At 38.1% G+C, this 72,089-nt stretch overlaps 1 long non-coding RNA gene across 1 annotated transcript; it reads right to left on the reverse strand.

The window, feature by feature from the left end:
- Positions 1–32,095: 32,095 nt before the first annotated feature.
- On the reverse strand, positions 32,096–32,462 carry LOC148121797 (uncharacterized). The gene is made up of 2 exons (XR_015738106.1): positions 32,347–32,462; positions 32,096–32,226 (listed from the first exon to the last, which is right to left on the reverse strand). It is a non-coding gene; the product is annotated as an uncharacterized LOC148121797 (long non-coding RNA).
- Positions 32,463–72,089: the final 39,627 nt, after the last annotated feature.

Raw genomic sequence — 72,089 nt, forward strand, 5'->3', positions numbered from 1 at the left:
TTGTTTTACTTGAAAAGTTTTAATGACTTATTCTATTTCCTTAAGAGTTATCCATCTTTTTATATTTTCTATCTGATTTTGATTTAACTTTGTTAAGCAGTATTTATCAGGAAATTTGTCCATTTCTTTTAGGTTTTCCAATCTTATGGAGTGCATGTCTTTGAAATCTGGTCTAATTTTCTTCGAATTGCTCAGTGTCTATTGTTATATCCATCTTCTCCTTATTGAATTTGCTGATTTGGATATTCTCTATGCCTTTTAGTTATTTTGGATAAAGGTTTGTCTATTTTGTTGGTTTTCTCATTTAACCAACTCTAATTATTTGTACCTTTTCTTGTTTTTATTTCATTGGTTTTAGCCCTCACTTTGATTTTTTTTCCTAATGTCTAGTCTTCTTTATTGTGTTTGCTTCCTTTTATTCTGCAGATTTAAGGTTTGCTGTTAAGTTGTACTTGTGAGATCACTCCAAATTCTTCATGAGGGCACTTTGTGCTATGAACAATACTCTTAGCATTGCTTCCATTGTGCCCAGAAGTTTGGTTATGTTGTACATTTATTGAATTCTAGGAAGTTTTTCACTTGTTTATTTCTTTCTTGACCCAGCAGTAACTCAGTAGAGAATTGTTTAGCTTCCATGAGTCCATAGGCTTTCTGTTGCTTCCCCTGTTTTTGAAATCCATAGTGGTTTGAAAAGATACAGTTGGTTGTTTCACTTATTCGTATCTGTTGAGACATGGTTTGTGACCAAGTATATGGTCAGATGCAGAGAAGGTTCTAAGACTTCCTGAGAAGTTATATTCTCTTGCCTTTGTGTGAGTTGTTCTGTAGGTATGTATTAGGTCTATTTGAGTCATAATATCTGTTATTTTTCTGTTATTTCTGTTATTATTATGTTATTCTATTGTTTCTGTTATTCTTCTGGTTACTTTCTGTCTGTATAGCTTGGCTTGCCCATTGTTAAGAGTGGGGACTTGAAGTCTCCCACTATTATTGTGTAGGACTCTTTGTGTTTTAAGCTTTAGTAATATTTGTTTTAAAAATGTGGGTGCCCTCAAGGCCAGCTGGACTGGGACTGGTGGAGCATGTGATCAAACTGGACACTCTGAATGTGGCTGTCAATGAGGGCTGACTGAAAAGCCAAGGGCAATGGCACTGGGCTTTGATTCTACTGCATGGACTGGCTTTGTGGGAGCCTGGTTTGTTTGGATGCACACCTTTATAGACCTGGATAGAGGGGGAAGGACCTTGGACTTCTCACAGGGCAGGGAACCCTGACTTCCCTTAGGACTGGAGAGGGAGGGGGAGGGGAAAGGGGGAGGAAAATGGGAGGTGGAGAGGAGGTGGAAATTTTTAATAAATTAATTAATTAATAGATTAATTAATTAATTAATAGATTAATTAATTAATTAATTAATTTTTAAAAATGTGGGTGCCCATACATTTAGGCCATAGATGTTCAAGATTGAGACATAATCTTAGTAATATTTTTTCCATTCATGAATATGAAATGCCCTTCTTTATCTCTTTTGATTAATTTTTGTTGGAAGTCCATTTTGGTAGATATTAGGATGGCTACATGAGCTTGCTTCTTAGGTCCATTTGACTGGAAAAATTATTTTATAACCAATAATTCTGATGTAATGTCTATATTTGATGTTGAGGTCTTTCCTGAATACAAAAGAATGATTGGTTCTCTTTTCATATCCATCCTGATAGTCTGTGTAATTCTATTGTCATATTCTGTCCATTGAGATGGAGCAATGTTAATGACTAATGGTTAATAATTATTGTTGTTTTGATGCTAGTTGTGGTAGTATGTGTGTGAATGTACGTGTATAAGTGTGTGTCTGTGTTTGTATTTTACCATTATTTGGCTTTTGCTGGTGTGACATAATATGTATTGACTGTGTTTTCATCGGTATAGTTAACTTTCTAGGCTTGCAGTTTTATTTATAGTACCTTCAATAAGATTGGGTTTATGGACACATTTTTTTTTTACTTGACTTTGTTACAAAATATTTTTTTCTCCATCTATGGTGAATAGCAGTTTTTCTGTGTGGATTAAAAATGTATGATTTGGCAAATATTTTAGTCTGACATCTTTTTCTCAAACCATTGAATCACATTATACAATTGGAATCTTGCTTAAGGTTTTCCTTCTCTTTGAGTCTATTTTTATATCAGGCTATATAACATTCAAATCCAAGAAGTGAACTTTATGATTCATTCCAACAACAAAGTGTCAGTTTCCTTGGTAATTCCTAGTATAATCTCAACACCACTAACATTATCATTAAAATGTGTCAGCAAAGGTATTAATAACAAACTATTCCAGACTATGTACCTACCATGGTCTAACTTGCTAAAACTTATCCAGTCTTCTGATTCGTGTTTTCCCAGAAACAGACCCACATTTTTTTTCTTTCCACTAAATATTGGTGTGTAAATTTCTAATTCCCACACTAAATCCACAGGCTTGATTTTTCATTTTAATGTTCTTGGGAATTTGATCAAATGTGCCCATTTATATTAATATTCTCTGGTAGAGAAAATTGAAAGTCTTTTGTAACAATATCAATGAACACTTAGAATTTTGAAAACCCAATGATTTCATTATATAGTTTTAACTAGTCATGTGACAGCTTCATACTGAAAAATTATGTATGTGTAGGAAAGCAGAAGGAAAGATTGCAGAGTGTAAAGTGTGTAATGAATGAGGTCAATTTGTGGTTGGAATTGAAATTTTTTTATTATACTAATTTAAAAACAAACTTGAAAGGAAGATTTTTAGAAGTAGATAGTCAAACAATATGGTAAGCAAAGTGTATATCTCAGTAGCTGACACAGAAAGAGATGGCCAAAGGTAGAAAAAATCAAGTCGTCAGAGTTGCCCACAGAGGCCAACAAGTAGATATATTCCAAAAGTTGGAAGGGAATTTTAGAACACAATGAAAAAATGGTGAAAGCTGTGTGGCTTCCTTAGGTAACAAGCCTGAGAACAGCACACACAAAACCTTCTGTGGCAAGGCCCTGGATAACCCAACCCATTTTTGTAAAGCCTATGAACAATTTGCTACAAATTCTACTCATGACCCTGGAAGCATGTGTGCTACCTACTTTCTTTGCTTTTGCTATATAAGCCATATTTGTGGCTACCTTTAGTTTCACTTAATCAGTCATTGTAGGAGGAGGGCCCAATTGTTGGTTTCCAGCTGCCCGCCTAGCTTAGACCCAAAATAACCACACAGAAACTGTATTAATTAAATCACAGCTGGCCCATTCGCTCTAGCTTGTTATTAGATAACTCTTTTTGCAAATTATATTTATTTTATATATAATAGTATTCTGCCTGCACTATGTGTGTGCAGTGCCCTCAGAGGACAGCATTGGACTCCCAGGGACTGGAGTCACAGATAGTTGTGAGCTGCCAGGTGGGTGCTGGAAATTTAACTCAGGTCCTCTGGAAGAGCAGTCAGTGTTCCTGACTGCTGAGCTATGTCTCTAGAACCACCATGGTTCTCTGATAATAGATACAGTCTTGTCTTCTGTAAGATATGAACAAAACCAGGCAGTAGTAGGTCAGGCATTTAATTCCAGCACTGAGGAGACAGAGGTAGGTGAATCACTGTGAGTTCAAGGCCAGCCTAGTCTATGGAGTGAGTTCTAGGACAGCCAGCATTACACAAAAAAACTTTGTCTTGAAAAACCAAAAGAAAAATAAAGAAAAGAAAAAATTGAAAAAAATTATGGGGCTGGATAGATGGCTCAGGGATTGTGAGAACTTCCTGTTCTGCTGGAGCCTTGCCTCCCAACGTTCCTGGTTTTGTAAGATACATGAACAGGTTGTAGTCTTCCAGGTGCTCACTGGTGTCTCTACAATTTTGGAGTTTTGGAAAGGCCCTTCTCTCCATGGTTGCCTTGGCCTTTGCCTTAGTGGTACAGGATAATTATCTGTATTCTGTCAATCATGTTTTAAATAAATGCTGATTGGCCAGGCAGGAAGTGGAGGTGGGAAAACCAGAAAGGAAGTAGAGGTGGAGCAAAGAGAACAGCAGTATTCTGGGAAGCAGGAAGCTCCCTCTGCCAGTCCTTCCCAGACCACTGAAGAAGCAGGATGTGACCTGCCTCACTGAAAAAGGTATTGAGCCATGTGGCTAACATATACTAGAATAATGGGCTGGTATATAAGAGCTAATTTGAAGCCTGAGCTAATGGGCAAATCAGTTTATAATCTTATGGAGACCTCCATGTGATTTTCTTTTGGAGCTTACCCACTGTGGGAACCAGGAGGAACAGAAACCCCAACAAGCCAGCCCTCATGTTACACCTTAACAAGGACTCTCTTGTATTTCACCCTCATGTAGTTTTCTGCCTGGCCTTCAGGAGATCTGTGGCATCTTTTGAAACTAAGAGGGTTGTGTCCAGGCACCTAGAGAATACATTTCACTATTCATGGGGATGGCACTTTGCAGGCATCCATGCTATACCATTGATGGCCTCAGCTGTGCCTGGTTCTTCTTCAACCGCAGCTGGGTGGTCAGAGTGCTAAATCACAATGCAAGGAACAGAGCCCAGAAACAATTCTAGGCCCAGGACCCTAGCATCCTAGTCTGGAGAGCATTCCCACCCGCTGAGATCTCTGAGATGCTGTAACATCAACAGTCTGCGGGCTGCCTCTTTGGTGTTTTCTGATAGATAGTTTTTCATTCTTTACAATATGGCCAGATTGAGAATGTTCCAGATCTTCTTTTCACTGCAAACAGTCAGGATAGGAGACTGAGCACATAGCTCTTTTCTCACCACCTGCCAAGTGGCCTATCTAGTACCTCCAAAATGCCAAAACACAAACGTGCTAAGTCTTCCACTGCTTTACAACAACAGCCACCTTTCCCCTAGTTTTCAGTCACCTTATTCCCCAATCCCATCTGATAAGCTACCAGGGTGGCTTTCGACATTTCTGTTTCTACTGGTGTTCATGGGCTCTCATGTGATCCCTGAGAAGACTGGAGGCTTCCCTGAAACTCTTTGTCTCTGAGCCTTGATAAGAAACTCCCTCAGGTCTGTGATTCCATTTTTATCCAACATGTATTTCACAGCACTTCCAGCCTCTTTCTAGCACCCGGTTCCTAAACTGCTTCCACATTCTTGGGTATTTCTTCACAGCAGAGCATACCACTTCTTGGTACCATTTTTTTGTCCAAGTCCAAGGGCAGCCATAAGAAGGTATGGTTTCTTATGGTGCCACTTAGGTTTCTGTCACTATAACAAAAGACCTGAGCTAATCACTTATCAAGACAAAAAGTTTATTTTGGCTCTTGATCATTGGGGCATTAGAGGTTCCAGTTCTTGACTGGTTTGATCCCATTGCTCTAGGCCTGTAGGAAAGTAGGCTTGCATCACAGCAGGAGGGAAAGAGGCCAAAAACCATGCATTTCATGGCCAAACAGAAAAAAAGCAAAACAAAACAAACAAAGGACCAGGGTCTTGCTAACTCATTTGAGGACACCCTCCCCCAAATAATCAAAAGACATCCTACTTGGTCGCACCACTTAAAGACTACATTCCCTCCCAAAAACACCAGTCTGGGGACCAAGCTTTTAATATATAGGCCTTCTGTGGGCTATTAAAGATTCAAAATATAGCCCCACTTAATTTAGAAAGAATAGAAATCTACTGATCAGCGTTGTGGGAGGTGAAGATTCTGGAACAACCATCAGACCCAGTGTCTGGTGAGAGCGATTGCTCTACTTCAACAATGGTGCCTGCCTTGCTTGCCCTCACATGTTGCACATGGAAGGATCTTTCCAGGGGCTTCTACTATAAGGGCACTAATACAATCTGTGAGAGATAGGCCCTATGCCTTAACATTTCCATGTGTGTGGTAGGAGTGTATGTCCACATTTGAGATCTGGGGGATACAAACTGTACTCAAGGGTTCAGAAAAACCACTGACCTAGACCACTCCACAAGTAGAAAGAAAAGTTTATTTAGGGAATCATACTTCTGGGGTCAGAGAATAGTCAGCAATTGGGAGCATCTTGGCTACCTTTAGTTTCACTTAATCAGTCATTGTTGGAGGAGAGCCCAATTGTTGGCTCCCGGCCACCCTGTTAGCTGAGACACAAAATAACCACACAGAAACTGTATTAATTAAATTAGCTCTAGCTTCTTATTGGCTAACTCATATATAATTTAATACATCTCTATTAATCTGTATATCACCACAAGGTCATGACCTACCAGCAAAATTTCAGCATGCCAATCTTCAGTGGCAGATCCAAGGTGTCTCCTGACTCCACCCTTTCTTCTCCCAGCATTCTGTCCAGCTTTACCTGCCTATCTAAGTTCTGCCTTGCTATAGGTTCAAAGCAGTTTCTTTATTCATTAATGGTAATCACAGAACACAGAGAGAACTCCCATATCACCTCCCCTTTTCTGTTTAAGTAAAAAGGAAGGCTTTAACTTTAACATAGTAAAATTACATACAACAAAACAGTTATCAAGTAAGAATTACAATTACAATATTTATATCTACTTTATCCTTATAACTAAGGAAAACTGTAATAATTGTCCATTCTTCAACTCCATCAAAGACTACAGAAGGATATATTATCTAAGTAAACAGTAAGTGCATTGTAAACAGCTTCCAAAACTCTAGAAATGACAGAGACATATTGCTGCTTGGAAAGTCACCCAGAGTTTTTCTGTACCATTGTGGCATACATCTTCAGCCTACAGGCCCATAGTATCTGGCAGACTTTTCCATGAAGCAGGAAATTTCAAAAATAGTTTTGCCTCTACTGACAGTTTGCCAGTCACATTTTTTGTTTCCTGAAGAATGTCTAGTAGAGTCTTTTATGAAACAGGAACCCTGAAGGACCATCTCTCCTTTAGGCAAGTTCAGAAGTCTTTTCTTTTTGGGTCCTGCATGTCTAGTCAAGTAGTCCAGGCAAAAGCAGTTTCTTGACCAAATGGTTAACAGACTATATAAGGAGCCTCTTTGATGCCCATCTTCTTCTTGAAGTAATTGGTGCTGCCAGGAGCAGATGTGACTCACTGTCATGAAAACTGTTAAGTTTTTAAACATTTTAAATGCCATCAAATTTTGAAGGTCTCTGAAATATTTGAAGAATACCTATCTAACCAAAGTACATCTCTGTACATCTAGAAAATCTGACTAACATGACTATAAACTTGACTATTATAGATGATTATCTATTTCTTTTTAGATATCTTTATTTCTTAATTATACATTACATTTCTAAATGAACCAGACAAACACAATTCCTTAATCAAGAGCACAATTATACATATAACAAAATTGACCTAAAACTTGCATCAATAAACCAAGATCCATACCAATGCAAAGTATCCATCTCTATAGCCTATCCACTTTTAAATGTAAAGAAACATTTACAAACAACATTTGGGAATATGGATGTAGCACATCCATATCAGAGAGAGCTGATGTCTCTGTGTCCTGAATTCTGGGATTAAATGTGTGTGTCACCACCTCTTGGCTAACTTCTTTTACTTTATTGTTAAAAAAATCCATTCTTTATTTGGGTAGAACAAGAAAAATTTTTAAAATTCTACATAAATGGATATAGCTGGAAAAGATTATATTGTGTAAAGTAGCCTTTATAGTTTCTGCTTAATGTGGATTAGTTGTTTATTGTTCATTTCTGTTTTATTTTTTGAGATATGTCTGTTTTTTTTTTCTTGGCCTATTTGTGGATTTGGTGGTTAGAATTCTGACTGATTAATTTGATTTTAGTTTTAGTTCTTTCTCTATATGAGAAAATAACTCCTTGGTGAATATATAAGTACCACTTGTTCTGAGGACTCAGCTACTCCTTATTTGGAGTCTCTCAGCAGCTTCCTCTTAAAAAATCTCAGAGATCTCCTATTGTTACATAATGTGGGAGCATGTACTGTGCCCCACGCCTGGCCTAGCAACCTGTCCTTAATACGCAAATGTGAAAATAAAAATCAAAGAAGAAATTTTTATTTGAAAAGTGGGACAAATATTTTCATAGAATTATCTGAGTCTTGTGCAGTCCTGAAAAGAGATTAAAGATTAAACACAGGGACAAAAGTGATCCTGCTCAAGATGGGGACCTGTCTGCCACTGATCATAACTCAATGCACTTATATCATTCTGTAAATCACTGTATGGCATATGCTCTCTGCAGATAAGCTTCTGTCTTTTCTTTTCCCAGGATAAAATCTCAGGGAATACCCTCCCCCAGGAGTTAATTGTTCCAACACCTAAAAGTCAGAGAAAAACAAGTGTCTCTCAAGTATGTATTTAGCCTTCCTGACTGTACCATTTTGCACACAAAACAAGGAAGTTTGGACTGAGCTTTAGCTCCTCAAGCATGGAAGTTTTTATTTGGGGATGTGTTACTTACTAAGGAAGTTCTAGATGTTGCAGACAATAATAAACACCCACATCCTCAACCTCCACTCTACTGATTTTCAGTGTGTAATCTGTCCCTGCCACACAGTCACTGAGCCTGTTTGGGACTCCTGAGGCTCAATCAGTCACCCTGTAAATTAGAAGCTGGGGAGACTGGCCAAGTCTCTGTAGGAGCCAATGTAACTATGTCTTGCCTTCACTATACAGGAGATTCTCACTAGACTTGCAAGAGATGGAAGCTGACTATCCAGGAGAGACAGGTATGGAGAGTGTATACTGGGTCACCACAATATCCCTGCTGGCTCCTGAAATAACAGAAATGAAAGGTTATGTACAAACAAAATGATGCTATAGAACAATTTTTCCTTCCTTCCTGTTCTATGTACTGTGCTGTTGGTGTTTATTTATATTCTAAAAAAAATTTAACATGAGACACCTATGTAAATAAAGCATAGAGACTCTAGAAATCACCTGGACAGTGTGCTTTGGTATTTGTCAGAGTTACAACACAAGCACAGATTCTCCACTCTTCTCACTCAAATCTCACAAGCCCATTCCCAGAGAACAACACTGGTAATGTCATACATAGACAGAATATGTATCAACATCGAGAGGAACACAGAAATACCCATCACTCTATGTTCTCCTTCATCTTTTTCTCTCTCCTTACCAGGGATCCAGAGCATAAGCAACACCAGGAACTGAGCAGGGAACCTCATTTTGAGAACGTGATATGAAGAGTCCTCAGTTGTCAAAGCAGAAAGAGGGCTAGCTTTTGCACTGGACTTGCAAGGAGAGGCTACCCCTAGGGAGAAATATGCAAATCAAATGGTTAGTGTAAAAACAGTTGTGGGGAAAAAGAAAAGACCACTCTTAAAAGTAGAAAAAGACAAGATCTCCTCAGTAAATTGGGAGCATGGGACCTTGGGAGAGGGTTGAAGGGAGCAGAGAGGCACAGAGAGGAGCAGAGAAAAATGTAGAGCTCAAAAAATCAGTAAAAAAAAAAAAGAATTAAGTGACAAAGGTGTCTCCTGTTGGTAGAAAAACAGATACAGTCTCTGCTACCTACGCCAGGGGGCAGATGGACTCCATTGTGAAAACTTAGATAAGCATGAAGGGAGTACGTAATCTACAAGGCCAGAGCAGGCCAAGAAAGTACCAGAGAAACCAGGCAATCTTTCCAATGCTCTGTATATATTAAAGTTTTTCGACATAGCCTCTTTCTGACTAAGCCTACCTGAATTTGTTTGTTCATTTCAGCTTGAGAATTGAATAAATAAACCTGAAGAAATAAGTAATGTTCATTTCTAAATGACAAATGACTCTTTAATTGCAATTTTAGCACAGGAACATTGAAACATTAAAGAATGAAAATATATGATCGGATTCATAAAATCACATATGTACTTCCCAATAAAAGGGACTATTTAGTCAAATCCGAGTTAGATGAACCAAATTTCTACCATTTCATTATAGAATTTAAATAGGCTGAAACAATACTCTATGAGCTAATTCTGAGTGGGAAGATTTACATAGTCTTTATTCCATATTAGAACTTGAGATATTGGTACAAAGCATTTGACACTCAAGACCTAAGCCCTTAGTTGAAGAAAATGTGCTCAATCTGTATAGCATTTCCTTCTATAAATTTGTATAAATTTAAATTTTGTGTTTACTATATAAAAAAAGCAATAGTATGGGTCTCTAGATTGTTGTAGATAACATTTTTCACCACATGTTGAAACCTTGGGGCACGGAGAGAGGACACATCACACACTGGTCAGTAAGGTTTTACTTGATATTTTCAGTCTGGACTGAAAGATTTATTTTTCTTTGATAATTTCATACGTGTTTACAGTAAAAAAATGGTCACATCTATTCCCCATTTCTTCCCTCCATGTGCTTTTCAAATACCTAGACCTCATAATATTATGTCTTTGCTTTTTCTTTTGTGTTGTTTCTTAATAACTCATTAACTACAATTAGTATATTTTACATGTTCATGGTTTGTAAGCTTCTACAATAGATTTTGGAAAACCTACCAGTGGCCACACTCTAAAAAGTAATAAATCTCCCTTCTCTAGCTCCATTCCACTTCCAGAAGTCGCTCAGAAAGAGATGGGGCCTGGAAATCTCTTCAAAAATTTGTGTCTGAATTTTGATTTCCTTCATCTAGTGTAAGTAAGAACAGCAGCTGTGACTTCATGCTGTCATTTTACTATGTGGTTGTATTGACAACTGCTTTCATAATACTTACACATACACCAACAGACCCGGGTTTCTTAAACCCTCACTCAGAAATACTTCCTTTTGCACAGGAAACAATCAATGTAGAGAAAGGTTCAAAGTGCTAACAGTAAGAGACTGAGTGCCAGACTTTAAATGTCACATCTTTATCACCACTACTCCTCCACACACATGCACATCACCAAGGCCAGAAAACAACTTTTTTATTTGAAATAGGTTTTTCTCTCACACAATATATACCAACCATAGTTTCCCTTCCAATCACTGCTTCTAGCTCCCCCATCATCTCTTTCCCCAGATCTACTCCAACTTCATTTCCTCTTCAGAAAAGAGCAAACTTCCAATAGATAACAACCAAAGATGAGAAAACAAAATAGATTAAGACAAGGTAAACTTAATAACTCACATATTAAGGCTGAACAAGGCAACCCAATATAGGATGAAAAGAGTCAAGCACAGAAAAAAAGAGTTGAAGATATATTTGTTCCTACTGTTAGGAGTCCAGCAAAAGCAATAAGCTAACAGTCATACCATATACTCAGGATGCCTCCTGAAGACCCACAGAGACTCCATACCTGAAATTTCAGTATCTGTGACATCTTGTGATTCCTGTTTAGTTGATTCAGTGGATTTTGTTCCTTTAATGCCCTCCATCCCTTCTGACTCCTAAAGTTTTCCCTCCCCTTCTTTCGCAGGGTATCCCAACATTCAAGGGGCAGGACCCTCTTACATGGAGACCTCCAATTCAGTCACAATCTCTGAATCTCTTAATACAAAAACCACATTTCATTCATCTCATGCCACATCATTTCTATGACTAGATTATATGAAAGAAATTTGTAAAAGAAACAAAATAGCTTTGAATAATTTAAAGATTTTCCTATGTAAAATATTCTATAGTAAATGTTTATCACACAGCAAAGGAAGAAGGAAAACAGTCAAAGTGGTAGAAATCTAGGGAGGCTAGGGGCAGTTAGTGCTTAGGAGGCAGTGAGAGAACTGAATTTGAGCTGACACCAAATATCAGGACCACTAATTACAACTAAATTTCACTTAATATTATAAATCAGGAGAGTAGAATTGATAGAGTGTAAAGAATATATTTCAAAGCACATGAAAGTAGACCACAAAGCAATATAGACTATTGTCAGTTTTCTTGTTTGTCCTCAAAATCTATGTCATAAGTAGTAATGATAAAGAAGCTGTACATTTTGGTTGCAGAATATAAAGAAATGGTTTTCAGCTGAAAGTCTCCCCCTGGCTGCTTAGATTTTTCAGTTCTTAAAGCTGTTCTGAAAATCCCTGATTTAGGAAAAGGTGTCAAATGTCTTGCTTAGCTGTGGACTTCATAACCTACAATAATGGGCATCTCCTTGACAGGATGTTAACTAGTGCAATGATCCCTATCATAGGGCTAAACTAGAGCCTCCTGGTAAGATCTGTGACCCACTCACTACCAGAGAACTAGTTACTGATGTTGAGAATCCATTCCAGAGTTCGTGACTAGGAATGTCATACAAACTATGAGGTATTATACAACTGGTAATTTTCTAAATAAGCATGGTATCAAATTGTGTTTAAATTACTATATTTGTACCTACAGATTAGTGATGGTATCAGCCTTCTGTTGCAGGAGAGGGCTGCTTATTCATCTTGGATGCCCAAAACCAAAATAATCACACAGAAGCTATATTAATTTAAACACGGCTTGGCCCATTAGCTTTGGCTTCTCATTGGTTAACTCTTACATTAATTTAACCCATTTATACTAATCTGTATATTGCATGTGGCAGGGCTTTACTGGAAGAGATTCAGCTTGTCAGTCTCTGACAGCTTCATTGTGTCTCTCTGGCTCTGTCCTTCTTTCTCCCAGCATTCAGTTCTGTCTTCCCTGCATACCTAAGTTCTGCCCTATCAACAGGTTCAGGCAGTTTCTTTATTCATTAACCAATGAAAGCAAGACATACGAAGAAGGTCCTCCTAAACCAGCCTTCATCAGAGAGAAACCTTTATGAAGTGGGTGAAATTTAGTGCAAAAACTCACAGCTCTTGAAAGTGCTAAGAATAACTATGGTGTGTTCATACTTACCCCTCAATGAGATGTGCATATCATCCCTTCAAAGTCAAGGGACCTCTCAAACAGGAGGTATGAAGAATGTAAGAGCAAAAAGATAGCAAGGAACTCTGTGAAGAAGTGCATTCTGGACATGATTGTACTCTTTCTTGATATTTACCTCAAACTAGATGTTTATTTCTACATGTAATACATTAAACACTAAAAATTCCTTATTAACAAACCAAGAGAATTGAAAACTCAAAGGGGCTTCAAGGTATTAATCATATCAACCCACTTTATCTATGTCATAATCTTCATTAGTGAACAAGTTCTTACCTATATGAAACATCCCTCTAATAGATGTAAACCTCACATTATTCCATCTTGTATAATAAGACCCCTTTGTCTCTGTCTTCTCATACATGGATAGAATACATGCAATCAGCAGCAGGACCCAAGAGTAATCCTCCCTAGACATTCTCCTTTATACAAAAAAATGTTTGCATGTCTATTGACCTCAGATGAAAGAAGGTGCTACAATAACCACTGGAACTAAAGTTAAAGATAGCTGGGAGTCACCATGTGGGTGCTGAAAATCAAACGTAGGCCATTTTTAAAAGCATTAGTTACTCTGTCCTGAAGGGAGAGGCTGCTCATTTGTTCGCTACCACTCAGATCTTAATTAATCCCACAGAAATTATATTATTGGCAATCAATACTGTTTGGCCAATAGCTTAAGTATATTTCTAACTAGTTCCTATAGCCTAAACTAACCCATATCTGTCAATCTGTGCATCACCATGAGTTCATAGCCTACTGGTAAAGTTTCTGATGACTCCAGGCCCTGGCAGAAGAATCTGGCTCCTGTGGAGGCTACATGGCTTATTCCTGACTCTGCCTACTCTCTCTCCACATCTGTCTTCAGATTTCCTGCCTGGCTTTACTCTGTTAGGGCACTGGCCAAAAGCAGCCTTATTCATTAGCCAATAAAAGCAACACATATACAGAAGGACTTCCAACACCACTTTACCACTGGGCTTTCTGTACAGCTCCATGAACCACTTTTAAAGATATATCTTCTCCAATTTGTACATACAGTCAATATACTGCAATTCATATTGCTAATACAGTATCTGAAGCTGATAAACTCACCTTAATATTTATGTAAAATGTCAAGAAACCACATAGCTAAGAACATCAGAAACCTACGAAAGTATATTATATTGCTTGATTGTTCTCTCCTGTATTAAACTAAAGAAATTAAGTCTTTGTGTACTATTGCAGCACAGATAGACAAGTAGATGGATGGAAACCTATAAAGAGACAGGAAATAGATCCTACAGAAACACAGTATTTAAAAATAAACACAATAGAATGTAGCATAGATCCCTATAGTTTCCAATTCCATAGTATTGATTCTTCATTAATATCACTTCAGAGTCTGTTTCAGAAAACCATTTTCCCCTTCAGATTTCATATAAACACTCAGTGTGATTAAAAGTCATATGAATGTTGTTCAATATTTTTTATACTTGTAAGCAGAACACTGGACTTAGGAGCCATTAGAATTCTGAGTGTAGTGGTGTATACAGCTGAAAGCATGAATAACCCATTAATAGTATTTCAAAGCACATCAGAGAGTCATGATTAAACAGTCTTCTTTTTCTTTGATACATGGGATCTAGCTTTTGTGAAAAAACCAGGAGTCATTTCTGCTGTCAGCATCTCTCAGTAATATCTCCATTCCATTTAAATACCTAATGGTAAAATAAAATTATATTCTACACTAATGCCAAAGAGAGAAATTGAACAGATAGAGCTATATCACTTTCCTGTTAATCCTTTTCTAATCAAGAGAGATTTCAATGTCCTTTTCTCTAAGCTTATCATATTTATTCTGTTTTTGTCCACTTAGTCTTTGGGATCCAACAGCATTCTTAAAATCTGCAGAACAGAACAGGAGAGACATCTTGCTGCCCACAGCATACAATGACTGCAAGCTGACCAGATTAGCACTTTGCTGAGAATTTCTAATGGGCTCCATGGTAAAACTACGCTTACTAAATATGGTTTAATTATCAATATAGTGATCTTATGTATCTGGAGAGATTGTTCAATGCTTTTGTTCCTTCCTATCACTAAAACTTTTATAAATTCTAGAAACGTTCTGAACCATTGCACTGAGTTATTTAAGGTTCTCATGAAACACCTTTGCCCAACAAGTGAATTAAATGTATAGTATTTCCAGGACTTGATGCTTATTTGATGACAAGCCATGTCCCTATGGGAGTTCTGTTTCTCTGGTTTTTTTTGCCAATTCAGTTTATATTTTCTTCACGTACTTTCGCATTTTAGGAAGTTTCTACTTATTTCCATTCCATATAACCCCTCAAATGTCCCTTAATTTTAATTGTCTGTCCCATATTCACTCCTTTGTCCCCTCTGCTCCCCCATTACCACCTGATCCTCTGTTTTGCTTGTTTAGAAGAATGGCTCTTTTTACTATATTAATTCCACCAACGAATGTGCATCTGAGATCTTTCTGTTTTCTGATACCTTCTTCAGTTTCTTTTCCAGTGTCATAAAGTTTTTTTTTAATTTACTTATTTATTTATTTATAAAAATTTCCACTTCCTCCCCTCCTCCCAATACATGCCCACTCCCCCCACTCCCTCTCCTCCTCCCTCTCCAGTCCTAAGTGCAATTGGGGTTTCCTGCCCTGTGGGAAGTTCAAATTCCTCCCCCTCTCTCCAGGTCTAGGAAGGTGAGCATCCAAACAGACTAGGATCCCAAAAAGTCAGTACATGCAGACTAAACAAGACCCAGTGCCATTATCAATGGCTTCTCAGTCAGCCCCCATGTCAGCCACATTCAGAGAATCTGGTTTGATCACATGCTTGCTCAGTCCCAGTCCAGCTGGCATTGGTGAGCTCTCATTAGATCAGTCCCCTTGTATCAGTGGGTGAACGCACCCCTCGCGGTCCTGACTTTCTTGTTCATGTTCTCCCTCCTTCTGCTCCTCCTTTGGACCTTGGGGGCTCAGTCCAGTGCTCCAATATGGGTCTCTATCTCAATCTCCATCCAATGAATTGCAACCAAAAACTGTTGGGTTTATCTGACTATTGATGCTTAATGCTCTTGTGTTGTCCCTGCTTCCCTGTCACTATAGATCCATACACTCTTTATGCTCCATCTTTATATATTGAATAACCACATTCTGGTCCTAAAAAGATAACAGGCCCTTTCATATTTATCAATATTCTCCACCCTTTAACACACCCTACTGTTTCCTTATTCTTGAGTGAAGAGCTATTGTTCTCCTCCACTTATCAACTATATTGATATCCTTTCAATTCTGAACAACAACATGATTGTCAATACCCACATTCCATAAAGACAAAACAAGGATGTCTTTCCCACACTATATTGGAGCCCATATTCTAGGGCTGAAGACTGGGGAAAAGGAGACAGAGTCAGAGGAGAAGCCATGCAGCCCCAAAGGACACAGATTCTGGAAATTTGCCCAGTAAGCACAGCCTTTTGGTGATACACAGATTACTAGAAATGAGTTAAATTAAGATGTAAGAGTTAGACAATATGAAGCTAGAGTCAATAGGCCAAGAAATAATTTAAATAATATAGTTTTATTGTGATTATTTCAGCGCTGTGCAGCTTGGAACCAACAAGCAGCCTCCTCACAGCAAACTACTACCAATGTGGTTGACTAAATTCATGTAAAACCTAAGAAAGCTTGGAAAGGAATTCTAGACACTGAAAAGAAAAGTTTAAGCACATTTTTCCCAAATGGGCTTTGCTTTCTGGCAGTATACTGTGGCTCCTTTAAGAGAGGTTTTTTTTCGGATTCAGTGGAACAGAAATAAAAGCCACAGTTTTAAAATGCTGGCTTTCTGGGCCATGCTGCCAGTGCAAACTCTGACTCTTTTTGGATGTCTGGCTATGGAACATTTAAATGGGGTTTGTGAACAGACTACTACAACTTGCTTAATGGCAACATAGATGGCTGTGTGACTAAAAATGGGGCTGTGAACATGGCACTCAGAGGCAGCAAACAGCTCCACCATGCTGGACTGGGCAGGCAAGCAGGAAGTGTCATATTTCCCCTAGAAATGGTGCCACTTAATTTCATAAGAAGTACTTAACATTCTAAGAAATGCTCCAGACAGTAAAGAATTGCAAATACTGAATAGGACAAATTCAGACATAAAAGAACTCTAAATGAGTCACAGTGTGTTTTAAAAAAAATGTATGTAGTCTTGGGAGAGAGAAGAAAAACAGTATAGAGAGTTATAAAAAGAAGCAAATGATATTTTAAAAATAAAACAAAGTCTTTAAAGAGAAAGAGTACAAATAGTCATAGTTTAAAGGAGTAAAGATAATAAAATAAATATTAAAAAGTAAAAGAGTACCAAAAGCCATGTAAAGACGGAATATACAAAGAGAGTCTGGATTATGTATATTATTGTGTTTTCTTTAAATTTTTTGACTAAAGAGAGACAGTTGATTATGGGCACTGCTAAGATAAATCAATATATAGGTTTAAAAGTTTTCTTGAATTTTAAAGATTGAATCTATGGATAAGTTGTTTTGGTAAAGAGAGTCTTCTTTTGTTTCCACAGAGGATGAGAACCTGTGGATTGCTTCCAGAGTAACATGGCTTCAAGACTGCCTGAAAGGTTGCTGTGAATACCCCTAAAAATTACTTCACCTAACCAAAAGCAGGAAGCAGTTTGGAAAGAACCACACCCTTATTTCCAAATATTGTTCATAAATGTTTCTTTACATTTAAAGGGGGATATACTATAAAGATTTACATTGGTATGAATCTTAGTTTATGAATACAAATTTATAATCAGTTTTGTTACATGTGTATTTCTGCTCTGGATTAAGGTATTATGTTTGTCCAGCTCATTAAAAATGTAAAATTGAGAAATATAGTCTATTAGATAATCATCTATAATACTATAGTATGTAGTCATGTTAGTCATAGATTTCCTAGATGTACAGAGATAGATTTGAGATAGATAGGAATTCTTCAAACCTTTCAAAGACTACAGAATATGTCATTTAAAATGTTTTAATAACTTTGGACTTTTCATGAAAAATGAGACACATCTGCTCATGGCAGGACCAATTACTTCAAGAGAAAGATGGCTATCAAAGAGGCACCTTATGTAGTTGTTTAACAATTTGGGCAAAAAAAAAAACTGCACTTGCCTGGACTGCTTTGATGAACTAGACATACAGGACTTGCAGAGAAAAAGATGAGAAAGGGACTTCAGGGTTCCTGCTTCATGAACATGTCTGTCAGACACATTCAGGACACAGAAGAAAGTGACTGACAAACTGCCAGTATAGGTGGAACTGCTTTGTGGAAAAGACTGTTGGATACTATGGGACTCTAGGTTGAAGATTGATATCCCAATGGCACAGCAGAACTTGTGATGATTGTCCATGCAGTGAGAAGTCTCTGTCAATTCTAGAATTTTGGAAGTTGCTTACATTGCACCTCCTGTTTACTTATTTAATATTATATCCTTCTGGATTCTTTGATGAAGTTGAAGAATAGATAAAAGGTAAATATAAATATTGTAACTATAATTCTTGCCTGATAACAGTTTTGTTCTATTTAATTTTACTATGCTAAAGTTACAACCTTTTTTTTATTTAAGCAGCAAAGGAGAGGTGATGTTGGATCCCCCTCTGTATGCTGTGAATACCATTGATTAATAAAGTAACTGCTGTGGTCTCTTGATAAGGTAGAGCAGAGCAATGTGGGGAAAACTAAACCAAATACTGGGAGAAAGGAGGCAAAGTCACAGAAAAGACATGTAGCCCCACCAGGTACAGATGCCAGAATTTTACCCAGTTAGCCACAGCCTCATGGCGATACACAGATTACCAGAAATGGATTAAATTAAGATGTAAGAGCTAGCGCATAACAAGTTAGAGCTACTGGGCCAAGCAGTGATTTAAATAATATAGTTTCTATGTGATAACTTTGGCATTGAGCAGCTGGGAACAAGCAAGCAGCCTCCTTTAACATGCAAATATAGCAGTCTAGTAAAACAGGGAATACTCCAACAATACACTTTCTGAAAATAAGAAGAGCAAGCAGAATCCAAGTAATAAAACTCCCACTCAAAAAAGACAAATTAAAAAATCATCGCATAGGCCTATAATCACCCAAACCCAGATGTCTAGATGTTAGCAATAGAAAACAATCAATAACAGCGAGGGAACTATGTTGCCACCAGAGACCAGATATTCTACCACAATGAGCTGTGAATATTCTAACATAGATGACACTCAAGGAAAACGTCTTAAAATCAACTGTATACTGTATACTTCTTATTTACTTAGGTAATATTATGTCTTTCTGGAGTCTTTGATGGAGTTTAAGAAAGGATAGTTATAGTCTTCCTTAGTTATGATAAAAGATAAAATAGATATAAATATTGTAACTGTAATTCTTGCTTGATAACTGCTTTGTTATATGCAATCTTACTATGTTAAAGTTAAAGACTTCCTTTTTGTTTAAACACAAAAGGGGGAATGGCATAGGAGGTTCTTCTTTCTATGTGTTGCTTTCATTGGTCAAGTAAAGAAACTGCCTTGGCCTTTTGATAGGGCAGAATCTCAGGTAGGTGGGGAAAAGAGAACTGAATGCTGGGAGAGAGAAAACAGGCAGAGAGAGCCGCCATGGAGTTGCCAGAGTCAGACATGCTGAATCTTTCCCGGTAAGCCACGACATCATGGTGACATGCATATTATTAGAAATGGGTTGAATCAAGATATGAGAGTTAGCCAATAAGAGGCTAGAGCTTATGGGGGCAGGCAGTATTTCAATGAATACAGTTTCTGTGTAATTATTTTGTGTGTAAGCTAGCTGAGTGGGATGGAACAAAGGGCCCATGCTCCATACTACAGTATGTTACTTTGGAGAAGAGGATTTTCTTTTGTTTCCACAGAAAATGAGAAGCTGTGGTTCATCTGAGCTAAGAATAATCAGGTTTGGTCAAGGAAGACCATCTGAGAAATCTCCACTAGGAACAGATGGCCCAGATATCAGAGTTCTACATCTAGAACAGGTTCAAGACTGCTGTCTGAGACAATTAAGACTCACAGGATACTCCTGTCAAAGACTTGATTGTAATTTTCTTTAGGTCCTCATAAAATTATCAGTGTCCCCAACCAGCTGAAAGTAGCCTGGATTACTACACTCACATTCCCCCAAAATGGACTATGGATATTTTCCTTTGTTTAAAATATAAGAGGGGGAAGTGGTACAGGAGAATTGTCTGTATTCTGTCAATTATGTTTTAAATAAATGCTGATTAGCCACTCAGGAAGTATAGGTATGTTGAACAGACAAGAAATAGAGGTGGGGTGATGAGACAAGAGAATGCTGGGAAGGAGAAGGTCCATTCCTCCTGAGTCCTACCCAGATCAAAAAAGAAGCAAAATGGGACCTGCTTCACTGAGAAAGGTACCGATCCATGTGGCTAACACAGATAAGAATAATAGAACAATGGGTTAATATAAACTACAAGAGAGAATAAGAAGCCTGATCTAATAGGTTAATCAGTTTATAATCTTATGGAGACCTCTGTGTGATTTTCTTTGGCGCTTACTGGCTGTGGAAACTGGGCAGGATAGAAAGCCCAACAAGCTGGCCCTCATGTTATACAGAAGGATCTGGACAGATGTCCTATAGAGTCTAAGAATCCACAGATGCTAGCAGAGATTGGCATACACAGTAAAACTTGTAATCACCATAGAAAGAGTAAATATGATATTCTGTGATAAAGTCATATTTTAGCAATATCTGTCTAAAAATACAGCCCTACAAAAGATGCTAGAAGGAAAAATGCAATTAATGAGTTTAACTACACCCATGAAAACAGAGGACATATTCTCACATCAGCAAAAACAAAGGAAGAGATTCTCACTCTGTCTCTCTGTCACACATCATCAGCATCATCAGCACCACAAGCAACAACAAGAAAATAATAGGAATTAACAGTCATTATTCGTAGATATCTCTCAATGGCAATGGACTTAATTCTTCAATAAAAAGTCGCATATTAACAGAATGAATGCAGGAACATTGAAACATGCAATCATAAGAACTTTCTGAGAACTCTCCACTTTGGATAATGTACACACACACACACACACACACACACACAAACACACACACCATGCTCTTGACAATCTGAGACCCTTCCCAGAATATACTGTGGGCATATGCACACACAAAAAAATGCAACTATATACATGCTAGCAACTGAAAGAATTGACTCCATAATTGATTCTGAACAATAGGATAGATTTCTCATTTCCTTAAACACATCCATACATGAACAGATTCTATGCAGTCTTTCACTGGTTGTGTCAGGTCATGTGCTTTTGGTTTGGATAATAAGGGAATCTGTGTCCAGGAATCAAGAAATGTTCATTATTTTTATTCTGATAATTTGATCACTGAGATACATAAACAGTTAATAAACCTGTGCTAGGAGAGAATACTTGTCCTTGTAATCAAACCATCATGGACCTTGTGTTTGCTAACTAAAGGAAAGGGACACTGTTCCTCTAAAGGGTTTAAATAACATTGTCCCATTCCACATATTATTCTTCTTCTAAATTAGCTAGAATGGACAGTAGAACATTGGAGGAAATCTTTGTTTAGTGAGTCTAAGACAAATCAGATCAAGAGGGTAAAAATGTATTCATATTTTAATTTTCCAAGTGAAAATATTAGCCTTACTAATTGTGGAAAGCTGATTTGTGTATACAAAGACCATACAGAATTTTCAACCTTCACCTAGTGTGTAAAGCCCTGGAGTAAATGAAAAAGACACAGAGTATGAAAGAAGAACATAAGAAGTAAGAACATATAATGCTTAAATAGATGACAAATGAGAACTGAATATATTCATTTGTATTGTCTAACATGGAGTTTGAAAAACTGAAAAAGAAAACAAACTAATACATAATAATGAGTAAATTTCAATAGAGCATACATCTCAAATGATTTTGTGCAAGCAAGACATGTTTGATCAAGATGAGCTTTGATTCATCTTCATCTCAGTTTGTCCTGATTGCTGAGAGATTCTCACATATATCCATATGTGACAGGAGCAATAACAAGGCTGTGGCAATTGACTTTACTAGAAATGGGTGACAGTTGAGAAAACATCAGTGGTCCAGATCCCTCAGCTCCAAATGCTTATCATTTGTTCTCTAACATATCAAAAATATGCATTGTGTTGTGCTCCTAATCCAAAAAAAATATGCATTTGTCAGCTGGACCATCCCATGCAAATGATATTTTGTTAGTGTCTCTGTCACTGTGGAAGGATCAAGAAAACCCCACCATCAGATATAAGAGAAAATGCTGAGAGATCAGAGAGATGAAGGATTCAAACGACAGTCACGTTTTCTGCTCAAATTCACAGCCAAAAATGACTTGAGCTCCTGATTCTGCCCATCTTAACACTTTCTCACACTGACCAGCCATATTATTGCCTGTCTGTCCATATGTTATTACTATCTGTCTGTTCCCAATCTCTATGGTTAAATAGTGGCTAGCTCTGCCCTCTGATCTTCATGCAACCTCCATGTATACAAACAGAATATCAGCACAAAGAACTTCAATGATTGTGGAGAAGTAGAAATATTGTCAGTGCAGACACTAATTAAAATATATTTTAGACAAATTTTAGAACTATTAGAAACCACACTTGCCCACATATCTGTGTGACATAATGTCTTTGTGACTAATAGATAAAATGATTTGTTAACAAACACAAAGCTACCAGCAATCATGAGACGAAGGAAAAATGTTCTCTGAAAAATACAGCAAAGTTTTTTTGTGCCTGGATTTAATATTCCTATGAATGTTTCCACCAATACATGGAAAAGTTGCTCAGTTCATGACTCTTCATTCTGTTACTAGAAATGCTACATCAGACTGTTCCTGGGAAGAATCATGGAATTAGGCATAAACTAAATGTCTGTTCCCAGGCTAAGGTCACTCATTATTGGCTACAGAATAAACTATCTCTTATATTCTTTGATGGGTGAGTTTTATTTGATATTGTGTTGAAGACTGCTACAACCCATAGTGGTAAGGCCTATATGCTAACAGTGAAAGTAAAAAAGCTAGAAAGGATCAAGGAATAAATAATGGTGTGTTAATTGCAAAATATTTTCTGCTTTATATATCCTAGCAGCTGACTGATCACAACTCTGTTCATAAAATGATTTAATAATTTTATTCTAAACGTTAGCTAGGTTGAGATGAAGCTACAAGTAAATTCTTTATTTCTCTTTACCTCATTGATCAGAGCACACATGAAATCTTTTAATTCTGAAGATACTTATGAACTACCAAACATGTAGTAAATAACACGTAGTCCCTGAATTATGCTACAAGATCTAATAATGCATAATGATCATAAATTCCTCATTTGGAACAATTGACATGAGAGACAGGACATGTATAATCAACTATTCTGATACAACTGTGACCTCTTTTTCCATTATCTCAATTTTTGTTTCACAATATGGTCCCTATTTCTTGAGGGTATCATTAAACTGTAAGTGAATTTTACTCCTACTGGACATATGTATTTCCTATTGGACAAAGTTCCTCCCTTTACATAGGAATATATTACATCTGTGTCTTTATATACATTTTATTTGTACATGAATGTGTATATAAATACAAACATTTAAAGAATTTTAAAGTTATTCTTGATGGTCTCTTTAAAATCAGCAAATGAATGAATGAGTGTTTCAAAATCTTTCTTATACCCAAAACTATATAAAAATTACTCATATTATATATATTTGAATATAAGGGTTCTATCCTATCTTCAAATTTAATGGACTGCTATCCTCATAACTTTGACTGTGCTGCCTTAAAATGATCACAGTCAATAGTCCTTCTCAAAAAGAAGAAATGAACTGGACATGCCAGTCAATTTAAAAAACAAAAGTAAATACACTGAGAAAATGTCTTCACATACACAGAATAAAGAGTTTTCTTTGTGACTGCTTCTGGGTCACTCACAGTCATACCAGTTTTCTGTAACTAAACCTAACAAAGTTATTGGTAGCAGAGGGAGAATGATAATGAATTTGAACTTTGATTTGTTATGGAGACATTGCTTATTCTCCCTTTCCCTTCTCACAAATGTTAATAACTTCATTTGTTAATAGTACTATAATTCATGGTACTATAAAATCAAAAAATTTAGAAGGGCTTAAATATGGAAATAGTTTCAGTAAAGAAGAATTTATATAAAGATTTAGATGAATGAGTATTTTCAGATCAAAAAATATTGAAAAATGTTTGCAAATTATGAATGTCTGACCACATTATTTAAGGAATATAAAGGATGGAACTTAGTGATAATTTATATGGTACTAAAGTTTCTAATGTCTAAGATCAATAGTTATAAAAACTGGCTAAGCTGCATGTTCAAACAATTTTTATTTAGATGTATCTGTGTATTGAAATATTAAACACTTATTAAAAGAACCAAACTGGTATAACTGAACATCTGGATATTTAATACTTGAAGAATATTCTAATATGGTCAGAAGGACTATTAAAAAGAACATTTTCTCCATTCCTTTCTAAAGACAGTAACATCTTAGGAGACTGTGGGTCATCTTTATAAGTGTTCTAAAATTGTGGAAAGTCAACTGTTCTCTTTTTTGAAGGACATGGGGATCTCACTCAAGGAATTCTAACCAGAGGCCAGTTTATAATGAATGAGGTCAGAACAAAGGAAAGATTTACTGAGTAACTCCAGGGGAAGGGATAGCAGGCCAAACAAGACCTTTGACTTATCCTCAAAATGATGAACAACTGGTAAAGAATGGCTCAAGGAAACAGAGATTCCTCTCAGGTCCATGTGACCCTGAAAACTAGAACTTCAATTGTTTTTAACAGTACAAAATCAAATAATGGTTTTGACCACATACTGTCTTCAGCACACAGTGGAAAAATGAAAGCCTACATTAACATAATAGGTATGTTTCTTTAAAATTTCAGCAGACTACAGTTCTCAGATATTATGCTTGGCCATATGAAAAGCTGTTTGGACAATCATTTCTCACTAATGATTCTCTTTCTGATAAGAGTCACACAGCTCTACAGTGTCCATCCACAGCTGAGAAACACCCGTGTCTGGTTCAATACTGAAGTCACTTCAGTATTGTTCTCACCAAATCATAACACTATTTTTGGCAGATCACTTCTCATAGATACAATGTAACTGCCCATACTGTCAACATCCTGTTTGTTCAATAAGGGGACAGATAGATACTCTGTCATTGAATGGTGTTTATGAAATATAGCAGGGTATAGAAATAGTGTCCTCAGGAATTTGCTAAACAATCATATGAAAAGACATAATAGGATGCCATGCCTTTTTTAATATGTCATGTAAGACACTGACTTTAACTAACTTCCCCTACAAAGCATACGGGTAATTGTTCTTATGTAGGAGCCTAATAATACAAACAGTGGGTTTCAGTCACCTTATCCTTCTACAGAACTCTGGGACATGGTTCCATTAAATTTTCTTTTACTAAACAAAGTTTATGATAATACCAATGTTAAAATTTTTCTTCACTGAAAAGACAAACAAAAAATTAGAAGAAATCAACAAGAAAAAGCAATCAAACAGGTGAAAGAAACAATTTAAGACTTGAAAACCAAAATAGAAACAATTAAGAAAACACAAACTGAGAGAATTCTGGGAACACAAAATATGAGTAAATGATCAGAAACCACAATGCAAACATAACCATCAGAATTCAAGAAATGGAAGAGAGAATCTCAAGCATTGAAGATATGCTTGAGAAAATAGACTCAAGGGTCAACGAAAATGTTAAATCTAACAAAATCTTAACACAAAATATCCAGGAAATATGGAACACCATGAAAAGACTGAACTTAAGAATAGAGATAAGATTTGTTTTTATCCTGGAATATTTTGTTTTCTCCATTGATAGTGAATGATAGCTTGGCTAGGTATAGTAGTCTGGGCTTGCATCGATGGTCTCTTAGTTTCTGCAATACCTCTATCCAGGACCTTCTGGCTTTCATGGTTTCCATAGAAAAGTTTGGTGTAAGTCAGATAGGTTTACCGCGAGGGGTGCATTCACCCACTGATACAAGGGGACTGATCTAATGAGAGCTCACCAAGGCCAGCTGAACTGGGACTGAACGAGCATGTGATCTAGCTGGATTCTCTGAATGTGGCTGACATGGGGGCTGTCTGAGAAGCCATTGATAATGGCACTGGGACTTGTTTCGTCTGCATGTACTGGCTTTTTGGGATCCTGGTCTGTTTGGATGCTCACCTTCCTAGACCAGGAGGGAGGAGGGAGGAACTTGAATGTCCCACAGGGCAGGAAACCCTGACTGCTCTTAGGACTGGAGAGGCAGGAGGAGAGGGAGTGGGGGGAGTGGGAGGGTATTGGGAAGAGGGGCGGAAGTGGAAATTTTTATAAATTAATAAAAAAAGAAAAAAAATAGAGATAAGAGAATTAGAAGAAGTCAACCTCAAAAACACAGAAAATATAATCAACACTTCAAAGAAGAAAACTTTTCCAGCCTAAAGGAGGATATATCTATAAAGTTATAAGAAGCTTACAGAACACCAAATAGACTAGACCTAAAAAAGCCTCCTTGCCATATAATAAAAGAACACTAAACTTACAGAATAAAGAGAGAATATTAAGAGCTACAAAGGAAATAATGGTCAAGTAACATAATAAAGGCAGACCTATCATAAATACACCTAACTTCTCAATGGAAGAAATGAAAGTCAAATGGTACTGGTCAAGCATTATGCAAACATTAAAAGATCACAGATGCCAGCCCAGACTAGTATACCCAGGAAAATGTTCAATCACCATTGACATAGAAAACAGCATATTCCAAGGCAGAATCATATTTAAGCACTGGACTGAGCTTCCAAGGCCAAGATGAAGAGCAGAAATAGGGAGAACATGAGCAAGAAAGTCAGGATCGCGAGGGGTGTGATTACCCATGGAGAAGGTGTGACTGATCTAATGGGAGCTCACCAAGGCCAGCTGGACTGGAACTGAACGAGCATGTGATCAAACTGGACTCTCTGAATGTGGTTGACAATGGGGGCTGACTGAGAAGCCAATGATACTGACACCGGGTTTTGATTCTACTGCATGTACTGGCTTTTTGGGAACCTAGTCTGTTTGGATGCACACCTTCCTAGACCTGGATGGAGTGGGGAGGGCCTTGGACTTCCCACAGGGCAGAGCATCTTGAATTCTCTTAGGACTGGAGAGGGAGAGGGAGGGGGGCGAGGAGGAGTGGGAGGAAAATGGGGGATGGGAGGAGGTGGGAATTTTTAATAAATAAAAAAGGAAAGAAAGAAGGGAACTAACAGATGTTATGGCTCAAATGGACTTAACGGACATCGAATGAACACTCCATGCAAACATAAGAGAATATACCTTCTTCTCAGCAACTCATGGAACCCTCTCAAAAACTGACCAAATACTTGGTAACAAAACAAACACCAAGAGATACAAAAAAATCAGGAATAACTCAAGGTACCTTATTGTATCACCATGGCTTAAAATTAGAGAAAACAACAACACTAATTCCAGAAAGTCCACAAACATACATAAAATGAACAATGCTTGCCTGAATCAGCAATGAGTCAAGGAAGAAATTAATGACTTCCTAAAATTCAACAAAAATGACCACACAACATACGCAAACTTATAGAAAACAATGAAATCAGTATTAAGAGGAACATGCAGAGCACTAAATGCCTATATAATGAACCTGGAAAAATACCATAGCTACCAAATTAACAGAACACATGAAAGCACTAGAATAAAAAGAAGCAAACTAGATAACAAGAAATAATCGAATTAAGAGCAGAAATCAACAAAATAGAACAAAGAAAACAATACAAAGAATCAATGACAAAAGAATTGGTTCTTTGAGAAAATCAACAAAATAGACAAGACTTAATCCAAACTAATCAAAAGACAGGGAAAGACTATCGAAATTAATGACATCAGAAATGAAAATGGGGACATAACAACAGACATAGAGGAAAAGGACAATTTTCTGGATAAATGACACATCACAAAATTAAATAAATTAAATCAAGAATAGATAAACAATTTAAATAGACCTATAACCGTTAAAGATATCAAAGTAGTCATCCAAAATCTTCCAACCAAAACAGACCAGGACCAGACAATTTCAGTGCAGAATTCTAAGCAGATTTTCAAAGAAGACCTAATACCAAAACTCCTCAAATTGTTCCACACAACAGAATCAGAAGTGACTTTACCAAACTCTTCTTATCAGGCGACCATTACGCTGGTACCTAAACCACACAGAGACGCAACTAAGAAAGTGAATTACAGGTTAATTTCTCACAGGAACAGTGATGCAAAAACACTCAATAAAATACTGGCAAACTAAATCCACATGCACATAAAAAAATCATCTACCATGATCAACTGGTCTCCATCGCAGAGATATAGAGATGGTTCACCATACAAAAATCTATCAATGTAATCTACCATATAAATAACTGAAAAAAAAACATGTGATCATCTCATTAGACACTGAAAAAGGATTAAACAAAATCCAGCAACACTTCATGTCTTGGGGAGATCAGGAATACAAGGAACATATATAAAAATAATAAAACAATATATAGCAGGTTGACAGCCAACATCAAATTAAATGAAAAGAAACCAAAGCGATTCCAATAAAATCAGGGACAAGGCTGTCAAATATTTCCACTGCTATTCAGCATAGTCCCTGAAATTCTATCTAGAACAATAAAACAATAAAAGGAGATCAAAGGGAAATAAATTGGAAAAGAAGAAGTCAAACATCTTCTATTTGCAAATGGTATGATAGTATATACAAGTGACCCCAAAAATTCGATGAGGGAACTCTTACAACTGATAAATACCTTCAGTAATGCAGTAGGATACAAGATCAATTCAAAATATATCTGTAGCCCTCCTATAAATAAATGATAAAGTGCTGAGAAAGGAATCAGAGAAATATTACCTTTCGCAAGAGTCACAGATAACATAAAATTTCATGGGGTAACACTAAACGTAAAAGTGAAAGACCTGTATGATAAAACTTTAAGTCATTGAAGAATGAATTTGCAGATTATAAAAAAATATAAAGGTCTCCCATGCTCTTGAGTAGTAGGATCAATATAGTAAAAAATGGAAATACTACCAAAAACAATCTAGAGATTCAATGTAATTCCTATCAAAATCATAGCACTGTTCTTCACAGACCTTAAAAGAGCAATAGTAAAGTTCATGTGGAAAAACAAAACAAAACAACAACAAAATACCAGAATAGCCAAACAATCCTCTAAAGTAAAAGAACTCCCAGAGGCATCACCATCCCTGATATCAAGCTCTATTAAAGAGCTACAGTTATTAAAACACCATGGTATTAACATAAAACAGACAGGTTGACCAAAGGAATCAAACCTAAGACCCTGATGTTGTTCCACATACACAAATGAACACCTGATTTTTGACAAATAAACTAAAATTATACAATGGGATAAAGAAAGAATCTTCAGTAAATGGTGTTGGCATGACAGGATGTCAACATGTAAAAGAATGCAAATTGATTCATATCTATCCCCATGCACAAAACTTAAGTCCAGATGGATCAAAGACCTCAAAAGAAACCAGTCGTATTAAACCTCATTGAAGAGAAGGTGAGAAGTAGCCTTGAACTCAAGAGTGAAGTAGACTACTTTCTAAATATAACACCAATAGCACAGACACTGAAAGCAACAATTAAAAAATAGGACCACCTGAAATTAAGAACCTCTGTAAGGCAAAAGACACAGTCACTAAGACCAAACAGTAGCCTACTGAATGGAAAAACATCTTCACCAACTCCAGACCAGGTAAAGGACTGACCACCAAAATATATAAAGAACTCAAAAAACTAGGCATCAAATTATCAAATAATCCAACAAAAAATGGCATACAGAAAGAAACAGAGAATTCTCAACAGAATAATTGTAAATGACCAAAAGACATGTAAGGAATTGCTCAACATCCTTAACCATCAGGAAAATGTAAATCAAAATGACTTTGAGATACCACCTTATACCAGTCAGAATGGATAAGATCAAAAACACCAATCATAGCTTATGCTGGAGAGGATGTGAAGCAAAAGGAAACGCCATTGCTGGTAGGAGTGCAAACTTGTACAGTCGCTTTAGAAATCATTGTGATGGTTCCTCAGAAAATTGGGAATCAATCTACCTCAGGAAACAGTAATACCTCTCTTGGTTACATATTCAAAGGATGCACACTCATACCACAAAGACATTTGTTCAACTGTTTTCATAACAGCATTATTCATAATAGGCAGAACTTAAAAACAACCTAGATGCTCTTCAACTGGAGAATGAATAAAGAAAATATGCTACCTTAACACAATGGAGTACTACTAATCAGTAAAAACAATGAAATTTTTAAATTTGCCTGAAAATGGATGGAACAAGGCAAAACCATCCTGAGTGAGGAAACTCAAACCCAGATAAACAAACATAGTATGTAGTCACTCATAAGTGGATAGTAGACGTAAAGCAAAGGATAACCAACCTATAGTATCTGATGGAAGCAGATACAGAGATCTACAGTCAAACACTGGGAGCAGCTACCTAAGACCAACCCAAGAGAGGTAAAAGCGATAATATGAGGAAAGGGGCCAAGACCATAATTATGATACCCAGAGAAACAGCTGATCTGAGCTAGTGAGAACTCACTGACTAAACTGATAGTTGGTGAACCTGCATAGGACCAAATTAGGCCCACTGCCTACGGGGAGAGTTGTGAGGCATAAACAGTCTAGAGGCACTGGAAGTGGGACCAGAATTTATCCCTAGAGATTGAACTTGCTTCTAGTAGCAAATTCTTTTTGGAGGGATACCTTGCTCAGCCTAGATATAAGGGGGGGAGGCATGGTCTTGCCTCGACGTAAAGTGTCAGACTTTGTTGACCTTCCATGGGAAGTCTTACCCTTTCTGAGGAGTGGATGGTGAGGCGGCATGGGATGGAAGGTGGAGGATGTGGGAGGAGGTGAGGGAGTGGAAATGGGGATAGCTATGTAAAATGAGAAAAGATAGTATTATAAAAATTTCTTAATAAAAAATAGAAAAGTATAGATCACTGTCCTTTTGCTGTTGTTCTTTTTTCTGTTTCTTTGTTTTTGTTTTTGAAGACAGAGTTTCTCTGTTTAGCCTTGGCTGCCCTGGAACACTCTCTGTATACTAGGGTGGCCTTGAACTCAGAGAACCTCCTACCTTTCTTCTGTCATCTAAGTGCAAGGATTAAAGGCATGTGCCACCACCACCACCAGATGGCATGTTTTTAAATCCATGCTCTGGAATATCAATTCTTTATTAACACCACTTATGGGAGCATGTTTAACACAGCCCTTTACAACATTTATGTCATACAGATAAATCTGTATTCAACGTCATGCAGTACATATAAAATTCATGTGAATGTGGTTCAATATTACCAGTGGGCACAGAAGCCAAAACAATTCTCTATGACTTGCTAGAGAGAGTTGAGAGCATCAACACCCACTGCCTGAATTTCAAGACACGGCAGAGAACTATGATTAGACAGTCTTCTCTTCCTCTAACAGTTGTGCTCTACCTTTGTGAGAAAACCAGGAATCTTTTCTACTGTTGACTTCTCTCAGTAATATTTCTCTGTTCTTTAAATACTGGCATGTGTTCTGAAATGTTCATAGTAGTTTCCACTGTGAGCATCATATATGAGTTCTTGCTCGAGGCTCAATCAGACTCCTCATAGTAAATGACTGTGTCCTCTGTTAAGTCAGAAAAGTCATCGGTACTGTGCAGTGCTGGAGGTGGCAAAGAAAGAAGATATCTAGGGTACAGCAAGGACAACTTAGTCACTTCAGTCAAAAAAAAATGACTCCCTGTGAGCTTTGCTAAAATTTCTATGACATCTGAGAAACAGTTTCAGTGAGTAATTCACAAGGAGAAACAGCTGGGGCAGCCTAGACTCACTTCTGCTTCCATGGAGGTTTTTGTTATGATTTGTGTCACTGTGGGAGGAAACTTATAATACTGCTGACAGTAATAAGTTCCAATATCTTCAGACTCCAGGCTGCTGATGGTGAGAGAATAATCTGTCCCAGACCCACTGCCACTGAACCTCGATGGGACCCCATCTGCCAAGTTATTTGCATAATAGATCAGGAGCTTAGGAGCTTTCCCTGGTTTCTGCTGATACCAGTTTAAAACATAACTAATGCCCTGACTCGCCCTGCAAGTGATAGTGACTCTGTCTCCCAGTGAGACGAACAAAGAAGATGGAGACTGGGTCAACTGGATGTCACCTCTGGCACCTAAGGGTAAGACAAAATTAATTCCCACATAGTTAAACATGGTTAAAAAAAATCACACTCAGATTCCAGTCAAAAACAATCACTGTGTAATAGTAAAACTTCTATGTTAGCCCCTTTTACCTGAAAGCCAGAGAAATAGGAACCCAAGGAGCGGAGCAGGAGCCTTTATGTCCATGATGAGTCCTGAGTGCACTAACAGCTGCACGGAGTGACACTGGTATATGAAGAAATGCTCAAGGCTCTTTAGTGAGTGTATGCAAATCATTGGGAACCACATAGGGCTGGGCACAGCTGCAAGGCTTATTTTCTCAGTATCTAAGCACACACTTGGGGTCCCTAGTTGCCCAAGGTCTGACCACATACATGCCTCTAAGATTGCACATTTGTCAAGTTTAAAATTATGCATGACATTTCCAAAGTCTGTATGTCTGTTTTGAATCATAAACTTCAAAAATATACTGGGATAATATAGACAAATATCCTGTTGTAAGGGATTTTACAACAGAGAAGGGAATATTAAATATTTAACTCACTCAAATCATTCTAATTGTGTCTATTCTCCTTGGAAAGTATTTGTGAGTTTGACGTAGTCATTTCTATAAATTTCAAGAAAAATTTATCAAGATCATTTTACTGTATTAAAAATAAGATTTTACAGCTTTATTAGGGTAAAAATAAAAGAATTACACAGTAGGTGTGCATGTAACACCTTGATCAAAAAGTGTCTGTAGTTTGGGATCCTGACTTTTTATGAAGATGGAGGTACTGTCATACTAGCAGAATAAATGGATTACACATTTTTTTCCATTTTATAACTTCCACATTTGGTACTATTTCTCACAATTTCATAGCGTAAATATTTGAATACTGATGTCAGACTTGAATACTATAACAGAAACAAAACAACTCAACACATGGCTCTGTTGTGTATTACAAATGATGTTTTCACCTTTCACTCTTCAGTAAATAAAGACATTGTACAGATTTAGTCAGCAGTCTCACTATTTTGATGAGTGTTAAAGTCTGCAAACAAAGATTCAGAAATCTTGCTGTATTCTTATAACACCTATATTTGAATGCCACACACTTCACACCTGTGTCTTTGCCTTGACCATTCAGTCTTATTTGTCATCAAAAGATGCAAAATTTATTTAGTCATCAGTACCCATTTCCTGGAGATTGATAATTTTATTTTTTGTGGTTTCCAAAGATTTTTTAAAATATTTTTTTAAAAATATACATATGAATCCAAGTTACCACTCATTCCCCTCCTCCCATTCCTTCCACTTGCTCTCCCACTTAATCCCCATCCACTCCTCAAAGAGAGAGTAAAGCACATTGTTTTGTCAAAGTCCAAGGCCCTTCCTACTACATCTAGGCTGAGCAAGGTATCCTTCAAAAGAGAATAGATTCCCAAAAAGCCAGTACAAGCAGTAGGGATAAAGACTGGTCTCAGTACCAGTGGCCCCTCAGTCAGCCCCAGCCATGAAACAGTCAACCACATTCAGAGGGACTAGTTTGGTTGAATGCTTGTTCCTTCCCAGTTTGGCTGGTGTTAGTGAACTCCCATAAACTCAGGTAGACAGACAGTTACAGTGGGTGCACCCATCATGATCTTGACCCCTTTGCCCATATTTTCACTCCTCCAATGCTTCAGGTGTACTTTGGGAGCTTAGTTGAGTGTTCCAATGTGGGTCTCTGCCTCTGTTTCCATCCATTGGTGGATGAAAGTTTTATGGTAATATTTAAGATATTCATCAGCCTGACTACAAATCAAGGCCAGTTTTGGCACTCTCTCCTTTATTGCTTAGGATCTCTGCTGGGGTTATCCTTGTGGATTCCAGGAAATTTCTCTAGAGCCATGTTTCTTGCTAGCCCCATGACTTCCTCAATCAAAATATCTCTTTCCTTCCTCTTATCACTGTCCTTCCTCCATCTCAGATACCCATTCCCTCAGGTTCTCCTCAACCCTCCCCTTCTCCCCTTCTCTTTCCTTTCCACCTTCTCTTCTCTCCCCACCCCTATGTTCCCCATTTTGTTAGGCAATCTTGTCTATTTTGACTTTCCAGGTAGTTTATCCACAATCCTACCAAAAGCATTATAAAGGTTCAATGCAATCCCCATTAAAATCCCAACACAATCCTTCACAGATTTTTTAAAGAATAATAATCAACTTCATATGGAAAAACAAAACACTCTAGATAGCCAAAACAATCTTATACAATAAAGGAACTCCCGGAAGCATCACCATCCCTGACACCAAACCGTTTTACAGAGCTACAGTAATGAAAACTGTCCCGTATTGGAATAAAAACAGAGAAGTTGATGAATAGAATTGAATCAAAGACCTGGATACTAATTCACACACCTAAGAATACCTGATTTTTGACAAAAAAGCTAAAATTATACAATAGAGAAAAGAAAACATCTTCAACAAATCGTGCTAGAATAACTGGATGGCAACATGTAGCAGAATGAAAATAGATCCGTTTCTATCCCTATGCCCAAAAACTCAAATCCAAATGAATTATATGGCCCAATATAAATCTGAACACACTGAACCTGATAGAAGAGAAAGTGGGAAGTAGCCTTCAATGCCCACGCATAGGAGACTAATTTCCACTAGCACAGACACAGAGAGCAACAATAAATAAATTGAACCTCCAAAAACGGAAAACTTCTGTTAACAAAGGACACAGTCAATGAGACAAAAAGGCAGCCTACTGAATGGGAAAAGATCTTCACCAACCCCACATCAGACAAAAGACTCATCCCCAAAATATATAAAGAACAAACTCAAGAAATAAGGCATCAAAATTCCAAATAATCTAATTAAGTAATGGGGTACAGAACTAAAAAGAGAATTCTCAACAGAAAAATGTCAAATGGCCAAAAGACACATTAGGGAATAGTCAACATCCTTAGCAATCAGGGAAATTAGAATTCTAAAAAATGTGAAAGATAGACAGTGTTGGAGCCTGAGTCAGAGCCTGCTGATTTTCCATCATCTTGAATTGAGTGATAGATGCGAACAAGCACCCAGGATTAAAACAGTTTCTTCAGGATACATGACACCACCCCATAGGAGTACCACACAGCACGTTTTGGTGGATTAATATCATTAATTAATAAATTAATAAATGCTTGTGTCTCTGTCCCTTCAGTATCTTCCTGCTGATATCTACCAGCTGTATCTCTGCCTCTCTTTGATCATTGAGTCTTAGAAGACAGTTCTTGCCTTCTAACCTGACAGAAAAGGATATAGAGGAAGCTTCACTCAGGACACTTCAGTGGATGATAAGAGGAAAATAAAATTTTCTCTCAACCTAAAACAACCAACAAATCATTACCTTGCAAGACATCTGCGATCTGAATTCTTATCACACCTCCTATAATGATATATGCAAATATGATAGAAATTCCAGAAACATTCAACTCCTCTTTACTGATGGAACTTAGATTGAATTAAGTAATAAATGCTATTGTTTGCTAATAGAATATGTACTGATAATACAGTAGTAAGCACTGCTGTCTTCTAATAAATATTCAGCATCTTCTCAGGAATCTCTAGTCATATATACTTAATAAATAAGTGTATGCCTTGAGATTTGGGTGTGTTCCTCTTCTGTTGCTTAATAAATAGGACTTCTGATTTTTTCATCCTTCTAAAAGGTCCTGTTTAAGAGATGATAATTTCTATTGGTTGAGGGGTAATGTCTCAAACTGAACTTGCCCATAACCATCAAAGTTTATTTTCTTAAATATAGAAATTGATATTTTCATGTCATAATAACTTGTCTTTTGAGACTGAGTTATGATTTTGAGATGATATAAACATCCTAAAGTGTATGGGTGAGATCAATATAATCACAAGAGATTTCAAATAAGGAGAGAGGACATAGAATTATAGATTATAGGGCCTATTGTTCAGAGAATATGGTGGTTTCTTAGATTAATAAATGTTAGAATTGGATTCTATGCCATGGATTCTTCAGGAAGCCCACAACTATCCTAATTCTTGAATTTAATTGAATTTGAAGTAAAATAAAAACCACCTATGAAACTCAAGTCATGATTTTATCAGTAAGAATAGACAAAATAGGAGTCTGTGACATCTGAGGACATAGGTCTGAGCCAGGACCTCTGTGGGTCCAGGCATGAGTCTGGGACCTGTGAGTGAGTGGCAGGAACCAGAGGCCTCTGCGGGTCCATGCCTGAGTCTGGGACCTCCAAGGGAATAGGCATAAGTCAGGACCTCTGTGGGTCCAGACACACCTGAGTCTGGGAGTTCTGAGGGAGCAGACTGGAGTCAAAAAATATTATGAGACCAACTCCAAGCCAGGGACCTCCTCAGGAGTGGATCCAGAACAGAGACATTTATTGAACCAGGACTGGGTCAGCAATCTAGGTTGGAGCAGACCTGAGACAGCAAACACCACAGGATCAGGTACAAAGGAGCAACTGCAGAGGGAGTAGGCTGGATCCAGGACCACTGTGGGACAGGCATGAGTCTGGTACCTCTTAGGAAGTAGACCTGAGTGAGGACCACTGTAAGTTTGGACATGAGTATGGGACCTCTGAGGGATTAGGCAGGCACAAGAGACCTCTGTGGGACTGGGGCATGAATCCAGAACTGCTAAAGGAGTAGGCCAGAGCAGGCCAAGGCAGCAAACTTAGCAGAAAGAGTCCCAGGCAAGTAATCTCTATGGGAGCAGGACCAAGAGCAAACACTGGGAGTGCTGAGCAACCTCCAGTAACCAGTGGGACTACTGGAACTGTGAAACTGATTGCAAGAAGAGGAGCAACCTTCTGAGCCTTGGATCCACTGACAGCTGGAAGACTGATCACCAGAATAACAGACAGAGGAAAAGGTGGGTCGACAAGGTAAGAACACACACAACACCACAAAGAGCAACATGACGCTAGTAGATACTAGTGACCCTACAACAGCAAGACTTGAACAAGCAAATATAAATGAATCAGAAGAAAACAACCTAAAAATAACTTTAGGAGAATGTTTGAGGCCTTTAAAGAAGAAATAAAAAGTTTCCTCAAAGAAATGAAGGAAAAGACAGAGAAAAATGTAATACATCAACAAATCCCTAAAAGAAAACCAAGAGAAAACAATCAAATATATGAAAGAAACTATTCAAGGCTTGAAATGAAATAGAGACAATAAAGACAACACAAGTAAAGGGAATTATTGTAGTAGCGATGGGGCTGCTTATTTGGTTCCCAGCTGCTTAGTTCCAAAATAATCACACAGAAACTGTATTAATTAAATCACTGCTTGGCCCATTGGCTCTAGTTTCTTATTTGCTAACTTTTACATATTAATTTAACCCATTTCTATTAACCAGTGTCTTACCGGCTAATGTTTGCAGCATCTGTCTCTGGCAGGCTACATGGATTCTCTCTGACTCTGCCCTTGTTTCTCATAGCATTCACTTTACCCAGACTACATATAGTCATTTGCTCTATCAGTCCAAGCCAGTTTTCTTTATTAATTAACCAATCATAATTACATCACACAAAAGGGGAATCCTATATCAAATTATAGTAACAGAAATTGTGAGAAAACTATCAGGAAGTGCAAATACAAGCATAAACAGCAGAATACAAAAGATGGAAGAGATAATCTCAAGTGCTGAAGAAACAATAAAGCAAATAGGCTCATCAGTCAAAGAAAACATTAAATCTAACAAAAGCATAACTCAAAATATCCAGGAAATATGGCACACCATGACAAGAACAAACCTAAGAATAATAGGTATAGAAAATGGACAAGAAGTTTAACTCAAAGGCACAGAATATATATTTAACAAAATCTTGGAAGAAAACTTTCCCAACCTAAAGAAAGATATGCCTATGAAGATACAAGAAGCTTACAGAACATCAAGTAGGCAAGATCAAAAAAGTCCCCTTGACACATAATAATCAAACACTAAACATACAAAATAAAGAGAGAATTTTCAGAACTGCAAAAAAGGCAAAATAACATATAAAGTCTGCTCTATCAGAATCACACCTGACTGCTCAATGGAAACAATGAAAGCCAGAAGGTCCTGTTCAAGTGTTATCCAGACATTGAGAGACAGCAGATGCCATCCCAGACTACTTTACCCAGGAAAGCTTTCAATCACCATAGAAAAACAAAACAAGAGATTCCATGACAAAACCAGATTTAACAATACCTACCCACAAATCCAGTGCTACACAAACTGCTAAAGAAAAGTTCTAATCCAAGGAAGTTGGCTACATCAACAAAAACATAAACAATAGATGATCTCACAGCAGCAAATCCCAAGGAAGGGGAAAACACACTAAATAACATTACCAACAACAAAACCTAAATTAACAGGAGATAGCAACCACTGGTCACTAATATCCTTTAATATAAAATGGACTCAATTTACCTATAAAAAGACACAGGCTAACAGATTGGATATGAAAACAGAATTCATCTTTCTACTGCATACAAGAAACACAACTCCACCTCAAAGACATACATCATCTCAGAGTAAAGGGTTGGGGAAAATATTACAATCAAATGGACCTAAGAAGGAAGCTGGTATAGCTACCCAAATATTTAAAAATAGACTTCAAGCTAAAATCAGTCAAAGGGACAAAGAAAACCAATTCATATCATTCATAGGAAAAAAACATCAAGAGAAAATATCAATACTGAACATCTATGCCCCGAATACAAGAGCACCCTCATAAGTAAATAAAACACTTCTAAAGCTTAAATCATACCTATTAAACCCCACACACTAATAGTGGTAGACTTTAGTACTTCACTCTCACCACTGAACAGGTCTATTAGACAAAAAAATGACAGAGAAATAAGGGAACTAACAGATGGTATGATTCAAATGGACTTAACAGACACCTATAGAACATTCCATCCAAACAAAAAAAAATATGCCTTCTTCTCAGCACCTCATGAAACCTTCTCAAAAACTGACCACATACTAGGTAACAAAACAAACCACAATAAATACAAAGAAAATTTGGTATAATCCCAGGTATTTTATTAGATCACTAGGGCTTAAAATTAGAATTCTACAGCAACACTAATTCCAGGAAGCCAAAAAACACATGGAAACTAAACAATGCTCACCTGAAGTGTCAATGGGTAAAGGAAGAAATAGATGGAGAAATTAAAGACTTCCTAAAATTCAATGATAGTGAACACACAACACAAATTTATGGGACACAATGAAATCAGTGTTAAGAGAAAAGTTCATAGCATTAAATGCCTACATTAAGAAGCTGGAAAATTCCACCCTAGTGAATTAACAGAGCACATAAAAACTTTAGAACAAAAAGAAGAAACTCACCCAGGAAAACTAGACAGCAGAAATAATCAATTGAGAGCTGATATCAACAAAATATAAACAAAACAGTGCAAAGAATCAATGAATGAAACAAAGAGTTGGTTCTTCGAGAAAATTAGCAAAATAGACAAACCTTTATCTGAACTAACCAAAAGGCAAAGAGAAAGTATCCAAATTAGCAAAATCAGAAATTAAACAGAAACATAATGACAGACATGGAGAAAATCCAGAGAATCATTAGGTTATATTTTGAAAACCTGTCCTCTACAAAATTGGAAAAACTTAAAAGAAATGGACAACTTTCTGGATAAATATCACTTACCAAAATTAAATCAAGACCAGATAAGCAAATTAAATAGACCTATAACTGGTAAAATAAAAGAAACTGTCATCAAAAGTCTCTCAACCAAAAGAAGCCCAGGAACAGATGGATTCAGAACAGAATTCTACAAGCTTTTCAAAGAAGAGCTAATACCAATACTTGTCAAATTGTTCCACACAATAGAAACAGAAGGAACATTGTCAAACTTTTTTTATGATGCTACCCTGATACAATTACCCTGATACCCAACCCATATGAAGACATTACTAAGAAAGAGAATTACAGACCAATCTCACTCAGGAACATTAATGCAAAAATACAAAATAAAATATTGGCAAATTGAATCCAATAACACATCAAAAACACCAGTCACCATGGTTAAGTAGGCTTCATCCCAGTGATGCGGGCATGGTTCAACATATAAAAATCTGTCAACATAATCCACCATATAAACAAACTGAAAAATAAAAACCATATGATCATCTTACTAGATGCTGAAAAATTTTCAACAAAATGCAACAACCTTTTATGATAAATGTCTTGAAGAAAGCAGGTATACAGGAGTATACGTAAACATGATGAAGAGAATATGCAGCAAGCCAGGAACCAACATCAAGCTAAATGGAGAGAAGCTCACAGTGATCTCACTGAAATAAAGAACAAGTCAAAGTTATTCATGCTCTCCATATCTATTCAATATAGTTTTGGAGGTCAGAGTTAGAGCAATAACACAACAAAATGAGATAAAGGGGATACAAATCGGAAAAGAAGTCAAAATCTCACTATTTGCTCATGATATGATAGTTTACATAAGTGACCCCAAAAATTCTACCAAGGAAATTTTACTACCCATAAATTGATTTGATTCCATTTGTCAACATCTCTGTTTTTATGCCAATACCAAGCTGTTTTCGTTACTGTTGCTCTGTAATAGAGTATGAAGTCAGGAATGGTAAAACCTCCAGAAGTTCTTTTAAGGTAATGTTTGTGCGTTTCCATTCTTTGAGTTGTGTTGGTGGAGGGTTGTCAGATGTCTGTGTTATTACAGGTGTTGTTGGCTTCCTTGGGTTGTGGTTTTCCTTCTAGTACTTTCTGTAAGGCTGGGTTTGTGGTTGCGTCTTGTTTAAATCTGTTTTTGTCCAGGAATATCTTGTTTTCTCCATCAATGATGAAAGAAAGCTTTGCTGGGTATAGTAGTCTGGGCTTGCATCCAAGGTCTCTTAGTGTCTGCAGATTTCATGGTTTCCATTGAGAAGTCAGGTGTAATTCTGATAGGTTTACCTTTTTATGTTACTTGTACCTTTTCCTTTGCATCTCTTAATATTCTTAATATTCTTTCTTTATTCTGTATTTTTTATTTTGATTAATATATGGTGAGGGGATTTTTTTTATCCAGTCTATTTGGTGTTCTGTAAGCTTCTTGTTCCTTCATAGGAATATCCTTCTTTAGGTTGGGAAAGTTTTCTTCTATAATTTTTTTGAATATATTTTCTGGGCCTTTGAACTGTAATTCTTATCCTTCTTCTACCCCTATTATTCTTAAGGTTGGTATTTTTATGGTGTCCCAGATTTCCTGGATGTTTTGTGTTAAGAATTTGTTGGACTTGCTGTTTTCTTTGACCAAGGAGTTTATTTCCTCTATAGTATCTTCATCGTCTTAGATTCTTTCTTCTATCTCTTGTATTCTGTTGGCTATACCTGTCTCTGTAGTTCCTGTTCTTTTATCCAGATTTTCCATATCCAGCCATCCCTCTGTTTGTGTTTTCTTTATTGCCTCCATTTCAGTCTTCAAGTCTTGAACTGTTTTCTTTACCTGTTTGATTGCATTTTCTTGGTTTTCTTGGGTATCTTTGAGGGATTTCTTAATTTCTTCAACATTTTTGCTTGTCTTCTCTTCCATTTTTTAAGAAAGGGCCTCTATTATTTTCATGTTACATTTAAAGTCGATTTCTTCTACTTCTTCTGGATTAGGTTGTTCAAGTCTTCCTGTTGTATGTTTACTGGATTCTGGTGTTCTCATGTTGCTTTTCGGGTTGTTGGGGGAATTCTTGAATTGGCACCTGCCTGTCTCTTTCTTCAAAGGCAGCCAGGAAAGTCTTGGGGTCTTTGTCCAATCTTTGCTGTGACTGATTGTGTACTTGCGGGATTTTCTTGGTCTGCTCTCTCTTAGGATCCCTCAGTACTGAAGCTGGCTCTCAGATCTCCTCTGTTTTGAAGCAGACTATGTTGGTGGATCTAAGGACCCCTCAGATGGAAAGGAGTACCTGGGGGCAAGATGGGATGGCATAACTAGAGAAAGCCAGTAGCCAGGAAGACACCCTGCTGAATGGCCAGAAACATTTATGGAAATGAAAGGGGCCTGTACTCCATTACTGGCACTGCCCAGCCAGGCAGGCACACACTTACCTTTCTGGATGGATCTCCTAAATACAGGAATGGGGCCCCCAGTGTTGTTTTACTGAGTTAGGGTCTACCCAGAGATTTGGGTATAGGATAACAGAGAATGGTGTGCATCTGCAGGCAGCATACCTGGTCGTCTGTCAGGCTCACCTGTGATCAAACAAGGGGTGTCTGTCAAATTTTATGGCTGGGACACTGAGATGTGGCAGGAATGAAGGGTAGTGGGGGATGGTCTGTGGGATCCACAGGAGCTGTGCACAGGGAAGCTTTGAAGCTGCAGCTGGTGTCCTGTTGTACTGTTTTTTTTAACTATGAGATTTGGGTCTTGGGTAACAGAGATAGTGGGGAATATCAGAGGACCTTATGTGACTTTTCAAACATAAAAATCCTGCATAATTTTCCTGTACTCAACTACTGTATCCACCACAGTATTTGCATATTCCTACACAGGGAGGACCTTCCCTTGAAGGTCAGAGATAAAAGTTCATCAGTAATCTTGCCTTGACTATTCAGTTTCCTAAGTATATCTTCTCACAATAAAGGAACACTCTTCAATTCCTGGGGTGGCTAATACCGTCAATAACTGGTAAGGAGATAAAGGGGATACAGAAGGAAAATGGAGGGATGTTGAGTTCTAGGGTATTTACAGTCCAGGTTCTTTCTGCTAACATGTGAAATGGCAGGTCATATCTTCTAGGATGGAAATGTTAGGTTTAGATCTATAAATATAAGTTGTCAACTGAGACATTATGTATGATAAAGGAAAGATTTTGACATACACACACTCAAACTGTCTGTTCTATGATACCTTGAGAAATTTCTAGAATGATAGATTTATGTTTTTTTTAAATGTGTTTGTTCCACAAACAAAAGTTTTATTCACAACATGTAAAGATCTCACTTGAACTACATAACATGAAGATAACCTAAAATATTGCCAATGAATTTTCCACATGATTTTATACTTGTCTCTTATTATGTCAACTTCTATTATTGATGCTGAGATCAAGACTCTGCTCTCTCACTGATCATCCATGAATAGACAGCCTCCATCTTCTTTATTTTGAGTTTTTTATTAATTTAAAAATATTTCCACTTCTGCCCCTCCTCCCAATATCTTACCACTACCCCCACTTCATCTCCTCCTTCCTCTCCAGTCCTAAGAGCAGTCAGGATTTCCTGCCTGTGGGAAATTCAAGTTCCTCCCCACTCCCTCCAGGACTAGGAAGGTGAGCATCCAAAGAGACTAGAATCCCAAAAAGCCAGTAGATGCAGAGGAAACAAGTCCCAGTGCCATTATCAATGGCTTCTCAGACAATCGCCATGTCAGCCACATTCAGAGAATCTGGTATGATCACATGCTCACTCAGTCCCATCCAGCTAGCCTTGGTGAGCTCTCAATAGATCAGTACCCTAGTATCAGTGGTGAATGCACCCCTCGCGGTCCTGACTTCCTTGTTCATGTTCTCCCTCATTCTGCTCCTCATTTGGACCTTGGGGGCTCAATCCAGTGCTCCAATGTGGGTCTCTGTCTCTATCTCCATCTATCGCCAGATGAAGGTTCTATGGTGATATGCAAGATGTTCATCAATATGGTTATGGGCAAAGGTCAGTTCAGGCACCCTCCCATCTGCTGTACAGGGAACAAGCTGGAGACTTCTCCTTGAAACTCGGAAGCCCTCTAGAATCAAGTCTCTTGCAAGCCCTAAAATGGCTCCTTTATTTGAGATATATACTTCGCTGCTCCCATATCCATCCTTCCTCCCTCCCCCATCCCATTCCTCCAAGCTTTCCCCAATCCTTCTACTTCCTTCTCTCTAACCATCTCCCCTTACTTCCAAATTCCCCCCCCCCGTGCACCCAAGGTTGCCTGGCAATCTTGTCTATTTCCAATATCCCGGAGGATAACTATATGATTTTCTTCAGGTTCACTTTTTTATTTAGCTTCTCTAGGATCACAGATTATAGGCTCAAAGACCTTTAACTATGGCTAGAATCCACTTATGAGTACATACCATATTCTCTTTTTGAGTCTGGCTTACCTCACTCAGTAAAGCGTTTTCTATTTCCGTCCATTTGCATGCAAAATTCAAGATGTCATTGTTTTTTACCGCTGAGTAAAACTCTAATGTATATATGTTCCACACCTTCTTTAACCATTCTTCTATTGAGAGGCACCTAGGTTGTTTCCATGTTCTGGATATAACAAATAGTGCTACTATGTACATAGTGGAACAAATGCTTTTGTAGTATGATAGGGCATCTCTTGGGTATATTCCCAAGAGTAGAATTGCTGGGTCCTGAGGGAGGTTGACTCCCATTTTCCTGAGAAACCACCACACTGATTTCCACAGTGAGTGCACAAGTTTGCATTCCCACCAACAATGGATGAGTGTTCCCCTTACTCCATATCCTCTCCAGCATAGGTTCTCATTGGTGTTTTTGACTTTAGCTATTCTGACAGGTGTAAGATGGTATCTCAAAGTGGTTTTGATTTGCATTTCCCTGATCGCTAAGGAGGTTGAGCATGATCTTAAGTGTCTTCTGGCCATTTGAAGTTCATCTGTTGTGAATTCTCTGTTCAGTTCAGTACCCCATTTTTTAATTGGGTTAATTAGAGTTTTAGTGTCTAGTTTCTTGAGTTCTTTGAATATTTTGGAGATCAGACCTTTGTCTGATGAGGGGTTGGTGAAGATCTTCTCCCAGTGGGAAGTTAGCCTTTTTGTCTTACTGACAGTGTCCTTTGCTTTACAGAAGCTTCTCAGTTTCAGGAGGTCCCATATATTCATTGATTCTCCTATTGTCTGTGCTACTGGGGTTCTACCTAGGAAGTGGTCTCCTGTGTCTATGTCTTGTAGAGTACTTCCCACCTTCTCTTCTATCGGATTCAAGTGGTCACATTAATGTTGAGGTCTTTAATCCATTTGGACTTGGGTTTTGTGCATATGATAGATATGGATCTACTTTCATTCTTTTACAGGTTGACATCCAGTTATGCCAGCACCATTTGTTAAAGATGCTATCCTTCTTCTATTGTATACCTTTAGCTCCCTTGTTGAAAATCAGGTGTTCATCGGTTTGTGGATTTATATCCGGGTCTTCTATTCAATTCCATAGGTCAACTTCTCTGTTCTTATGCCAATACCAATACTGTAGCTCTGTAATAGAGTTTGAAGTCAGGGATGGTAATACCTCCAGTAGTTCCTTTATTATATAAGATTGTTTTGGCTAATCTGGGTTTTTTGTTTTTCCATACAATGTTGATTATTGTTCTCTTAAGGTCTGTGAAGAATTTTGAAGGGATTTTGATGGGCATTGCATTGAATCTATAGATTGCTTTAGGTAGAAGTGCCATTTTAACTATGTTGATCCTCCCAATCCAAGAGCAAGGGAGATCATCCTTTGCTTTGGATTGGTATCCTCCTCAATTTCTTTCTTCAAAGACTTAAAGTTCTTGTCAAATAGGTCTTTCACTTTCTTGGTTAGAGTTATCCTAACTTATTTTATGCTATTTGTAGCTATCCTGAAAGGTGAAGATTATCTGTTTTCCCTCCCTGCTTCTTTATCCTTTGTGTATAGGAGGACAACTTATTTTTTGGAGTTGAGCTTGTATCCTGCCACATTACTAATGATGTTTATCAGTTTTTTCGTAGAGTTTTTGGGGTAGCTTATGTACACTATCATATCATTTGCAAATAACAAGAGTTTAACTTCTTCTTTCCAATTTGAATCCCCTTGATCCCCTTATGTTGTCTTATTGCTATTGCTAGAACTTTAGGCACTATATTGAAGAGATATGGGGAGAGTGGACAGCCTTGTCGTGTTCCTGATTTTAGTGGGATGGCTTTGAGTTTCTCTCCGTTCAATTTGATATTAGCTGTCGGCTTGCTGTAAATAGTTTTTATAATATTTAGATATGGTCCCTGTATCCCAAATCGCTCCAAGACCTTCATCATAAAGGGGTGTTGAATTTTGTCTGCTAGAATTCTGCAGTGAAACCATCTGGTCCTGGGCTCTTTTTAGTAGGGAGGTTTTTGATAACAGCTTCTATTTCTTCTCTACTAACAGATCTATTCAGATTGTTCACCTGGTCTTGATTTAACTTTTGTAAATGGTACTTATCTAAAAACAAGTCCATTTCTTACACATTTTCAAATTTTGTTGCATATAAGCCTTCATTGTAAGATCTAATGATTCCCTGAATTTCCTCTGTGTCTGTGGTTATGTCCCCCTTTTCATTTCTGATCATATTAATTTGCATGTTCTCTCTCTGCCGTTTGATTAGTTTGCTTAGGGGTTTGTCAATCTTGTTGATTTTCTCCAAGAACCAACTTTTTGTTTCGTTGATTGTTTGGATTGTTCTATGTGTTTCAATTTGTTGATTTAAGTCCTCAGTTTGATTATTTCCCATCTTCTACTCCTCCTGGGTGAATCTGCTTCTTTCTTTTCCAGAACTTTCAGGTGTGCTGTTAAGTCTCCAATGTGAGCATTCTCCATTTTCTTTCGCTGGGCACTTAGTGCTATGAACTTTCCTCTTAGCACTGCTTTCATTCTGTCCCATAGGTTTTAATATGTAGTGTCTTTATTTTCATTAAATTCAAGGAAGAATTTAATTTCTTTATTTCTTCTTTGACCCAGGTGTGATTCGGTAGTTGACTGTTCAGCTTCCATGAGTTTGTAGGCTTTCTGGGGTTAGAATTGTTGTTGACTTCTAACTTTATTCCATGGTGATCTGACAAGACACAGGTGTTTACTAATATTTTTTTTTTATCTGTGGAAGTGTGCTTTATTACTGAGTATGTGGTCAATTTTTGAGAAGGTTCCATGAGCTGCAGAGAAGAGGGTATATTCTTTTCTATTTGGGTGGAATGTTCTATAGATATTTGTTAAGTTGATTTGATTCATTACCTCTATTAATTCTTTTATTCCTCTGTTATGTTTCTGTCTGATTGACTTCTTCATTGGTGAGAGAGGTGTGTTGAAGTCTCCTGTGAGATGCATCCCTTGACCAACAAGCAGAAGTGACCACGAAATCGAGAATCCTTCCCAAATCACAACTTTTATTGGAGCACTTGGTTGAAGGGGGAATGGGGGATGAGAGAGGGACGAGAGAGAGAGCGAAACTGAAAGGCAGCCGCTTTTCTAGGATGGAGAGGTTCAGATGCTGGTTGGATAATGCCATTCCACTAGAGCCAGGGGCCTCAGGACAGGCCAGGAAACCAAGGCTCTGTTATGCAAAACACAAGCCCCAGGCGCTCTGGCCCACGCTGCAGCATCAAAGGATCTGTATACCTCCATGCTGTAGGACCGCTGGCACCATCTCGCCATGGCGACGTCCTGGCGGCCCCTTACAGTCTCCTACTATTAGTGTGTGTGGTTTGATGACTGCCTTGAGTTTTATAAGTTTTTCTTTTACATAAGTGGGTGCTTTTATATTAGGGGCATAGACATTCAGGATTACACTTCCTCCTGATGAATTGTTCCTGTTATGAGTATAAAATGTCCATCTCCATCTCTTCTGATTGATTTTAGTTTGAAGTCAATTTTGTTGGAAATTAGAATGGTCACACTTGCTTGTATCTTAGGTCCGTTTGCTTGAAAAACATTTTCCCAGCCCTTCACTCTAAGTAGATGTATGTCATTGTGGTTGAGGTGTGTTTCTTGTAAACAGTAGAATGTTGGATCCTGTTTTTGTATCCAATCTGTTAGTCTGTGGCTTTTTATAGGTGTGTTGAATCCATTAATATTAAGTGATCTTAATGACCAGTGGCTGTTGACTCTGGTTATTTTTTTTTCTTATTTTTGTGTAATAGAGTTTGTGTGTTTCCCTTTTTTGAGTTGTGCTTGTGAAGGGTCGCTAGATGTCTGAATTATTGTAGGCAGTGTTGACAATGTTAGATTCCTTGGGTTACGATTTTCCTTCTAGTACTTTCTGTAAGGCTGAATTTGTGGCTACGAATTATTTCAATTTGTTTTTATCTTTGAATATTTTTATTTCTCCAATGATAGTGAATGATAGCTTGGCTGGGTATAGTAGTCTGGGCTTGCATCCATGGTCTCTTAGTTTCTGCAGTACCTCTATCCAGGACCTTCTGGCTTTTATAGTTTCCATAGAGAAGTTCGTTATAAGTCTGATAGGTTTACCTTTATAAGTTACTTGATCTTTTTCCTTTGCAGCTCTTAATATTCTTTCTTTAATCTGTATGTTTTGTGTTTTGATTATTATATGGTGAGGGGATTTTTTTTTTGATCCAGTCTATTTGGTGTTCTTTATGCTTCTTGAACCTTCATAGGAATATCGTTCTTTAGGTTGGGAAAGTTTTCTTCTATAATTTTGTTGAATATATTTTCTGGGCCTTTGATCTTCAATTTTTCTCCTTCTTCTATCCCTATTATTCTTGATTTGTTTTTTTTTTTATTGTGTCTCAGATATCTTGAATGTTTTGTGATGAGAATTTGTTGGATTTGCTGTTTTCTTTGATCAAAGCATTTATTTTCTCTATGGTGCCTTCAGAATCTGAGATTCGGTCTTCTATCTCTTGTATTCTATTGGCTATGCTTCATTCTGTAGTCTCTGATCGTTTACCTAGATTTTCGATATCCAGCCGGCCCTCGGTTTGTGTTTTCTTTATTGCCTCCATTTCAGTTTTCAGTTCTTGAACTGTTTCCATTACCTGTTTGATTGTTTTTTTTTTTAGGTTTCCTTGGGTATCATTTACAGATTTACTCATTTCTTCAAACTTTTTGTTATACTTCTCATCCATTTCTTTACTCATTTTTTTCAAACTTTTTGTTATACTTCTCATCCAATTCTTTGAGAGAGTTATTCATACCCTGTTTAAGGGACTCTATTGCTTTCATAATGGCACTTTTTTCCACTTCTTTTGGATTAGGTTGTTCAAGTCCTTCTGTTGTAGGGTTGCTGGGATCTGGTGTTTTCATGTTGTTTTTCAGATTGTTGGAGGAATTTTTGCCTTGGCATCTGCCCATCTCTTCCTTCACATGCTCTCTATTGGGTCTTCTAATACCTGATCAGGTTCCCTTCTTGGGCAGGGACCTCTCTGACAGAAGGCCTACCTTTCCGCAGGCAGGCTATTGAAACAAAGGAGCCACCTCCTGCTGGGTTGCGCTTACAGCCCAGCTCCAGCTTGCAAGACAGCTGAGCTGGGGGATTTTATGGCCCGAGGGGGAAGGGAGGAATAAAGGAAGGGGTTTCTGGGTGAAGGCTGGGATGGGATAGGAGGCAAGAGAGCTTAGAAGGGTGGAGCCACCCCTCCAGAGTGACCAGAGAGTCAGGGGAGTCAGGGAATGTCTGATCCTTCTGCCTCAGGTCAGGATCAAACTGACCCCCCAGCCTTCATCTTCTGTAGGTCTACTCAGCACCTTCTCGATAGGGATGGAGACAAAAATTTGCGTTGATATCAGCAGAAACCAGGCCAGTCACCATATCTACTTCTCTATGAGGATTCTTTCTTAATTTATTATTTAATTAATTAATTTATTATTAAATACCTCCCCCTCCTCCCTGCATCCCTTTTTCCTCCCCCTCCCCACCTTCCCCGCCCTCTCCTGTCCTAAGAGCAGTCAGTGTTCCCTGTCCCGTGGGAAGTCCAAGGTTCTTCCCGCTCCATCCAGGTCTATAAATATGACCATCCAAAGAAACCAGACTCCCACAAAATCAGTCCATGCAGTAGAATCAAATCCCAGTGCCTTTGTCATTGGCTTCTAGTCAACCTTCATTGCCAGCCACATTCCGAGTGTCCAATTTGATCACATGCTCCATCACTCCCAGTCCAGCTGGCCTTGGTGAACTTCCATTAGATCAGTCCCACCATCTCAGTGGGTGGACACACCACTCATGGACCTGACTTCCTTGCTCATGTTCTCCCTCCTTTTACTTCTCATTTGGACCTTGGGAGCTAAGTCCAGTGCTCCAATGTGGGTCTCTGTCTCTCTCTCCATTCATCTCCAGATGAAGGTTCTATGGTGATATGCAAGATATTCATCAGTGTGGGTATGGGACAAGGCCAGTTCAGGCACCCTGTCCCTGCTGCCCAAGAAACAATCTGGGGACCTCTCCTTGGACCTGTGAACCCCTCTAGAATCAAGTCTCTAACAAACCGTAAAATGGCTCCCTTAATTAAGATATTTACTTTCCTACTCCCATATCCACCCTTCTTCCATCTCATCCATCCCATTCCCCCAAGCTTTCCCGAATCCTCCCCTTCTCCCTTCTGTCTACCCATCTCCCGTTACAATTCTAACTGGGAATCTGTGGATCCCAACAGGTCAGTGACAGTGTATCAGAGACATATCACCACGAAAATTTGCAGAGCAAGGCTGAGGATATTTGAGTTTATTACTCCATGTAAGTTACTCATAATCTACCCACAGTGACACAGACACTAACATATGCTTTCTTGAAGGTGTGGCACAGATTTCAAATGTGTTGCTTGTCCTAAGAGAAGCACCACACATTATATATGCATTACATATTATTTAAAATTTCAATTTTTTATTTTTAGTTTAGATTCATTGAGTTATTTTAAAAGGTTCTTTTTAAGATTAGATATTACTATGTTAATTCTGGGATATATGCTTTTACTTGCATTTTTATTGATGATTTGTGTATAGTTTGAAATCTATTAATATAATGGAATTGTCACCTATATTTCTTGGATTGATTATTTTTCACAATGAAAAACTTTCTTTTGAAAAGAAGTCTCAATACACTAGGTTGGATTTGGCTAAAGATAGGCATAAAGTTGTTTATTTGTCACTATTTTTAATAATAATAAATTTTAACATTATCTATGGCTTAGTACTAACAATTAATTAGTACAGAGCATTACAATTTTGGTTTTATGTACAGAATACTCTTATTACCAGAAGATATCCTCAAAATAAACTGAATGTTATACAGTATAAATCAAAATGATAAAAATCTATGAAATCTTCTAAACATCTAAAAGCTAAAGACTACATATGCCCAGTAGTCCATGAAACTTTCTCCAAAATGGACACATTAAAACATAGAGAAGATTTTATGGTGATATGCAAGATATTAATCAGTGTGACTATAGGATAGGGCCAGTTCATGTGCCCTCTCCTCAGATGTCCAAAGAACAAGCTGGGGACATCTCCTTGGACACCTGGAAATCCCTCTAGAGTCAAGTCTCTTGCAAACCCTAAAATGGCTCCCTTAATTAAGATATCTACTTCCCTGCCCCCATATCCACCCTTCCTCCATCCTAACCATCCTTTTCCCCCAAGTTCCCCCATCTTCCCCTTCTCCCTTCTCACTCCCCCACTCCCCTTACCCCCACCCCACCCAAACCCCTAATGGAGCATGTGATCAAGCTTGACTCTCTGAATGTGGTTGACAATGAGGGCTTACTGAGAAGCCAAGGACAATGGCACTGGGTTTTGATTCTACTACACGGACTGGCTGTGTGGGAGCCTAGTCTATTTGGATTATCACCTTCCTAGACCTGGATGGATACAGGAGGACCTTGAACTTCCCACAAAGCAGAGAACCCTGACTGCCTTTTGGACTGGAGAGGGAGGGGGGTGGATTGGAAAGAGGGGGAAGGAAATGGGTGGAGGGGAGGAGGTGGAAATTTTTAATGAAAAAAGAAAAGATATTTAATACTTATTTTGAAAAGGCAATTTCAGAGTGCCTTTTATAAAATTTAGCAATCTTAATTAATGTAAAGAGATATGTGTTAGGGAGTCAATATGAGCAATTAAATGTTCTCAAATTAAAAAAAAATAAATAAGTAAACATAAAGAGGAGGGCATCAGATACTCTGGATTCTTACTACTCTAGCAGTCATCAGTTGTAATAAAAACAGACACAAATAAAGTTTCAAGAACATAGGAAAGCTAAAATAACACTACATTCTGTTTGATCTGAGGAACTATAATAATGATCAGTCTCATAATGCATGTCAGCTTTAATAGAAGTGGCAAGAAAATCATGGTATAACCAAATACTTTCTGACCAATTTCATAAGATAAAATCAATGCCTGATACAATTATTGGGACCATGAATCTGTGACTGGAAGTCTAGACTCTATTTTAGGAACTGTAAATGAAGCAACTTAAATAAAGCAGTGAAGAAAACTGATAAAGAAGGACATAAGCAAAAAGGAAATCTTGTGTCCTCAATAAGAGTTCCTTCATGAGATAATATATAATATATAAAAAGAAGTCATACTAACAAGAAAAAAATTGTAACTTGGTCAAGAATTGAAAGAATAAATACATATCTTTTTCAAACCTTAAGCAATAGAAAACAAGTTCTTTAATGTAAAAATGTTCTTTACACTCATAGCCACTCTCTTTTGATTGGAATTTGTTTAGTTCCATGAGAAGAAAAGTAATTTTTGTTTATTTATTCACATATTTATCACTATTTGATGCTCTACCGTCTATGTATTGGGAATAAAGACTCATGCTGCAATTATACCATGACAAATAATGAATTTTTCCAATATTGTCATATAAAATCATATGAAAATATAGACTCCCACAGTATTAATGTCATATGAGAGTTTAGAAATGAAAAAAAATCAAATTCCTAATGAAAAGAAATTGTTCATGTTTTTTCTGATAAATATAAATATTCATGTATGAAAATTTATCTGAAATAGTTTTTGAAATTGCAGATATGTTTTAAATCTTCATAAAAGCAGTACATACACCATGAATGATTTCCATTCTGGTGTGTAAGATTGTTATTCTTTTAATTTGTGTTTGAAATTCCATTGCATGTATCCACTGTACATGGTATATAAGAACCATACATTGTACCTTGAACATAAATGTTCATGTTTACATAAAGGCCCTTTGTACGTATTGATTTTGAAAATGCTTTGGCCATTTAAATCAGATTGCTTTATTACATTAAAATTGCAGTTAGGAAATTTCGTAGAGTGAAAAACAGTAAGTTCAATAGTTAGATTATATTGTTTCATATCATCTACTGTTACAATGCACTAGGAACTCTAAGAGCAATGTTTCTGAGATCACGCCTTATTCCTGAGGATCGAAAGTTGTGTGTCATTCAGCAAATCACACAGGTTCTCTACACTTTAGTTGGGCATCTGTAGAATGAATTTTCTTGTATGTTAAGCAGAAAATGGTATCTCAAATTTGTTTTGATTTCCATTTATCTGATAGCTAAGGAAGTTGAACATGTCCTTAATTATCTTTTGTCCATTTGATAGTCTTCTGTTGAGAATTCGCTGTTCAAAGCTATTCCACTAAAATCAGAAACAAGACAAAACTGTCCATTCTCTCCATATCTCTTCAATATAGTGTTTGCAGTTCTATCAATAGAAATAAAAACAACATAAGGAAATTAAAGGGATTCGAATTGGAAAGGAAGAAGTCAAACTATCATTATTTACAGATGATAGATAGTGTACAAAAGTGATCCCAAAAACTCTACCAAAGAACCCCTACAGCTGATAAATACCTTCAGTGATAAGGCAGGATACACGATCAACTCAAAAAAATTACTAGCCCTCCTACACAAAGGATAAAGAAGCGGAGAGGAAAATCAAAGAAACATCAGCTTTCACGATAGCCAAAAATAACATAAAGTTTCTTGGGTAACACTAACCCAGGAAGTGAAAGATCTATTTGACAAGAACTTTAAGTCTTTGAAGAAAAATTGAAGAGGATACCAGAAAATGGAAGGATCTCCAATGCTCTTGGATTGGTAGGATCAACATAGTAAAAATGGCAATTCTACCAAAGGCAATCTATAGATTCAATTCAATCCCCATCAAAATCCCAACAAAATTCTTCACAGACCTTGAGAGAACGATAATCAGCTTTATATGGAAAAACAAAAAACTCAGAATAACCAAAACAATCCTATATAATAAATGTACTTTCAGAGGCATTACCATCCCTGACTTCAAACTCTATTACAGAGCTACAGTAATGAAAACAGCTTGGTACTGACATAAAAACAGAGATGTTGACCAATGGAATTGAATCAAAGACCCGAATATTAATCTACAAACATATGAAAACCTGATTTTTGACAAAGGTGCTAAAATTATACAATGAAAGAAAGAAAGCATCTTTAACAAATGGTGCTGGCATAACTGGATGTCAACCTGTAGAACAATGATAATAGATCCAAATCTACCACCATGCAAACACACTTCATCATCACAAACAAGAAGAAAATAACAGGAATTAACAATCATTGTTCAGTGATATCTCTCAATAGCAATGGACTTAATTCTTCAAGAAAAAGACACATGTTAACAGAATGGATTCAGGGACATTGAAACATGAAAGCATAAGAATTTTCTTAGCAGCCTACGACTCTAAGCAACAGTCAAGAGAATGCCTAAATGGTCTTTTCCTGTAATCAGACTAATGAGTGCCTTAACTGTCATCTTGGAACCTTCAAGCAGCAACTGATGAAAGCAGATATAGATATATAAAGCAAAGCACTGGACTGAGGTACCTGAGACCAGCACAAGAAGGGGTGGAATGATAAAATGAGCAAAGGGGTCAAGACAATGAAGGTGATAACAGCAGAAACAGCTGACCTGAGCTAGTGAGAGATCACTGACTCTGGACTGATAGGTGAACCTACACCAGACCAAATTAGGCCCACTGAATGTGGGGGAGAGTTGTGAGCTTGAACAGTCTGTTGGGCCACTGACAGTGAGAACAGAATCTATCCCTAGTGCTTGAACTGGCATCTAAGAGCAAATTCTTTTAGAAGGGATACCTTGCTGAGCCTAGATAGGGAGGAGCACATTGGCCTTGCCTCCAAGTAAATTGTCAAACTTTGTTGACTCCCCTTGGGAAACCTTACCCTTTCTGAAAAGTGGATGTGAAGGTGAGGTGTGTGGAAAGTAGAGGAACCAGGAGGAGGGAAGGGATTAAAAATGAGAATAACTGTGTAAAATGAGAAAAGATTATATTTAAAAATTAATTTTAAAATGTTTAAAAAAGTATTTTCTTAGCAACCAAAGACTCCACTTCTTGGGTAATGTACACACTCCATGCATTTGAGAAACTGAGACCCTTTACAGAATATATTGTGGGATATACTCACACTAAAATATTCCAACTAACAACCTGCTAGAAACTGAAAGGAGTTGACTGTATAATTGGTTCCGACCAGTAGGATATATTTCTCATCCTCTTAAGACCTCCAAGCATGAACAGATTCTATGCAGTTTTTCTCTTGTTATGTCAGGTCCTGTGCTATTAGCAGCCTAAATCAGTTTGGATGATAAGAGAATCTGTGTCCCGGAATCACTACATGTTTTCTCTCTGGTAATTTGTTCACTGAGCTACATAAACAATACATTAATACATTTGTGTTGGGAGAGAATTCTTGTCCTTGTAATCAAACCACCACAGAGCGTGTTTTGTTAACTAAAGAAAAGGAAGACTGTTGCTCTAAAAGGTTTAAATAACATTGTCACATTTCAAATATTACTGTGCTTTTAATTAGCTGGATGGACCGTAGAACACTGGAAGAAATTTTTTTCTGGTGAGTTAGAAACAAATCAGATCATGAGGATAGAAATATACTCAGGCTTTAATTTTCCAAGTGACGATTTTAGCCTCACTAATTGTGAAAGCTGATCTGTGAATGAAGAGATAACAGAATTTTCATCCCTCACCTAGGTTCTAAAACTCTGGAGTAAATGAAAAAGACACAAAGTATAAAAAAACTTAAGAAGTAAGAAGAACATATATTGCATAAACAGATGACAAATGGGAGCTGAATATATTCATTTATCTGAGCTAACATGGAATTTGAAAAACTGAGAAAGAGAAAAATAATAATAAAAATTAACAATAAGAGTGACTTTCAATAGAGCATATTTCTTAATTGATTGTGATGCTGAATAACTTTGTGCAAGAGAGGCATGTTGAATAAATGTTGAATAAAGATGAACTTTGATTCATCTTTACTTCAGTTTGTCCTGATTGCTCAGAGGTTCTCAAATACAGCCATCATGTTGTAGAAGTATCACAGTAATAAGGCTGTGATAATAAAGGGTCACCTGGAAAAGGGTGACCCTTGAGAAAACACTAGTGGTCCAGAGCCCTTAACTCCAAATGCTTATCCATCTTTCTCCAGCATATCACACATATGCAGTGTGTTCTCCTCCTCATCTAACTAAATACACACTTATCAGCTGGACCATCCCATACTAAGATAAGTACCATATTCCTTCTTTTTTCTATCTTGGTAAAATTTACAGTTCAGGGGTTAGAGAGATGGCTCAGGGGTTAAGAGAACTGCATTACCTTCCTAGGACCAACACGATAGCTTACAGTCATCTATAATTTCAGTTTCAGGAGTCCTGACACCCTCTTCTGGGCTCCACAGGCACCAGGCACTCATGTGGTGCTCATGCTGTAGAATTCAGATGTTGTTTTTAAAACTATGCTCTGGAATATTAATTCTTTATTGATACCATTTATGGGAGCATATTAACACAACCCTTTACAACTTTATAATGTCACATATATAAATTGATACTCAACTTTATGCAGTAAATCCAAAATACCTGTGAATCTGGTTCGATGTTGCTTGATTTTTGTAAGCAGATTAAGAACATTGGACATAAGATCCAGAATCTCTATAAATTGCTGCGGATAGCAGAGAGCATCAACACCCACTGCCAGAATTTCAAGACACAGCAGAGGACCATGGTTAGACAGCCTTGATTTTCTCTAGCAATTTTGCTCTAACCTTTGTGAGAAAACCAGTAATCCTTTCTACTATTAGCTTCTCTCAGTAATATGTCTCTGCCCTTTAAGTGCTGGCACTTAGGAACTAATTTTCTGTATTAGAATAGTGTATTCTGGAATGTTCACAGGAGTTTCCACTGTTCTATAAGAGCTCATGCTTGGGGTGCAACTCAGACTCCTTACAGGAAATGACTGTGTCCTCTGTTAAGAAAGAAAAGGTGCTGGTATTTTGTAATGCTGATGTTGGTGAGGATGGAATATACTTAGGGTACAGAAAGAACGGTTAGGCCTCTTCTACCAAAGCAAATGACTTTCTAAAAATTCTGTGACATCTAAGAAACTGTTTCAGTAAGTATTTCATAAGTAGGAAGAGCTGGGGCAGCCTAGACTCTCACTTCTGCTTCCATGGAGGTTTATGTTAAGATTTGTATCACTGTGGAAGGATACTCGTCATACAATATGTAGAAGGCCACAACCACACTCTCCACCATAGATGGCGCTGCACTGCCAGGTGAGCTAGAAAGCTCACACGTGTTGGTAACTTTCCACTACTCCCAAGGTATCACCTGGGACTGGGAGCAATTGACCAATCCAAGAGTGACACGTCCAAAGCAGGGTCTGTTTCCTATATAAGGGATGGGTTCCATCTTATCTGGGTCTCCGCCATGTGGCTTATGCTCTAGCTCCCAAGAGACATAAAGCTTTTCTGCAGAAGGATCCTGTGTCCCGCGTGGTTCTTGCAGGCGAGGCCGAGCGCGGGACATCTGGTGCGATACCCGGGAAGAAGAAGAACTTTGCACCGCCGGAGACCAGGAAGGATTCAGAACTGCAGGCATGCATGCTCAGAGAGGTATGCTCTAAAGTCCAGAGAGCATATCAGAAACTGAGCAGCAGTGGGAGGTTGTGCGCGCACTCAGATAAGTTAAAAAGGACCCCCCAGTGATTCTAAGAAAGTAAAAATGGGGGAGAAGGCTGATTTACAAGGTCAAAAGCTTTATGTTATGTTGTTCATGTTGTCTTTTGTGTACCGGATAGGAGAAAGATATTTAAATTTAGAAACTGCTAAGGATATGATGTTTTGGAAAAGAGGTTCTGCTTTCGTCTCCACAGAAAAGGAGAGCCTAAGGGTGTACTTGGGATTTATGTGGTTTGAATCACCGAGACCTCCTGAAATGTTATAGTGTTTACCCCTAAAATACAGCGGCCCAATACAGCAGGAAGCAGTCAGAGAGACTAACGACGCCCAAATTCCCTAAAAGATTAAATGAGGTCCTTTCAATGGTTGCAGAGCAGCAAGCCTGCTTCTCTGAGTTCCGCTTTGCTCCATACACCAGTTTGGGCTCGGAGTGGGTGCAGCTGGGGCTGGAGGGCAGCTGGAGCGGAGCTTTGCTCTGTGGCTATGGTGGGAGGCACGTTGTGCCGGCTCAGTTGGTGACTGGCCTGGAGGGTGTCACGGCGGTGCCGGGAGTGAGAGCGGTGCCACAGGCAGCCGGGCCAGAAGGCTTACAATGTACCTAAAACTGTGCTGGTCTCTGAGGCTAAAATGGCTCTGATTCCATTTGGCTATGCTAAACGATGCTACTTCAGGCAGGGCTGGTCGTAATTATCATAATAAAAGCGCAATTAAGGTTTAGACGCAGTAAACAGGCAGTACCGTATTACATCTACATAGTGCGATTTAAGTTTTTAAGAACTGCTTAGCATTTTAAGAACTCAAGTCCTCCTGAAAGATTGCTGTGTATACGCTTGGCTTGTCTGGTGTTTCAGGATCCGCAGGGAGGTGGATGCGAAGGGCCCTTGGATTTTGGGGTGATTGGGTCATTGGCTGGATCTGTGAGAGTTTACAGCCGCTTTTGCTGTGGCACAGGTGTTGAGAGTTGGCTAGTAGAAAAGAGGCCCTGGTCGCCGCCTCTCCCATCAGCCCCTTGAGCCGCAGCGGCTCTGGCGCGGACCTTGAGATGTTGCCGCCTGTGCCGCCTCGGTCTGGGTGTCGGCTCCCGCCACACTCCCCCACCAACACAGCCGCAGAGGACTGGGCTGGCCCCGCAGGGAAGGCGGGGGCTCCTGGGGGTGGAGCCGCCACTTCCTGGCCTGGGACACGGGGATCCGTGCAGTGAGCAGGCCCAGGGCCGCACACAGCCCTTGAATGGCGGGCAAGCTCTGGAGCCCGAGGCCACCGTACCGGCAAAAAATACGGGAGCCAATAAATCTTAAATCTAATATCAACAAACAAACAGGGCCTGGGTTTTTCCTAGGCGCCACTGGGACAGCACGGCCTATACCATGAAAAACAGAGACCCTCAATCAGTTATCTACCACAGTGGCTACAGCCCTGGATCAGCAGGCTACCATAGATACATCTATTAGAGGTAGAATAAAGAACAGGTGGATATCTTATGGCAGCTTGCCCAATTGGGCTATGAATGGAAAACTCCAGCCTTATGTGTGACCAGTGTACCATATGAGAACTTTATAAAAGTGGCTAACTTGTCCCGAGAATTGTCTTTGTATCTTGGAGGAGAATTTTGATGATTTGCTGTCCTCCTTGAGATGGTCCATCGTGACAATCAACTCCATGCGAGTGGACATAAGCTTGGTCGAAGAATTCCAGTCCTGGATTGTGTCCTTCATCCCCTACTTCAAAGAATGGGTGGGGGTGGAAGTGTTTTGGAACGGTCCTGCTATGGAATAGTGTTTCTCCTCTGGATGGTCTGCTGACTCAAATCCCAAAGTCTTAGGGACAAAGTGGTTTTTGCACAGCGCTGGCTGCCCTGGAACAGGGAGCCTCTACTGATATGTGGCTATCTATGTTAAAGCAGTAAGGTTTAAGCCAATCAGATCCTGCACCCCTAGGACTGTGGTCCATGGCACAGGGTGGAGTGCTTGGCTTAGCTAGCCCTGAAGGTTGTGGAGCTGAAAAGCATCGCACAGAGAATGGCCCTCTCTGAGAGATAAGTCGCCCTGCATAAGGGTTTCCTGCCGTATGTTCCCTTTCCCAGAAAAATGGCAGAGGGCAGGCCGGATAAGTTCCAGGTGTCATGAGCCTAGGGGCAGATTCCGTGTAAGCCCATTTTAATGTTTTCATTTTGGGAAGTGCGACCTCTATCTTTACCTTCCTAGGGAGTTGCCTTTCTGCAAAGAAGTAAAATTAGGGGGAGATGTAGAAGGCCGCAACCACACTCTCCACCATAGATGGCGCTGCACTGCCAGGTGAGCTAGAAAGCTCACACGTGTTGGTAACTTTCCACTACTCCCAAGGTATCACCTGGGACTGGGAGCAATTGACCAATCCAAGAGTGACACGTCCAAAGCAGGGTCTGTTTCCTATATAAGGGATGGGTTCCATCTTATCTGGGTCTCCGCCATGTGGCTTATGCTCTAGCTCCCAAGAGACATAAAGCTTTTCTGCAGAAGGATCCTGTGTCCCGCGTGGTTCTTGCAGGTGAGACCAAGCGCGGGGCACAATAGACAGTAAAAATCTGCAATGTCTTCAGATTCCAGGTTGCTGATGGTAAAGAGAATAACCTGTCCCAGACTCACTTCCACTGAACCTCGATGGAACCCCTTCTGCCAAGTTAGATACACCATAGATCAGGAGCTTAGAAGCTTTCCCTGGTTTCTGCCGAAACCAGCATAAAGTATCTGCTAATATCTTGACTTGTCCTGCAAGTGATGGTGACTCTGTCTCCTACAGATGCCAACAGGGAGGGTGAAGACTGGGTCACCTAGATTTCACCTCTGGCACCTAGGCATGGAGATATAATAAATTCCCACATAGTTAAGAAAGAAAAAAGAGGACCTCCCACAAATTCCAGTCAACAATAATCATTGTGTAAGAGTGAAACTCTTATTTTAGTCTCTTTTTACCTGAAAGGCAGAGAAACAGAAACCCAAGCAGTTGGGCAGGAGCCCTCATGTCCATGCTGAGTCCTATATGCAATAACCACTTCAGAGGGTTTTAGTGGTATAAGAAGAGGTCCTCAAGGTGGTGCAGTGAGTGTATGCAAAACTTTGGGAGGCTGTTAGTGCTGGGTACAGCCACAAAAATTCCTTATCTCAGTGACAAAGCACAAACACTGGATCCCTTGATACGTAAGATCTGATCACATATATGATTACACATTTTTCAAGATTTAAAATTATACATAATATTTCTAATGTTTATAAGCTCTATTTTGAATCATAAATTTCAAAGAAATACTGGGGTAATACAGACAAATATCCTGCTGTAAGGGAATATAAAACAGAGATGGAAACATTAAATCTTTAATACACTCAAATAATTCTGATTGGTTCTGTTCTCCTTGGAAAGTGTTTGTGAGTTTGGAATAGTCATTTCTATAAATTTAAAGAGTAATTTATCAAGACAATTTTAATGTATTAAAAATAAGATTTTACAGCTTTAAATCTGTTATTAGGGTAAAAAGAGAGGAATTTCCCAGTAGATGCACATATTATACCTTGATCCCAAAAATATTTCATAAGGGTCCTGACTCCATATGAAGATAGAGGTACTTTCATACTTACAGACTAAATCAGTTGCACATTTGCGTCCATTAGAGATCTTCCATGTTTCCTCTTTTCTACCATTTGCTACTACTCCTACAATTTCTTCCATAAAACGGTTGACTAGAAGTCAAACTTGATACCATAAGAGAAAACACTACTCCTCAACACATGACTCTGTTGTTTATTACAAATTATGTTTTCAACTTTTGTTCTTGAGCAGTAACTAGAGACATTATACTGATTTAGTTAGCAGCCTAACTCTCTTCTTGTACTTTTCAGTCTACAAAGAAAGATGCAGAAATGTTGGTGTATGCTTATAACATGAATATTTCAATGTCACACATCTCACACCTGTGTCTTTGCTTTGGCCATTCAGGCTTATTTGTCATCAGAACTAAGAACTATTCAGTCTTCAGTACCCTTGTCCTGGAGCCTGGGAATCCCAATGGTGGTTTATAAAAATAACTGTGAAAAGGTAGTACTGCAGTCTGTGCCTGACATTGCTGAATTTTCAGCATCTAGACTTGAGTGATGGGTATGAACAAACACCCAGGATTAAAGCAGCCTCTTCAGGAAACATGACATTCTCCTCACTGATAGTACCAAACAGCAGCTTTTGATGAATTAATAGGAATGCTGGTTTGTCTGTCTCTTCACTCTCTTTCTGCTGATACCTATCAGCTGTATCTCTGCCTCTATTTGATCACTGATTCTTAAAAGACAGTTCTGACTTCTCACATCCTTGACAGTCAAGGATCTGGAGGAAGTTTCACACAAGACACTTTAGTGGAAAATAAGAGAAAGATAATATTTCCTTTCATTTTAAAACAGCCTGCAAATCATTACCCTGCAGAACAACTATATATACCCACTATATATATATAGTGGGAATTCCAGAAACATTTAACTTCTTTTTACCACTGGTCCTTAAATTGGATTAGATAATAAATGCTTTTGTTTCCTAATAAAATGTGCTTACAGTAGTAAGCACAGCTGTTTGTTAAAAAAAATCAGCAACTTCTCAATAATCTCTAAATAATACAAACTGAATAATACATCTGTAAACCTTGAAATTTTGGTGTCTTACTCCCCTGTTGCTTAATAAATAGTACTTCTTATTTTTTCTCATTATTCGTAAAGGTCAGGTTTTAAAGAGACGGTACTAGCTATGGGTTGAGGGATATTGAATTTTCCCATAACTGTCAAATTTTATTTTCTAGAACTTAGAAATTGAACAATAAATGTCAAAATGACTTGTCTATGTGACTGAGTTATGATTTTGAGATAATGTGGGCATCCTGAAGTTTATGAGTTAGATCAATATAAGCACACATAATTTCTAATAGGGAGAGAGGGGGCTTAGCTATACAGAGTGGTTGTTACAGTGGAAAATATAGCACAATTGTGGCTGATGGTGTCCATTGTTCAGGTAATATAGTGGTTTCTTGGAAGAATAAATATTAGTATTGAATTCTAAGCCCTGGAGTCTTCATGACACCCACAGCTCTTTATCCTTAATTACCGGAAACTACTGAAGTCCAGAAATGCAGACCTGTAAGGAAATTGTTTTCTGAATCAGTTCTGAAAACATTGACATTTATTCACTGAAAACACTGTCTTTGCCTTCTCTGTGCATGTGGCTTTCCTTAATACTCCAACATTTCTAGAATTCTTATTAATTGTTGTCATTGTGACAAGAGATAATGGCTTACTTTAATAACAGGGTTCCAGAATTAATCTTGGCTATAAAGTTTTGTCTGTCAGCTCTGAATAACTGAAAAAAAATGAGTTTAAAGAAAGATGGGACTTTGGAGGGGCCACTCTGCCCTGCTAAGCTCTCTCACCTCCTACCCCATCCCATATTTCACCCAGGTACCCCTTCCTTTATTCCTCTATTACCCCTGGGGCCAAAAATTCCCCAGCTCAGCTCGCTTGCTTGCTGGGACTGAACTGCAAGCAAAACCCAGCAGGAGGGAGTTCCTGTGTTTCAATAGCCTGCCTGAGAAAAGGTAGGCCCTGTGTCAGCTCAGTGAGTTTCTTGGCCAACAAGGGGCACTGATCCTCGAGCAGACATCCATCAGAGGAGTGATTTTGCACCTGACCTGTGGCAGAAGCCCAGCAAGGAGGAGCTCAGACATTCCCCGACCCCCTTGACTCCCTGGTCATTTTGCAGGGGCCACTCTGCCGTGCTAAGCTCTTTCACTAACTACCTCATCCCAGATTTCACCCAGGTACCCCTTTCTTTATTCGTCCCTTCCACCTGGGACCATAAAAGTCCCCAACTCAGCTCCCTTGCTTGTTGGGACTGGGATGTAAGCACAATCCGGCAGGAGAGAGTGCCTGTTTTTCAATAGCCTGCCTGAGGAAAGGTTGGCCCTGTGTCAGTGAGGTCCCTGTGCAACAAGGGAACCTGACCCAGTATCAAAAGATCCAATAGAGAGCAATTGAAGGAATAGATGGGCAGACACCAAGGCAAGAATTCCTCCAACAATCTGAAAAACAACATGAAAACACCAGATCCGAGCAACAGAAGGACTTGAAAACCTTAATCCAGAAGAAGTGAGAAAAAGTGCCATTATGAAAGCAATAGAGTCCCTTAAACAGGAAATGAATAACTCCCTTAAAGAATTGGATGAGAAATATAAAAAAAAGTTTGCAGAAATGAGTAAAGAAATGGATGAGAAGTATAGCAAAAAGTTTGAAAAATGAGTAAATCCATAAAAGATACCATGGGAAACCAAGAAAAAAACAATCAAACAGGTAATGGAAACGGTTCAAGAATTGAAAACTGATGTGGAAGCAATGAAGAAAACACAAACCGAGGGCTGGCTGGATATGGAAAATCTGGGTAAATGAACAGAGACTACAAAAGCAAGCATAGCCAATAGAATACAAGAGATAGAAGAATGAATCTCAGATTCTGAAGACGCCATAGAGAAAATAAACACTCCGATCAAAGAAAAAAACAAATCCAACAAATTCTCATCACAAATATTCAAGAAATTTGGGACACAATAAAAAAACCAAATCTAAGAATAATAGGGATTGAAGAAGGTGAAGAATTGAAGATCAAAGGCCCAGAAAATATATTCAACAAAATTATAGAAGAAAACTTTCCCAACCTAAAGAACGATATTCCTATGAAGGTTCAAGAAGCATACAGAACACTGAATAGAATGGATCAAAAAAAATCCCCTCAACATATAATAATCAAAACACAAAACATAAAGATTAAAGCAATAAAATTAAGAGCTGCAAAGGAAAAAGGTCAAGTAACTTATAAAGGTAAACCTATCAGACTTACACCAGACTTCTCTATGGAAACCACGGAAGCCAGATGGTCCTGGATAGAGGTACTGCAGAAACTAAGAGACCATGGATGCAAGCCCAAGCTACTATACCCAGCCAAACATTCATTCATTATCAATGGAGAAATAAAAATATTCCAGGATAAAAACAAATTGAAACAATTCATAGCCACAAATTCAGCCTTACAGAAAGTACTAGAAGGAAAATCGCAACCCAAGGAATCTAACATTGCCTACACTGCCTACAATAACTCAGACATCTAGCGACCCTTCACAAGCACAACTCAAAAAAGGGAAACACACAAACTCTACTACACAAAAAAATAAAAAAATAACCAGAGTAACAACCACTGGTCATTAATATCACTTAATATTAATGGACTCAACTCACCTATAAAAAGGCACAGACTGACAGATTGGATATGAAAACAGGATCCAACATTCTACTGTTTACAAAAAACACACCTCAACCACAGAGACAGACATCTACTTAGAGTGAATGATTGGGAAAATATTTTTCAAGCAAACGGAACTAAGACACAAGCAGGTGTGGCTATTCTAATTTCCAACAAAATTGACTTCAAACTAAAATCAATCAGAAGAGATGAGATGGACATTTTATACTCATAACAGGAACAATTCATCAGGAGGAAGTCTAATCCTGAATATCTATGCCTCTAATATAAAAGCACCCACTTATGTAAAAGAAACACTTCGAGAACTCAAGGCAGTCATCAAACCACACACACTAATAGTTGGAGACTTCAACACACCTCTCTCACCAATGGACAGGTCAATCAGACAGAAACCTAGCAGAGAAATAAGAGAATTACTAGAGGTAATGAATCAAATGGACTTAACAGATATCTATAGAACATTCCACCCAAATAGGAAAGAATATGCCTACTTCTCTGCAGCTCATGGAACCTTTTCAAAAATTGACCACATATTCGGTAACAAAGCAAACTTCCACAGATATAAAAAAATATTAGTAACCACCTAAGTCTTGTCAGATCACCATGAAATAAAGTTAGAATTCAACTACAATTCTAACCCATGAAAGCCTACAAACTCATGGAAGCTGAACAGTCAACTACCGAATCACAACTGTGTCAAGGAAGAAATAAAGAAAGAAATTAAAGTCTTTCTTGAATTTAATGAAAATAAAGACACAACATACTCAAACCTATGGGACACAATGAAAGCAGTGCTAAGAGGAAAGTTCATAGCACTAAGTGCCATATTAAAGAAAACAGAGAAAGCACACATTGGAGACTCAACAGCACACTTGAAAGCTCTGGAAAAAAAGAAGCAGACTCACCCAGGAGGAGTAGAAGACTGGAAATAATCAAACTGAGGGCTGAAATTAACAAAATAGAAACACAGAAAACAATTCAAAGAATCAATGAAACAAAGAGTTGGTTCTTGGAGAAAATCAACAAGATTGACAAACCCCTAGACAAACTAATCAAATGGCAGAGAAATAACATGCAAATTAATAAGATCAGAAATGAAAAGGGGGACATAACAACAGACACAGAGGAAATTCAGAGAATCATTAGATTTTACTATGAAAGCTTGTATGCCACAAAGTTGGAAAATGTACAAGAAATGGACTTGTTTTTTGGATAAGTACCATTTACCAAAGTTAAATCAAGACCAGGTGAACAATCTAAAGAGACCTGTTAGTAGAGAAGAAATAGACGCTGTTATCAAAAACTTCCCTACCAGAAAAAGCCCAGGACCAGATGGTTTCAATGCAGAATTCTGCCAGAACTTCCAAGAAGTGCTAATACCTATACTTCTTAATGTATTTCACAATATAGAAACAGAAGAGTCATTGCCAAATTCTTTTTATGAAACTACAGTTACCCTGATACCAAACCACACAAAGATACAACCAAGAAAAAGAATTACAGGCCAATCTCACTAATGAACATCGACGCAAAAATTCTCAACAAAATACTGGCAAACTGAATCCAAGAACACATTAGAAAAATTATCTATTATGATCAAGTAGGATTCATCCCAGAGATGCAGGGCTGGTTCAACATATTCAAATCCATCAATATAATCCAACATATAAATAAACAGAAAGAAAAAACCAAATGATCATTTCATTAGATGCTGAAAAAGCACTTGACAGAATTCAACACCCCTTTATGATAAAGGTGCTGAACAGATTGGGGATACAAGGATCATACCTAAATATAATAAAAGCTATTTACAGTAAGCCCACAGCTAACATCAAATTGAATGGAGAGAAACTCAAAGCCATTCCACTAAAATCAGGAACACGACAAGGCTGTCCACTCTCCCAATACCTCTTCAATATAGGGCTTGAAGTTCTAGCAATAGCAATAAGACAACATAAGGGTATTAAGGGGATTCAAATTGGAAAGGAAGAAGTTAAACTCTCGTTATTTGCAGATGATATGATAGTGTACATAAGCGACCCCAAAAACTCTACCAAAGAACTCCTACAGTTGATAAACACCTTTAGTAATGTGGCAGGATACAAGATCAACTCCAAAAAATCAGTTGCCCTCCTATACACAAAGGATAAAGAAGCAGAGTGGGAAATCAGATAAACTTCACCTTTCACGATAACCACAAATAGCATAAAATATCTTGGGGTAACTCTAACCAAGGAAGTGAAATACCTATTTTACAAGAACTTTAAGTCTTTGAAGAAAGAATCTGAAGAGGATTCCAGAAAATGGAAAGATCTTCCTTGCTCTTGGATTGGGAGAATCAACATAGTTTAAATTGCACTTCTACCAAAAGCAATCTATAGATTCAATGCAATCCCCACATAAATCCCATCAAAATTCTTCATAGACCTTGAGAGAACAATAATCAACTTTATATGGAAAAACAAAAAACCCAGGATAGCCAAAGAAATCATATATAATAAAGGAACTTCTGGAGGTATAACCATCACTGACTTCAAACTCTATTACAGAGCTACAGTATTGAAAACAACTTGGTATTGGCATAACAACAGAGAAGTCGACCTCCGGAATCAAATAGAAGACCCGGATATTAACCCACAACCTATGAATACCTGATTTTCGACAAGGGAGCTAAAGGTATACAATGGAAGAAGGATATCATCTTTAACAAATGGTGCTGTCATAACTGGATGTCAACCTGTAGAAGAATGAAGGAATAGCCATATCTATCACCATGCCCAAAACCCAAGTCCAAATGGATTAAAGACTTCAACATTAATCTGACCACTTTGAGACTGATAGAAGAGAAAGTGGGAAGTACTCTCCAAGACATAGGCACAGAAGACCACTTCCTAGGTAGAACCCCAGTAGTACAGACAATAATAGAATCAATGAATAAATGGGACCTCCTGAAACTGAGGAGCTTCTGTAAAGCAAAGGACACTGTCAGAAAAACAAAAAGGCTACCTACCGACTGGGAGAGGATCTTCACCAACCTCTCATCAGACAAAGTTCTGATCTCCAAAATACACAAAGAACTCAAGAAACTAAACACTAAAACTCTATTTAACCCAATTAAAAATGGGGTACTGTATTAAACATATAATTCTCAACAGAAGAACTTTGAATGGCCAAAAGACACTTAAGGTCATGCTCAACCTCCTTAGCGATCAGGGAAATGCAAATCAAAACAACTTTGAGATACCATTTTACACCTGTCAGAATAGCTAAAGTCAAAAACACCATTGATAGTCTATGCTGGAGAGGATGTGGAGTGAGGCGAATACTCATCCATTGATGGTGGGAAATTAAACTTGTGCAGCCACTGTGGAAATCAGTGTGGTGGTTTCTCAGGAAACTGGGAGTCAACCTCCCTCAGGACCCAGCAATTCCACTCTTGGGAATATACCCAAGAGGTGCCCTATCATACCACAAATGCATTTGCTCAACTATGTTCATAGCAGTACTATTTTTAATAGCCAGAACCTGGAAACAACCTAGGTGCCCCTCAATAGAAGAATGGTTAAAGAAGGTGTGGAACATATACACATTAGACTTTTACTCAGTGGTGAAAACAATGACATCTTGAATTTTGCATGCAAATGGATGGAAAGAGAATACGCTTTACTGAGTTAGGTAACCCAGACACAAAAAGAGGAATATGGTATGTACTCACTCATAAGTGGATTCTAGGCATAATTAAAGGTCTTTGAGCCTATAATTTGTGGTTCCAGAGAAACTAAATAAGAAGGTGAACCTGAAGAAAATCATATAGTTATCCTCCTGGATATTGGAAGTAGGCAAGATAGCCAGGCAGCCTTGGGTGCACGGGGGGGGGGTTGAGGAGGGTGGAAAGAAGTGGAGATGGTTAGAGAGACGGGAATAGGGGAGGATTGGGGAAAGCTTGGGGGAATGGGATGGGGGAGGGAGAAAGGATGGATAGGGGAGCAGGGAAGTAGATATCTCAATTAAGGGAGTCATTTTAAGGTTTGCAAGAGACTTGATTCTAGAGGGGTTTCCAGGTCCAAGGATAGGTCCCCAGATTGTTCCTTGGACATCAGAGGAGAAGGGACCTGAACTGGCCTTGGCTCATAACCATACTGATGAATATTTTGCATATCACCATAGAACCTTCATCTGGCGATGGATGGAGATAGAGAAAGAGAACCACATTGGAATACTGGACTTAACTCCCTAGATCCAAATAAGAAGAAGAAGGAGGAAGAACGTGAGCAAGGAAGGCAGGATCAGAGGGAACCTTCATCTGATGATGACTGGAGATTGAGACAGAGACCCATATTGGAGCACTGGACTGGGCCCCCAAGGTCCAAATGAGGAGCAGAAGGAGGGAGAACATGATCAAGGAATTCAGGACCGCGAGGCTGGCGTTCACCCACTGATACAAGGGCACTGATCTAATGAGGGCTCACCAAGGCCAGTTGGAATGGGATTGAAACAGTATGTGATCAAACCGGATTCTCTGAATGTGACTGACATGGGGGCTGATTGAGAAGCCATTGACAATGGCACTGGAACTTGTTTCTTCTGCATGTACTGGCTTTTTTGGGATCCTAGTCTGTTGGGATGCTCAGCTTCCTAGACCTGGAGGGAGGTGCGAGGAACTTGAATTTCCCACAGGCCAGGAAACCCTGACTGCTCTTAGGACTGAAAAGGGAGGAGGAGAGCGAGTGGGGGGATTGGGAGGGTAGTGCGAGAATTGTCGGAAGTGGAAATTTTTATAAATTAAGAAAAAAAATAAAAAATAAAAAACAATAAAGACGGGTTTCTTTTCTCTCACAGAATTCCAGGTGCCTATACATCATAACACCAATGCACTATTTCTGGGCCTGTGATGAGATAGAGCATGGTGCTAGAGGCTGTGTGAAGTAGAGCAGCTTTTTTCAAGAAATGAAAGATGAAGAAATACAGAATGATTGTGAAATATTATAGGCCAAATGCTAAATATAGGGAAATAACCTATTCTTCAGATGCACTCTGTAGTTATTTTCTTCCTAAATAAATGCAATGTTTTAGATTCTTCCACATCCTAGTTGTATAATTAACTAGGGGCAACGTCTTGGGTGAACTCTATAGGCTCAAACTATATTATTCCTGTCCTGATCCCAAATTCTTGTGCTTAAAATACAAAATGTATTGAGACAATTTATGACACTGTCAACTAAGAAGCTTCTGCATTCTGTAAAAAATGGAGACAAAAGCCAACTATGAAACCCAAGGCATTAATTTAGATGTAAGAATAGAGAAAATTTTTTGAAAAAGAAACTAGATATTTTGTTAAATGACTCTAATCATGGAATTTCTGATAATTATTGAGGATAATATATGTGAATCTAGCTTGTGCTATATAGAGAGATCATTTCTTATAAAGGAAAGAAGAAAAATCAGGAAGTTATTTGTCCATTTCAAAAAGACAATCAAAAAGAGTGAACATCTCATTTCTAAAAGAACGTATAAGAAAATCCCAAACAAGACCTGCATGAACCCAAGAACTTAACAGCAAAGTGTTAAGTACTGAACCCTGGTAACTTTAACATAGTAAAATTGCATGTAATAAAACATGTATCAAGTAAGAAATATGGTTAAAATATTAAAATGACTTTATCTTTTATCATAACTAAGGAAACCTATAATTATAGCTATTTATTCTTCAAATCCATCAAAGACACTAGAAGGCTATAATATTAACAAAGTTAACAGTAAATGTACCATAAGCAATACAAACCTCTACAATTGACAGAGATATCTCACTGACTGGAAGTCAGCCAAAGTTTTTCTGTAAAATTGTGACATCTATTTTCAGTCTACAGGCCTAGAGTAACTGGTAGACTTTTCCAAGAAGCAAGAAATTTTAAAGACTGTTTTGCCTCTATTGGCAGTTTTTCAGCCACTTTCTTCTTTATCCTGCAGAATATCTGGTTAGACTCTTTCATGAAGCAGGAACACTGAAGGACCTCCTCACCTTTTTAGCAAGTTCAGTAGTCCTTTTGTTGTGGGTCCTGCATGTCCCGTACATATAGCTTACCATCAAGCAGTCGAGGCAAGAGCAGTTTCTGGCCCAAATGGCTAAAAATGAAGCCTCTTCGATGCCCGTCTTCTTTTTGAAGTAGATTGGTGCTGGCAGGAGCAGATGTGTCTCATTGTCATGAAAAGTCCTAAGAGTTTTACACATTTTAGATGGTATATTCTGTTAGTCTTTGAAAGGTTTGAAGAATATCTACCCTTCTGAAACATATCTCTATACATCTAGAAAACTTAACTAAAATGACCACTGGCTTGACTATTATATATGATTATCTATTAACTTATATTTCTTTTTCATTTTTATATTGATTCTTATTGAGCTCTACATTTTTTTCTGATCCCCTTCCTGCCTCTCCCATCCCCCCTTCAATCTTCTCTCAAGGTCCCCATGCTCCCAATTTACTCAGGAGATCTTGTTTTTTTCTACTTCCCATGTAGATTAGATCTATATAAGTCTCTCTTTGTGTCCTCATTGTTGTCTAAGTTCTCTGGGATTGTGGTTTGTAGGCTGGTTTTCTTTGCTTTAGGTTTTAAAACCACCTATTAGTGAGTACATGTGATAATTGTCTTTCTGTGTCTTGGTTATCTCACTCAAAATAATGTTTTCTAGCTCCATCCATTTTCCTGCAAAATTGAAGATATCATTATTTTTTTCTGCTGTGTAGTCCTCCATTGTGTAAATATACCACATTTTCTTTATCCATTCTTCTGTCAAGGGGCATTTAGGTTGTTTCC

Source organism: Myodes glareolus, chromosome 6, assembly GCF_982192425.1.
Source record: "Myodes glareolus chromosome 6, mMyoGla1.1, whole genome shotgun sequence".
Classification (NCBI taxonomy): domain Eukaryota; kingdom Metazoa; phylum Chordata; class Mammalia; order Rodentia; family Cricetidae; genus Myodes; species Myodes glareolus.